The sequence below is a fragment of the Dama dama genome, unplaced genomic scaffold (genome assembly GCF_033118175.1).
Source record: "Dama dama isolate Ldn47 unplaced genomic scaffold, ASM3311817v1 ptg000109l, whole genome shotgun sequence".
In the NCBI taxonomy this organism is placed as follows: Eukaryota; Metazoa; Chordata; class Mammalia; order Artiodactyla; family Cervidae; genus Dama; species Dama dama.
Genome location: NW_026870920.1, coordinates 3,562,340 through 3,634,428, shown reverse-complemented (window position 1 = coordinate 3,634,428; position 72,089 = coordinate 3,562,340).

Sequence of the window (72,089 nt, the reverse complement as noted above, 5' to 3'; positions counted from 1 at the left end):
CCTATACGTGTCAAAAATATGAGGAGCATGAAACGGTCTGAAAAATAGGCACAGCATGAAATGCTGTTCAAAAACATGAAACCCTGATAAGGTGTGAAAAATATGAAGAGCTTCAAAAGCTGTCAAGAATATGAGGAGCATGAAATGGTATGAAAAATAGGAGGAGCATGAAATGGTGTTGAAAAAATTGAAGAGCATGAAAAGGTGTGAGAAATATGAAGAGCTTCAAAAGGTGTCAAAATGAGATGAGAATGAAACGGTCTGAAAAATAGGAGGAGCATGAAATGGTGTTGAAAAATATGAAGAGCATGAAAAGGTGTGAGAAATATGAAGAGCTACAAAATGTGTCAAAAATATGAGGAGCATGAAACGGTCTGCAAAAACGGAGGAGCATGAAGTGGTGTTGAAAAACATGAAGAACCTGAAAATGTGTGAAAAATGTGAAGAGCTTCAAAAGGTGTCAAAAATATGACGAGCATGAAACGGTCTGAAAAATAGGAGGAGCATGAAGCGGTGTTCAAAAACATGAAGAGCCTGAAAAGGTGTGAAAAATATGAAGAGCTTCAAAACGTGTCAAAAATATGAGGAACATGAAATGGTCTGAAAAATAAGAGGAGCATAAAACGGTCTGAATAATAGGAGGAGCGAGAAAAGGTGTGGAAAAACATGAAGAGCCTGAAAAGGTGTGAAAAATATGTAGAGCCTCAAAAGATGTGAAATACATGAGGAGCATGAAACTGTCTGATAAATAGGAGGAGCATGAAGCGGTGTTCAAAAAAATGAAGAGAAAGAAAAGGTGTGAAAAATATGAAGAGCTTCAAAAGGTGTCAAAAATATGAAGAGCATGAAACAGTCTGAAAATTAGGAGGAGCATGAAGCGGTTTTGAAAGACATGAAGAGCTTGAAAATGTGTTAAAAATATGAAGATCTTCAAAAGGTGTCAAAAATATGAGGAGCATGAAACAGTCTGAAAATTAGGAGGAGCATGAAATGGTGTTGAAAAACATGAAGAGCCTGAAAAGGTGGGAAAATGTGAATAGCTTCAAAAGGTGTCAAAAATATGAGGAGTTTGAAACGGTCTGAAAAATAGGAGGAGCATGAAGCGTTGTTCAAAACCAAGAAGAGCTTGAAAAGGTGTGAAAATTATGAAGAGCTTCAAAAGTTGTCAAAAATATGAGGAGCATGATACGGTCTGAAAAATAAGGGGGAGCAAGAAGTGGTGTTCAAAAACAGGAAGAGCCTGAAAAGGGGTGAAAAATATGAAGAGCTTCAAAATGTGTAAAAATTATAAGGAGCATGAAACGGTCTGAAAAATAGGAGAAGCATGAAGCGGTTTTGAAAAACATGAAAAGCCTGAAAATGTGTGAAAAATATGAAGAATTTCAAAAGGTGTGAAAAATATGAGGACCATGAAACGGTATGAAAAATAGGAGGAGCATCAAGTGGTGTTGAAAACCATAAAGAGCTTGAAAACGTGGGAAAATATGAAGAGCTTCAAAATGTCTCAAAAATATGAGGAATATGAAACGGTCTGAAAAATAGGAGGATCATAAAGCGGTGTTGAAAAACATGAAGAGCCTGAAAATGGTGTGAAAAATATGAAGAGCTTCAAAAGGTGTCAAAAATGAGATGTGCATGAAACGGTCTGAAAAATAGGAGCAGCATGAAGTGGTTGTGAAAAACATGAAAAGCCTGAAAATGTGTGCAAAATATGAAGAGCTTCAAAAGGTGTGAAATACATGAGGAGCATGAAATGGTCTGAGAAATAGGAGGAGCATGAAGCGGTGTTCAAAAACATGAAGAGCCTGAAAAGGTGTGAAATAAATGAAGAGCTTCAAAATGTGTGAAATACATGAGGAGCATGAAACTCTCTGAAAAATAGGAGGAGCATGAAATGGTGTTCAAAAACATGAAGAGCCTGAAAAGATGTGAAAAATATGAAGAGCTTCAAAATGGTGTCAAAAATATGAATAGCATGATACTGTCTGAAAAATAGGAGAAGCATGCAGTGGTGTTCAAAAACATGAAGAGCCTGAAAAGTTGTGAAAAATACGCATAGCTTCAAAAGGTGTCAAAAATTAGATGAGCATGAAACGGTCTGAAAAATTGGAGGAGCAAGAAGTAGTGTTGAAAAATATGAAGAGCCTGAAAAGGTGTGAAAAATATGAAGAGCTTCAAAAGGTGTGAAATACATGAGGAGCATGAAACTCTCTGAAAAATAGGAGGAGCATGAAGTGGTGTTGAAAAACATGAAGAGCCTGAAATGTTGTGAAATATATGAAGACCTTCATAACGTGTGAAAAATATGAGGAGCTTCAAAAAGTGTCAAAATTATGAGGACATGAAACGGTCTGAAAAATAGGAGGAGCATGAAAATGTCTGAAAAATAGGAGGAGCATGAAGTGGTGTTGAAAAACATGAAGAGCCTGAACAGTGTGAAAAATATGAAGAGCTTCATAAGGTGTCAAAAATATGAGGAGCATGAAACGGTCTGAAAAATAGGAGGAGCATGAAGCGGTGTTCAAAACATGAAGACCCTGAAAATGTGTGAAAAATATGAAGAGCTTCACAAGGTGTCAAAAATATGAGGAGCATGAAACGGTCTGAAAAATAGAAGGAGCATGAAATGCTGATCAAAAACATGAAGAGCCTGAAAAGGTGTGAAAAATATGAAGAGCTTCAAAAGGTGTGAAATAAATGAGGAGCATGAAACAGTCTGAAAAATAGGAGAAGCATGACGTGGTGTGGAAAAAGATGAAGAGCCTGAAAAAGTGTGAAAAATATCAAGAGCTTCAAAAGATGTGAAATACATGAGGAGCATGAAACGGTCTGAAAAATAGGAGGAGCATGAAGCGGTGTTCAAAAACATGAAGAGCCTGAAAAGTGTGAAAAATATGAAGAGCTTCAAAAGGTGTGAAAAATATGAAGAGCTTCAAAATGTGTCAAAAATCGATGAGCAGGAAATGGTCTGAAAAATAGGAGAGCATGAAGTGGTTTTAAAAACATGAAGAGCCTGAAAAGGTGTGAAATAAATGAAGAGCTTCAAAAGGAATCAAAAATATGAGGAGAATGAAACGGTCTGAAAAATGGGAGGGGCATGAAGCGATGTTGAAAAACATGAAGAGCCTGCAAATGTGTGAAAAAAATGAAGATCTTCTAAAGGTGTCAAATATATGAGGAAATGAAACGACGTGTAAAATTGGAAGAGCATGAAGTGGTGTTGAAAAACATTAAGAGCCTGAAAAGTGTGAAAAACATGAAGAGCTTCAAAAGGTGTGAAAACTATGAAGAGCTTCAAAATGTGTCAAAAATCGATGAGCAGGAAATGGTCTGAAAAATAGGAGAGCATGAAGTGGTTTTAAAAACATGAAGATCCTGAAATGGTGTGAAATATATGAAGAGCTTCAAAATGTGTGAAACATATGAGGAGCTTCAAAAAGTGTCAAAAATATGAGGAGCATGAAACGGTCTGAAAAATAGGAGGGGGATGAAGCGGTGTTCAGAAACATGAAGAGCCTGAAAAGGTGTGAAAAATATGAAGAGCTTCAAAATGTGTCAAAAATATGAGGAGCATGAAACGGTCTGAAAAATAGGAGAAGCATGAAGTGGTGTTGAAAAACATGAAGAGCCTGAAAAGTTTGAAAAATATGAAGAGCTTCTAAAGGTATCAAAAATATGAGGAGCATGAAAAGGTCTGAAAAATAGGAGGAGCATGAAGTGGTGTTGAAAAACATGAAGAGCCTGAAAAGTGTGAAAAATATGAAGAGCTTCAAAAGGTGTCAAAAATATGAGGAGCATGAAACGGTCTGAAAAATAGGAGAAGCATGAAGTGGTGTGGAAAAAGATGAAGAGCCTGAAAAAGTGTGAAAAATATGAAGAGCTTCAAAAGGTGTGAAATACATGAGGAGCATGAAACTCTCTGAAAAATAGGAGGAGCATGAAGTGGTGTTCAAAAACATGAAGAGCCTGATAATTTGTGAAAAATATGAAGAGATTCAAAAGGTGTGAAAAATATGAATAGCATGATACTGTCTGAAAAATAGGAGAAGCATGCAGTGGTGTTCAAAAACATGAAGAGCCTGAAAAGTTGTGAAAAATACGCATAGCTTCAAAAGGTGTCAAAAATTAGATGAGCATGAAACGGTCTGAAAAATTGGAGGAGCAAGAAGTAGTGTTGAAAAATATGAAGAGCCTGAAAAGGTGTGAAAAATATGAAGAGCTTCAAAAGGTGTGAAATACATGAGGAGCATGAAACTCTCTGAAAAATAGGAGGAGCATGAAGTGGTGTTGAAAAACATGAAGAGCCTGAAATGTTGTGAAATATATGAAGACCTTCATAACGTGTGAAAAATATGAGGAGCTTCAAAAAGTGTCAAAATTATGAGGACATGAAACGGTCTGAAAAATAGGAGGAGCATGAAAATGTCTGAAAAATAGGAGGAGCATGAAGTGGTGTTGAAAAACATGAAGAGCCTGAACAGTGTGAAAAATATGAAGAGCTTCATAAGGTGTCAAAAATATGAGGAGCATGAAACGGTCTGAAAAATAGGAGGAGCATGAAGCGGTGTTCAAAACATGAAGACCCTGAAAATGTGTGAAAAATATGAAGAGCTTCACAAGGTGTCAAAAATATGAGGAGCATGAAACGGTCTGAAAAATAGAAGGAGCATGAAATGCTGATCAAAAACATGAAGAGCCTGAAAAGGTGTGAAAAATATGAAGAGCTTCAAAAGGTGTGAAATACATGAGGAGCATGAAACAGTCTGAAAAATAGGAGAAGCATGACGTGGTGTGGAAAAAGATGAAGAGCCTGAAAAAGTGTGAAAAATATGAAGAGCTTCAAAAGATGTGAAATACATGAGGAGCATGAAACGGTCTGAAAAATAGGAGGAGCATGAAGCGGTGTTCAAAAACATGAAGAGCCTGAAAAGTGTGAAAAATATGAAGAGCTTCAAAAGGTGTGAAAAATATGAAGAGCTTCAAAATGTGTCAAAAATCGATGAGCAGGAAATGGTCTGAAAAATAGGAGAGCATGAAGTGGTTTTAAAAACATGAAGAGCCTGAAAAGGTGTGAAATAAATGAAGAGCTTCAAAAGGAATCAAAAATATGAGGAGAATGAAACGGTCTGAAAAATGGGAGGGGCATGAAGCGATGTTGAAAAACATGAAGAGCCTGCAAATGTGTGAAAAATATGAAGATCTTCTAAAGGTGTCAAATATATGAGGAAATGAAACGACGTGTAAAATTGGAAGAGCATGAAGTGGTGTTGAAAAACATTAAGAGCCTGAAAAGTGTGAAAAACATGAAGAGCTTCAAAAGGTGTGAAAACTATGAAGAGCTTCAAAATGTGTCAAAAATCGATGAGCAGGAAATGGTCTGAAAAATAGGAGCGCATGAAGTGGTTTTAAAAACATGAAGATCCTGAAATGGTGTGAAATATATGAAGAGCTTCAAAATGTGTGAAACATATGAGGAGCTTCAAAAAGTGTCAAAAATATGAGGAGCATGAAACGGTCTGAAAAATAGGAGGGGGATGAAGCGGTGTTCAGAAACATGAAGAGCCTGAAAAGGTGTGAAAAATATGAAGAGCTTCAAAATGTGTCAAAAATATGAGGAGCATGAAACGGTCTGAAAAATAGGAGAAGCATGAAGTGGTGTTGAAAAACATGAAGAGCCTGAAAAGTTTGAAAAATATGAAGAGCTTCTAAAGGTATCAAAAATATGAGGAGCATGAAAAGGTCTGAAAAATAGGAGGAGCATGAAGTGGTGTTGAAAAACATGAAGAGCCTGAAAAGTGTGAAAAATATGAAGAGCTTCAAAAGGTGTCAAAAATATGAGGAGCATGAAACGGTCTGAAAAATAGGAGAAGCATGAAGTGGTGTGGAAAAAGATGAAGAGCCTGAAAAAGTGTGAAAAATATGAAGAGCTTCAAAAGGTGTGAAATACATGAGGAGCATGAAACTCTCTGAAAAATAGGAGGAGCATGAAGTGGTGTTCAAAAACATGAAGAGCCTGATAATTTGTGAAAAATATGAAGAGATTCAAAAGGTGTGAGAAGTATGAGGAGCATGAAACGGTCTGAACAATAGGAGGAGTATGAAGCGGTGTTCAAAAACATGAAGAGCCTGAAAAGATGTCAAAAATATGACGAGCATGAAACGGTCTGAAAAATAGGAAGAACATGAAGCGGTGTTCAAAAACATGAAGAGCCTGAAAAGTGTGAAAAATATGAAGAGCTTCAGAAGGTGTCAAAAAAGAGATGAGCATGAAACGGATTGAAAAATAGGAGGAGCATGAAACGATCTGAAAAATAGGAGGAGCATGAAACGGTGTTGAAAACATAAAGAGCATGAAAAGGTGTGAAAAATACGAAGAGCTTCAAAAGGTGTCAAAAATATGAGGCGCATGAAACGGTCTGAAAAATAGGAGGAGCATGAAGCGGTGTTGAAAAACATGAAAGCCTTAAAAGGTGTGAAAAATATGAAGAGCTTCAAAAGGTGTCAAAAATATGAGGAGCATGAGACGGTCTGAAAAATAGGAGGAGCATGAAGCGGTGTTGAAAAACCTGAAGAGCCTGAAAATGTGTGAGAAATATGAAGAGCTTCAAAAGGTGTCAAAAATATGAAGAGCATCAAAAGGTGTCAAAAATGAGAGGAGCATGAAGCGGTCTGAAAAATAGGAGGAGCATGAAGTGGTGTTGAAAAACATGAAGAGCCTGAAAAGGTGTCAGAAATATGAAGAGTTTCAAAAGGTGTGAAAAATATGAAGAGCTTCAAAAGGTGTCAAAAAGTAGATGAGCATGAAACCGTCTGAAAAATAGGAGGAGCATGAAGTGGTTTTGAAAAACATGAAGAGCCTGAAAAGGTTTGAAAAATATGAAGAGCTTCAAAAGGTGTCAAAAATATGAGGAGCATGAAACGGTCTGAAATATAAAGGAGCATGAAACGCTGATCAAATGCATGAAGAGTCTGAAAAGGTGGGAAAAATATAAAGAGCTTCAAAAGCTCTCAAGTATATGAGTAGCATGAAACGGTCTGAAAAATAGGAGGAGCATGAAGCGGTGTTCAAAAACATGAAGAGCCTTAAAAGGTGTGAAAAATATGAATAATTTTAAAAGGTGTCAAAAATATGAGGAGCATGAAACGTTCTGAAAAAGAGGAGGATCATGAAACGGTGTTCAAAAACATGAAGAGCATGAGAAGTTGTGAAAAATATGAAGAGCTTCAAAAGGTGTCAAAAATATGAAGAGCTTCAAAAGGTGTCAAAAATGAGATGATCATGAAACGGTCTGAAAAATCGGAGGAGCATGAAGCGGTGTTGAAAATCATGAAGAGCCTGAAACGGTGTGAAAAATATGAAGAGCTTCAAAAGGTGTGAAAAATATGAAGAGCATCAAAAGGTGTCAAAAACATGAAGAGGCTGAAACGGTCTGAGAAATAGGAGGAGCAAGAAGCGGTGTTGAAAAACATGAAGAGACAGAAATGATGTGAAAAATATGAAGAGCTTCAAAAGGTGTCAAAAATATGGGGACCATGAAACGGTCTGAAAAATAGGAGGAGCAGGAAGTGGTGTTGAAAAACATGAAGAGCCTGAAAAGGTGTGAAATATATGAAGAGCTTCAAAAGGTGTCAAAAATATGAGGAGCATGAGACGGTCTGAAAAATAGGAGGAGCATGAAGCAGTGTTGCAATACAAGAAAAGCCTGAAAAGATGTGAAAAATATGAAGAGCTTCAAAAGGTGTCAAAAATATGAGGAGCATGAAGCCGTGTTCAAAAATATGAAGAGCCTGAAAAGAGGTAAAAATATGAAGAGCTTCCAAAGGTGTCAAATATATGAGGAGCATGAAACGGTCTGAAAAATATGAGGAGCATGAAGCCGTGTTCAAAAATATGAAGAGCCTGAAAAGAGGTAAAAATATGAAGAGCTTCCAAAGGTGTCAAATATATGAGGAGCATGAAACGGTCTGAAAAATAGGAGGAGCATGAAGCCGTGTTCAAAAATATGAAGAGCCTGAAAAGAGGTAAAAATATGAAGAGCTTCCAAAGGTGTCAAATATATGAGGAGCATGAAACGGTCTGAAAAATAGGAGGAGCATGAAGCCGTGTTCAAAAATATGAAGAGCCTGAAAAGAGGTAAAAATATGAAGAGCTTCCAAAGGTGTCAAATATATGAGGAGCATGAAACGGTCTGAAAAATAGGAGGAGCATGAAGCCGTGTTCAAAAATATGAAGAGCCTGAAAAGAGGTAAAAATATGAACAGCTTCCAAAGGTGTCAAATATATGAAAAGCATGAAACGGTCTGAAAAATAGGAGGAGCATGAAGCCGTGTTCAAAAATATGAAGAGCCTGAAAAGAGGTAAAAATATGAAGAGCTTCCAAAGGTGTCAAATATATGAGGAGCATGAAACGGTCTGAAAAATAGGAGGAGCATGAAGCCGTGTTCAAAAATATGAAGAGCCTGAAAAGAGGTAAAAATATGAAGAGCTTCCAAAGGTGTCAAATATATGAGGAGCATGAAACGGTCTGAAAAATAGGAGGAGCATGAAGCCGTGTTCAAAAATATGAAGAGCCTGAAAAGAGGTAAAAATATGAAGAGCTTCCAAAGGTGTCAAATATATGAGGAGCATGAAACGGTCTGAAAAATAGGAGGAGCATGAAGCCGTGTTCAAAAATATGAAGAGCCTGAAAAGAGGTAAAAATATGAAGAGCTTCCAAAGGTGTCAAATATATGAGGAGCATGAAACGGTCTGAAAAATAGGAGGAGCATGAAGCCGTGTTCAAAAATATGAAGAGCCTGAAAAGAGGTAAAAATATGAAGAGCTTCCAAAGGTGTCAAATATATGAGGAGCATGAAACGGTCTGAAAATATGAGGAGCATGAAGCGGTGCTCTAAAACATGAGGAGCCTGAAAAAATGTGAAATATATGAAGAGCTTCAAAATGTGTGGAGAATATGAGGAGAATTAAAAGGTCTGAAAAATAGGAGGAGCATGAAGAGGTGTTGAATAATATGAAGAGCATGAAAAGGTGTGAAAAATATGAAGAGTTTTAAAAGGTGTCAAAAATATGAGGAGCATGAAACGGTGTGAAAAATAGGAGGAGCATGAATCATTGTTGAAAAACATGAAATGCCTGAAAAGGTGTGAAAAACATGAAGAGACTGAAAAGGTGTGAAATATATGAAGAGTTTCAAAAAGTGTGAAAAATATGAGGAGCATGAAACGTTCGGAAAAATTGGAGGAGCATGAAGCGGTGTTGAAAAGCATGAAGAGACAGAAATGATGTGAAAAATATGAAGAGCTTCAAAAGGTGTCAAAAATATGGGGACCATGAAACGGTCTGAAAAATAGGAGGAGCATGAACTGGTGTTGAAAAACATGAAGAGCCTGAAAAAGTGTGAAATATATGAAGAGCTTCAAAAGGTGTCAAACAGATGAGGAGGATGAAAAGGTCTGAAAAATAGGAGGAGCATGAAGCGTTGTTGAAAAACATGAAGAACCTGAAAAGGTGTGAAAAATATGAAGAGCTTCAAAAGGTGTCAAAAATAAAAGGAGCATGAAATGGTCTGAAAAACAGGAGGAGCATGAAGAGGTGTTGAAAAACATAAAGAGCCTGAAAAGGTGTGAAAAATATAAAGAGCTTCAAAAGGTGTGAAATACATGAGGAGCATGAAACGGTCTGAAAAATAGGAGGAGCATGAAGCGGTGTTCAAAAACATGAAGAGCCTGAAAAGCTGTGAAAAATATGAAGAGCTTCAAAAGGTGTGAAAAATATGAAGAGCTTCAAAAGGTGTGAAAAATATGAAGAGCTTCAAAAGGTGTCAAAAATGAGATGAGCATCAAAAGGTCTGAAAAATAGGAGGAGCATGAAACAGTGTTCAAAAACATGAAGAGCCTGAAAAGCTGTGAAAAATATGAAGAGCTTCAAAAGGTGTGAAAAATATGAAGAGCTTCAAAAGGTGTGAAAAATATGAAGAGCTTCAAAAGTTGTCAAAAATATGAGGAGCAGGAAACGGTCTGAAAAATAGGAGGAGCATGAAACAGTGTTCAAAAACATGAAGAGCCTGAAAAGGTGTGAAAAATATGAAGAGCTTCAAAAGGTTTAAAAAATATGAAGAGCTTCAAAAGCTGTGAAATAGATGAGGAGCATGAAACGGTCTGAAAAATAGTAGGAGCATGAAGCGGTGTTCCAAAACATGAAGAGCCTGAAAAGGTGTGAAATATATGAAGAGATTCAAAAGTTGTCAAAAATATGAGGAGCATGAAACGCTCTGAAAAATAGGAGGATCATGAAGCGGTGTTGAAAAACATGAAAAGCCTGAAAAGGTGTGAAAAATATGAAGCGTTTCAAAAGGTGTCAAAAATATGAGGAGCATGAAACTCTCTGAAAAACAGGAAGAGCATGAAACCGTGTTCAAAATCATGAAGAGCTTGAAAAGGTGTGAAAAATATGAAGAGCTTCGAAAGGTGTGAAATACATGAGGAGCATGAAACGGTCTGAAAAATAGGAGGAGCATGAAGTGGTGTTGAAAAACATGAAGAGCCTGAAAAGGTGTGAAAAATATGAAGAGCTTCAAAACGTGTGAAAAATATGAGGAGCATGAAGCGGTCTGTACAATAGGAGGAGCAAGAAGCGGTGTTGAGAAACATGGAGAGCCTGAAAAGGTGTGAAAAATATGAAGAGCTTCAAAAGGTGTGAAATACATGAGGAGCGTGAAACGGTCTGAAAAATAGGAGGAGCATGAAGCCGTGTTCAAAAATATGAAGAGCCTGAAAAGAGGTAGAAATATGAAGAGCTTCCAAAGGTGTCAAATATATGAGGAGCATGAAACGGTCTGAAAATATGAGGAGCATGAAGCGGTGCTCTAAAACATGAGGAGCCTGAAAAAATGTGAAATATATGAAGAGCTTCAAAATGTGTGGAGAATATGAGGAGAATTAAAAGGTCTGAAAAATAGGAGGAGCATGAAGAGGTGTTGAATAATATGAAGAGCATGAAAAGGTGTGAAAAATATGAAGAGTTTTAAAAGGTGTCAAAAATATGAGGAGCATGAAACGGTGTGAAAAATAGGAGGAGCATGAATCATTGTTGAAAAACATGAAATGCCTGAAAAGGTGTGAAAAACATGAAGAGACTGAAAAGGTGTGAAATATATGAAGAGTTTCAAAAAGTGTGAAAAATATGAGGAGCATGAAACGTTCGGAAAAATTGGAGGAGCATGAAGCGGTGTTGAAAAGCATGAAGAGACAGAAATGATGTGAAAAATATGAAGAGCTTCAAAAGGTGTCAAAAATATGGGGACCATGAAACGGTCTGAAAAATAGGAGGAGCATGAACTGGTGTTGAAAAACATGAAGAGCCTGAAAAAGTGTGAAATATATGAAGAGCTTCAAAAGGTGTCAAACAGATGAGGAGGATGAAAAGGTCTGAAAAATAGGAGGAGCATGAAGCGTTGTTGAAAAACATGAAGAACCTGAAAAGGTGTGAAAAATATGAAGAGCTTCAAAAGGTGTCAAAAATAAAAGGAGCATGAAATGGTCTGAAAAACAGGAGGAGCATGAAGAGGTGTTGAAAAACATGAAGAGCCTGAAAAGGTGTGAAAAATATAAAGAGCTTCAAAAGGTGTGAAATACATGAGGAGCATGAAACGGTCTGAAAAATAGGAGGAGCATGAAGCGGTGTTCAAAAACATGAAGAGCTTGAAAAGCTGTGAAAAATATGAAGAGCTTCAAAAGGTGTGAAAAATATGAAGAGCTTCAAAAGGTGTGAAAAATATGAAGAGCTTCAAAAGGTGTCAAAAATGAGATGAGCATCAAAAGGTCTGAAAAATAGGAGGAGCATGAAACAGTGTTCAAAAACATGAAGAGCCTGAAAAGCTGTGAAAAATATGAAGAGCTTCAAAAGGTGTGAAAAATATGAAGAGCTTCAAAAGGTGTGAAAAATATGAAGAGCTTCAAAAGTTGTCAAAAATATGAGGAGCAGGAAACGGTCTGAAAAATAGGAGGAGCATGAAACAGTGTTCAAAAACATGAAGAGCCTGAAAAGGTGTGAAAAATATGAAGAGCTTCAAAAGGTTTAAAAAATATGAAGAGCTTCAAAAGCTGTGAAATAGATGAGGAGCATGAAACGGTCTGAAAAATAGTAGGAGCATGAAGCGGTGTTCCAAAACATGAAGAGCCTGAAAAGGTGTGAAATATATGAAGAGATTCAAAAGTTGTCAAAAATATGAGGAGCATGAAACGCTCTGAAAAATAGGAGGATCATGAAGCGGTGTTGAAAAACATGAAAAGCCTGAAAAGGTGTGAAAAATATGAAGCGTTTCAAAAGGTGTCAAAAATATGAGGAGCATGAAACTCTCTGAAAAACAGGAAGAGCATGAAACCGTGTTCAAAATCATGAAGAGCTTGAAAAGGTGTGAAAAATATGAAGAGCTTCAAAAGGTGTGAAATACATGAGGAGCATGAAACGGTCTGAAAAATAGGAGGAGCATGAAGTGGTGTTGAAAAACATGAAGAGCCTGAAAAGGTGTGAAAAATATGAAGAGCTTGAAAACGTGTGAAAAATATGAGGAGCATGAAGCGATCTGTACAATAGGAGGAGCAAGAAGCGGTGTTGAGAAACATGGAGAGCCTGAAAAGGTGTGAAAAATATGAAGAGCTTCAAAAGGTGTGAAATACATGAGGAGCGTGAAACGGTCTGAAAAATAGCAGGAGCATGAAGCAGTGTTGAGAAACATTGAGAGCCTGAAAAGGTGTGAAAAATATGAAGAGCTTCAAAAGGTGTGAAATACATGAGGAGCATGAAACGGTCTGAAAAATAGGAGGAGCATGAAACGGTGTTCAAAAACCTGAAGAGAATGAAAAGGTGTGAAAAATATGAAGAGCTTCAAAAGTTGTCAAAAAGATGAGGAGGATTAAACGGTCTGAAAAATAGGAGGAGCATGAAGCAGTGTTGAAAGACATGAAGAGCCTGAAAAGCTGTGAAGTACATGAAGAGCTTCAAAAGTTGTCAAAAATATGAGGAGCATAAAAATGTATGAAAAATAGGAGGAGCATGAAGCTTTTTTGAAAAATATGAAGAGCCTGAAAAGGTGTGAAAAATATGAAGAGCTTCAAAATGGTGTCAAAAATATGAGGAGCATGAACTGGACTGAAAAATAGGAGGAGCATGAAACGGTGTTCAAAAACATGAAGAGCCTGAAAAGGTGTGAAAAATATGAAGAGCTCAAAAGGTGTGAAATACATGAGGAGAATGAAACGGTCTGAAAAATAGGAGGAGCATGAAGCGGTGTTGAAAAACATGAACTGCCTGAAAAGCTGTGAAAAATATGAAGAGCTTCAAAAGGTGTGAAAAATATGAAGAGCTTCAACAGGTGTCAAAAATACGAGGAGCATGAAACGTTCTGAAAAAAAGGAGGAGCATGAAACAGTATTCAAAACATGAAGAGCTTGAAAAGGTGTGAAAAATATGAAAAGCTTCAAAACCTGTCAAAAGTATGAGGAGCATGAAATGGTCTGAAAAGTAGGAGGAGCATGAAGCAGTGTTGAAAAACATGAAGAGCCTGAAAAGTTGTGAAATATATGAAGAGCTTCAAAATGTGTCAAAAATATCAGATGAGAGAGACACGGTGTTCAAAAACGTGAAGAGCCTGAAAAGATGTGAAAAATACGAAGAGATTCAAAAGATGTCAAAAATAGGAGGAGCCTGAAACGGTGTTGAAAAATATGAAGAGAATGAAAAGGTGTGAAAAATATGAAGAGCTTCAAAAGGTGTCAAAAATATGAGGAGTATGAAAAGGTCTGAAAAATAGGAGGAGCATGAAGCGGTGTTGAAAAACATGAAGAGCCTGAAAAGGTGTGAATAATATGAAGTGCTTCAAATCGTGTCAAAAATATGAGGAGTATGAAAAGGTCAGAAAAATAGGAGGAGCATGAAGCGGTGTTGAAAAACATGAAAGCCTGAAAAGGTGTGAAAAATATAAAGAGCTTCAAAAGGTGTCCAAAATGAGATGACCATGAAACGGTCTGAAAAATAGGAGGAGCAGGAAGTGGTTTGAAAAACATGAAGAGCCTGAAAAGGTGTGAAATATATGAAGAGCTTCAAAAGGTGTCAAAAATATGAGGAGCATGAAACGGTCTGAAAAAGAGGAGGAGCATAAAGTGGTGTTGAAAAACATGAAGAGCCTGAAAAGCTGTGAAGAATATGAAGAGCTTCAAAAGGGGCCAAAAATATGAGGAGCATGAAACGGTCTGAAAAATAGGAGGAGCATGAAACGGTGTTGAACAACATGAAGAGCCTGAAAAGGTGTGAAAAATATGAAGAGCTTCAAAATGTGTCAAAAATATGAAGAGCATGAAACGGTCTGAAAAATAGGAGGAGCTTGAAGCGGTGTTCAAAAACCTGAAGAGCCTGAAAAGGTGACAAAAATATGACGAGCATGAAACGGTCTGAAAAATAGGAATAACATGAAGCGGTGTTCAAAAACATGAAGAGCCTGAAAAGGTGTGAAAAATATGAAGAGCTTCAAAAGGTGTGAAAAATATGAGGAGCATGAAACTGTCTGAAAAATACGAGGAGCATGAAACGGTGTTCAAATATGAAGGGCCTGAAAAGGTGTGAATTAGATGAAGAGCCTCAAAACGTGTCAAAAATATGAGGAGCATGAAACTGTCTGAAAAATAGGAGGAGCAAGAAGCGGTGTTGAAAAACATGAAGAGACTGAAAACGTGTGAATAATATGAAGAGCTTCAAAAGGTGTGAAAAATATGAAGAGCTTCAGAAGGTGTCAAAAATGAGATGAGCATGAAACGGTTTGAAAAATAGGAGGAGCATGAAACGATCTGAAAAATAGGAGGAGCATGAAACAATGTTGAAAACATAAAGAGCATGAAAAGGTGTGAAAAATACGAAGAGCTTCAAAAGGTGTCAAAAATATGAGGCGCATGAAACGGTCTGAAAAATAGGAGGAGCATGAAGCAGTGTTGAAAAACATGAAAGCCTTAAAAGGTGTGAAAAATATGAAGAGCTTCAAAAGGTGTCAAAAATATGAGGAGCATGAGACGGTCTGAAAAATAGGAGGAACATGACGGGGTTCAAAAATATGAAGAGCCTGAAAAGAGGTAAAAATATGAAGAGCTTCCAAAGGTGTCAAATATATGAGGAGCATGAAACGGTGTGAAAAATAGGAAGAGCAAGAAGCGGTGCTGAAAAACATGAAGAGCATGAAAAGGTGTGAAAAATATGAAGAGCTAGAAAGGTGTCAAATATATGAGGAGCATGAAACGGTCTGAAAATATGAGGAGCATGAAGCGGTGCTCTATAACATGAGGAGCCTGAAAAGATGTGAAATATATGAAGAGTTTCAAAATGTGTGGAGAATATGAGGAGAATTAAAAGGTCTGAAAAATAGGAGGAGCATGAAGAGGAGTAGAAAAACATGAAGTCCCTAAAAAGGTGTGAAAAATATGAAGACCTTCAAATCGTGTCAAAAATATGAGGAGCATGAAACGGTCTGAAAATTGGAGGAGCATGAAGCAGTTTTGAAAAACATGAAGACCCTGAAAAGGTGTGAAAAATATGAAGACCTTCAAAAGGTGTCAAAAATATGAGGAGCATGAAACGGTCTGAAAAATAGGAGGAGCATGAAACGGTGTTCAAAAACATGAAGAGCCTTAAAAGGTGTGAAAAATATGAAGAGCTTCAATAGGTGTGAAAAATATGAGGAGCATGAAGCCGTGTTCAAAAATATGAAGAGCCTGAAAAGAGGTAAAAATATGAAGAGCTTCCAAAGGTGTCAAATATATGAGGAGCATGAAACGGTGTGAAAAATAGGAAGGACAAGAAGCGGTGCTGAAAAACATGAAGAGCATGAAAAGGTGTGAAAAATATGAAGAGCTAGAAAGGTGTCAAATATATGAGGAGCATGAAACGGTCTGAAAATATGAGGAGCATGAAGCGGTGCTCTATAACATGAGGAGCCTGAAAAGATGTGAAATATATGAAGAGCTTCAAAATGTGTGGAGAATATGAGGAGAATTAAAAGGTCTGAAAAATAGGAGGAGCATGAAGAGGTGTAGAAAAACATGAAGTCCCTAAAAAGGTGTGAAAAATATGAAGAGCTTCAAAAGGTGTCAAATATATGAGGAGCATGAAACGGTCTTAAAAATAGGAGGAGGATGAAGTGGTGTTCAAAAACTTGAAGAGGATGAAAAGGTGTGAAAAATATGAAGAGCTTCAAAAGGTGTGAAAAATATGAGGAGCATGAAACGATCTGAAAAATAGGAGGAGCATGAAGCGGTGTTTAAAAACATGAAGAGCCTGAAAAGTAGTGAAAAATATGAAGAACTCAAAAGGTGTCAAAAATATGAGGAGTATGAAACGGTCTGAAAAATACGAGGAGCATGAAGCGGTGTTGAAAAACATGAAGAACCTGAAAAGGTGTGAAAAATATGAAGAGCTTCAAAAGGTGTGAAATACATGAGGAGCATGAAACGGTCTGAAAAATAGGAGGAGCATGAAGCGGTGTTGAAAAATATGAAGAGCCTGAAAAGGTGTGAAAATTATGAAGAGCTTCAAAAGGTGTCAAAAATATGAGGAGCATGAAACGGTCTTAAAAATAGAAGGAGGATGAAGCGGTGTTCAAAAACTTGAAGATGATGAAAAGGTGTGAAAAATATGAAGAGCTTCAAAAGGTGTCAAAAATATGAGGAGCATGAAACGGTCTTAAAAATAGGAGGAGGATGAAGCGGTGTTCAAAAACTTGAAGAGGATGAAAAGGTGTGAAAAATACGAAGAGCTTCAAAAGGTGTCCAAAATATGAGGAGCATGAAACGTTCTGAAAAATATGAAGAGCATGAAGCCGTGTTGAAAAACATGAAGAGCCTGAAAAAGTGTGAAAAATATGAAGAGCTTCAAAAGGTGTCAAATTTATGAGGAGCATGAAACGGTCTGAAAAATAGGAGGAGCATGAAGCGGTGTTGAAAAACATGAAGAGCCTGAAAACGTGTGAAAAATATGAAGTGCTTCAAAAGGTGTCAAAAATATGAGGAGCATGAAACGGTCTGAAAAATAGGAGGAGCATGAAACGGTGATTAAAACATGACGAGCCTGAAAAGGTGTGAAAAATATGAAGAACTTCAAAAGATGTGAAATACATGAGGAGCATGAAACGGTCTGAAAAATAGGAGGAGCATGAACCAGTGTTCAAAAACATGAAGAGCCTGAAAAGGTGTGAAAAATATGAAGAGCTTCAAAAGGTGTCCAAAATATGAGGAGCATGAAACGGTCTGAAAAATAGGAGGAGCATGAAGCGATGTTGAAAAACATGAAGAGCCTGAAAAGGTGTGAAAAATATGAAGAGCTTCAAAAGGTGTCCAAAATATGAGGAGCATGAAACAGTCTGAAAAACACGAGGAGCATGAAGTGGTGTTTAAAAACATGAAGAGCCTGAAAAGCTGTGAGAAATATGAAGAGCTTCAAAAGGTGTCAAAAATATGAGGAGCATGAAACGGTCTGAAAAATAGGAGGAGAATGAAGTGGTGTTGAAAATCATCAAGAGCCTGAAAAGGTGTGAGAAATATGAAGAGCTTCAAAAGGTGTCCAAAATATGAGGAGCATGAAACAATCTGAAAAATAGGAGGAGCATGATGCGGTGTTCAAAATATGAAGAGCTTGAAAAGGTGTGAAATACATGAAAGGCTTCAAAAGGTGTCAAAAATATGAGGAGCATGAAACGGTCTGAAAAAGAGGAGGAGAATGAAGCGGTGTTGAAAAACATCAAGAGCCTGAAAAGGTGTGAAAAATATGAAGAGCTTCAAAAGGTGTGAAATAGATGAGGAGCATTAAATGGTCTAAAAAATAGGAGGAGTATGAAGCGGTGTTCAAAAATATGAAGAGCCTGAAAAGGTGTGAAATATATGAAGAGCTTCAAAAGGTGTCAAAAATATGAGGAGCATGAAACTGTCTGAAAAATAGGAGGATCATGAAACGGTGATCAAAAACATGAAGAGCCTGAAAAGGTGTGAAAAACATGAAGAGATTCAAAAGCTGTGAAATACATGAGGAGCATGAAACGGGCTGAAAAATAGGAGAAGCATGAAGTGGTGTGGAAAAACATGAAGAGCCTAAAAAGTTGTGAAAAATATGAAGAGCTTCAAAAGGTGTGAAAAATATGAGGAGCAAGAAATGGTCTGAAAAATAGGAGGATTATGAAACGGTGTTCAAAAACAAGAAGAGCCTGAAAAGGTGTGAAAAATAGTAAAAGTCACAAAAAGTGTCAAAAATATGAGTAGCATGAAACGGTCTGAAAAATTGCAGGAGCATGAAGTGGTGTTGAAAAACATGAAGAGTCTGAAAACGTGTGAAAATAAGAAGAGCTTCAAAAATATGAGAAATATGAAGAGCTTCAAAAGGTATCAAAATGTGATGAGCATGAACCGGTCTGAAAAATAGGAGGAGCATGAAGTGGGGTTGAAAAAATGAAAAGACTGAAAAGGTGTGAAATATATGAAGTGCTTCAAAGGTGTCAAAAATATGAGGAGAATGAAACGGTCTGAAAAATAGGAGGAGCATGAAGTGGTGTTGAAAAACATGAAGAGCCTGAAAACGTGTGAAAAATATGAAGACCTTCAAAAAGTGTGAAAAATATGAAGAGTTTCAAAAGGTGTGAAAAAAGAGATGAGCATGAAAAGTTCTGAAAAATAGGAGGAGCATGAAGCGGTGTTGAAAATCATGAACAGCCTGAAAAGTTGTGAAAAATATGAAGAGCTTCAAAAGGTGTCAAAATGAGATGAGCATGAAACGGTCTGAAAAACAGGAGGACAATGAATCGGTGTTGAAAATCATCAAGAGCATGAAAAGGTGTAAAAATTTGAAGAGCTTCAAAAGGTGTCAAAAAGGGATGAGCATGAAAAGGTCTGAAAAATAGGAGGAGCAAGAAGTGGTGTTGAAAAAAATGAGAAGCCTGAAAAGGTGTGAAATATATGAAGAGCTTCAAAAGGTGTGAAATACATGAGGAGCATGAAACTCTCTGAAAAATAGAAGGAGCATGAAGTGTTGTTGTAAAACATGAAGAGCCTGAAAAGGTGTGAAAATATGAAGAGCTTCAAAAGGTGTCCAAAATATGAGGAGCATGAAACGGTCTGAAAAATAGGAGGAGCATGAAGCGGTGTTGAAAAACATGAAGAGCCTGAAAAGGTGTGAAAAATATGAAGAACTTCAAAAGGTGTCCAAAATATGAGGAGCATGAAACGGTCTGAAAAACAGGAGGAGCATGAAGCGGTGTTTAAAAACATGAAGAGCCTGAAAAGCTGTGAGAAATATGAAGAGCTTCAAAAGGTGTCAAAAATATGAGGAGCATGAAACGGTCTGAAAAATAGGAGGAGAATGAAGCGGTGTTGAAAATCATCAAGAGCCTGAAAAGGTGTGAAAAATATGAAGAGCTTCAAAATGTGTCTAAAATATGAGGAGCATGAAACAATCTGAAAAATAGGAGGAGCATGATGCAGTGTTCAAAAATATGAAGAGCTTGAAAAGGTGTGAAATATATGAAGAGCTTCAAAAGTTGTCAAAAATATGAGGAGCATGAAACGGTCTGAAAAAGAGGAGGAGAATGAAGCGGTGTTGAAAAACATCAAGAGCCTGAAAAGGTGTGAAAAATATGAAGAGCTTCAAAAGGTGTGAAATAGATGAGGAGCATTAAATGGTCTAAAAAATAGGAGGAGTATGAAGCGGTGTTCAAAAATATGAAGAGCCTGAAAAGGTGTGAAATATATGAAGAGCTTCAAAAGGTGTCAAAAATATGAGGAGCATGAAACGGTCTGAAAAATAGGAGGATCATGAAACGGTGATCAAAAACATGAAGAGCCTGAAAAGGTGTGAAAAACATGAAGAGATTCAAAAGCTGTGAAATACATGAGGAGCATGAAAAGGGCTGAAAAATAGGAGAAGCATGAAGTGGTGTGGAAAAACATGAAGAGCCTAAAAAGTTGTGAAAAATATGAAGAGCTTCAAAAGGTGTGAAAAATATGTGGAGCAAGAAATGGTCTGAAAAATAGGAGGATTATGAAACGGTGTTCAAAAACAAGAAGAGCCTGAAAAGGTGTGAAAAATAGTAAAAGTCTCAAAAAGTGTCAAAAATATGAGTAGCATGAAACGGTCTGAAAAATTGCAGGAGCATGAAGTGGTGTTGAAAAACATGAAGAGTCTGAAAACGTGTGAAAATAAGAAGAGCTTCAAAAATATGAGAAATATGAAGAGCTTCAAAAGGTATCAAAATGAGATGAGCATGAACCGGTCTGAAAAATAGGAGGAGCATGAAGTGGGGTTGAAAAAATGAAAAGCCTGAAAAGGTGTGAAATATATGAAGTGCTTCAAAGGTGTCAAAAATATGAGGAGAATGAAACGGTCTGAAAAATAGGAGGAGCATGAAGTGGTGTTGAAAAACATGAAGAGCCTGAAAACGTGTGAAAAATATGAAGACCTTCAAAAAGTGTGAAAAATATGAAGAGTTTCAAAAGGTGTGAAAAAAGAGATGAGCATGAAAAGTTCTGAAAAATAGGAGGAGCATGAAGCGGTGTTGAAAATCATGAACAGCCTGAAAAGGTGTGAAAAATATGAAGAGCTTCAAAAGGTGTCAAAATGAGATGAGCATGAAACGGTCTGAAAAACAGGAGGACAATGAATCGGTGTTGAAAATCATCAAGAGCATGAAAAGGTGTAAAAATATGAAGAGCTTCAAAAGGTGTCAAAAAGGGATGAGCATGAAAAGGTCTGAAAAATAGGAGGAGCAAGAAGTGGTGTTGAAAAAAATGAGAAACCTGAAAAGGTGTGAAATATATGAAGAGCTTCAAAAGGTGTGAAATACATGAGGAGCATGAAACTCTCTGAAAAATAGAAGGAGCATGAAGTGTTGTTGTAAAACATGAAGAGCCTGAAAAGGTGTGAAAATATGAAGAGCTTCAAAAGGTGTCCAAAATATGAGGAGCAGGAAACGGTCTGAAAAATAGGAGGAGCATGAAGCGGTGTTGAAAAACATGAAGAGCCTGAAAAGGTGTGAAAAATATGAAGAGCTTCAAAAGGTGTCCAAAATATGAGGAGCATGAAACGGTCTGAAAAACAGGAGGAGCATGAAGCGGTGTTTAAAAACATGAAGAGCCTGAAAAGCTGTGAGAAATATGAAGAGCTTCAAAAGGTGTCAAAAATATGAGGAGCATGAAACGGTCTGAAAAATAGGAGGAGAATTAAGCGGTGTTGAAAATCATCAAGAGCCTGAAAAGGTGTGAAAAATATGAAGAGCTTCAAAATGTGTCTAAAATATGAGGAGCATGAAACAATCTGAAAAATAGGAGGAGCATGATGCGGTGTTCAAAAATATGAAGAGCTTGAAAAGGTGTGAAATATATGAAGAGCTTCAAAAGGTGTCAAAAATATGAGGAGCATGAAACGGTCTGAAAAAGAGGAGGAGAATGAAGCGGTGTTGAAAAACATCAAGAGCCTGAAAAGGTGTGAAAAATATGAAGAGCTTCAAAAGGTGTGAAATAGATGAGGAGCATTAAATGGTCTAAAAAATAGGAGGAGTATGAAGCGGTGTTCAAAAATATGAAGAGCCTGAAAAGGTGTGAAATATATGAAGAGCTTCAAAAGGTGTCAAAAATATGAGGAGCATGAAACGGTCTGAAAAATAGGAGGATCATGAAACGGTGATCAAAAACATGAAGAGCCTGAAAAGGTGTGAAAAACATGAAGAGATTCAAAAGCTGTGAAATACATGAGGAGCATGAAAAGGGCTGAAAAATAGGAGAAGCATGAAGTGGTGTGGAAAAACATGAAGAGCCTAAAAAGTTGTGAAAAATATGAAGAGCTTCAAAAGGTGTGAAAAATATGAGGAGCAAGAAATGGTCTGAAAAATAGGAGGATTATGAAACGGTGTTCAAAAACAAGAAGAGCCTGAAAAGGTGTGAAAAATAGTAAAAGTCTCAAAAAGTGTCAAAAATATGAGTAGCATGAAACGGTCTGAAAAATTGCAGGAGCATGAAGTGGTGTTGAAAAACATGAAGAGTCTGAAAACGTGTGAAAATAAGAAGAGCTTCAAAAATATGAGAAATATGAAGAGCTTCAAAAGGTATCAAAATGAGATGAGCATGAACCGGTCTGAAAAATAGGAGGAGCATGAAGTGGGGTTGAAAAAATGAAAAGCCTGAAAAGGTGTGAAATATATGAAGTGCTTCAAAGGTGTCAAAAATATGAGGAGAATGAAACGGTCTGAAAAATAGGAGGAGCATGAAGTGGTGTTGAAAAACATGAAGAGCCTGAAAACGTGTGAAAAATATGAAGACCTTCAAAAAGTGTGAAAAATATGAAGAGTTTCAAAAGGTGTGAAAAAAGAGATGAGCATGAAAAGTTCTGAAAAATAGGAGGAGCATGAAGCGGTGTTGAAAATCATGAACAGCCTGAAAAGGTGTGAAAAATATGAAGAGCTTCAAAAGGTGTCAAAATGAGATGAGCATGAAACGGTCTGAAAAACAGGAGGACAATGAATCGGTGTTGAAAATCATCAAGAGCATGAAAAGGTGTAAAAATATGAAGAGCTTCAAAAGGTGTCAAAAAGGGATGAGCATGAAAAGGTCTGAAAAATAGGAGGAGCAAGAAGTGGTGTTGAAAAAAATGAGAAACCTGAAAAGGTGTGAAATATATGAAGAGCTTCAAAAGGTGGGAAATACATGAGGAGCATGAAACTCTCTGAAAAATAGAAGGAGCATGAAGTGTTGTTGTAAAACATGAAGAGCCTGAAAAGGTGTGAAAATATGAAGAGCTTCAAAAGGTGTCCAAAATATGAGGAGCAGGAAACGGTCTGAAAAATAGGAGGAGCATGAAGCGGTGTTGAAAAACATGAAGAGCCTGAAAAGGTGTGAAAAATATGAAGAGCTTCAAAAGGTGTCCAAAATATGAGGAGCATGAAACGGTCTGAAAAACAGGAGGAGCATGAAGCGGTGTTTAAAAACATGAAGAGCCTGAAAAGCTGTGAGAAATATGAAGAGCTTCAAAAGGTGTCAAAAATATGAGGAGCATGAAACGGTCTGAAAAATAGGAGGAGAATTAAGCGGTGTTGAAAATCATCAAGAGCCTGAAAAGGTGTGAAAAATATGAAGAGCTTCAAAATGTGTCTAAAATATGAGGAGCATGAAACAATCTGAAAAATAGGAGGAGCATGATGCGGTGTTCAAAAATATGAAGAGCTTGAAAAGGTGTGAAATATATGAAGAGCTTCAAAAGGTGTCAAAAATATGAGGAGCATGAAACGGTCTGAAAAAGAGGAGGAGAATGAAGCGGTGTTGAAAAACATCAAGAGCCTGAAAAGGTGTGAAAAATATGAAGAGCTTCAAAAGGTGTGAAATAGATGAGGAGCATTAAATGGTCTAAAAAATAGGAGGAGTATGAAGCGGTGTTCAAAAATATGAAGAGCCTGAAAAAGTGTGAAATATATGAAGAGCTTGAAAAGGTGTCAAAAATATGAGGAGCATGAAACGGTCTGAAAAATAGGAGGATCATGAAACGGTGATCAAAAACATGAAGAGCCTGAAAAGGTGTGAAAAACATGAAGAGATTCAAAAGCTGTGAAATACATGAGGAGCATGAAAAGGGCTGAAAAATAGGAGAAGCATGAAGTGGTGTGGAAAAACATGAAGAGCCTAAAAAGTTGTGAAAAATATGAAGAGCTTCAAAAGGTGTGAAAAATATGAGGAGCAAGAAATGGTCTGAAAAATAGGAGGATTATGAAACGGTGTTCAAAAACAAGAAGAGCCTGAAAAGGTGTGAAAAATAGTAAAAGCCTCAAAAAGTGTCAAAAATATGAGGAGCATGAAACGGTCTGAAAAATTGCAGGAGCATGAAGTGGTGTTGAAAAACATGAAGAGTCTGAAAACGTGTGAAAATAAGAAGAGCTTCAAAAATATGAGAAATATGAAGAGCTTCAAAAGGTATCAAAATGAGATGAGCATGAACCGGTCTGAAAAATAGGAGGAGCATGAAGTGGGGTTGAAAAAATGAAAAGCCTGAAAAGGTGTGAAATATATGAAGTGCTTCAAAGGTGTCAAAAATATGAGGAGAATGAAACGGTCTGAAAAATAGGAGGAGCATGAAGTGGTGTTGAAAAACATGAAGAGCCTGAAAACGTGTGAAAAATATGAAGACCTTCAAAAAGTGTGAAAAATATGAAGAGTTTCAAAAGGTGTGAAAAAAGAGATGAGCATGAAAAGTTCTGAAAAATAGGAGGAGCATGAAGCGGTGTTGAAAATCATGAACAGCCTGAAAAGGTGTGAAAAATATGAAGAGCTTCAAAAGGTGTCAAAATGAGATGAGCATGAAACGGTCTGAAAAACAGGAGGACAATGAATCGGTGTTGAAAATCATCAAGAGCATGAAAAGGTGTGAAAAATATGAAGAGCTTCAAAAAGTGTCAAAAAGGGATGAGCATGAAAAGGTCTGAAAAATAGGAGGAGCAAGAAGTGGTGTTGAAAAAAATGAGAAGCCTGAAAAGGTGTGAAATATATGAAGAGCTTCAAAAGGTGTGAAATACATGAGGAGCATGAAACTCTCTGAAAAATAGAAGGAGCATGAAGTGTTGCTGTAAAACATGAAGAGCCTGAAAAGGTGTGAAAAATATGAAGAGCTTCAAAAGGTGTCCAAAATATGAGGAGCAGGAAACGGTCTGAAAAATAGGAGGAGCATGAAGCGGTGTTGAAAAACATGAAGAGCCTGAAAAGGTGTGAAAAATACGAAGAGCTTCAAAAGGTGTCCAAAATATGAGGAGCATGAAACGGTCTGAAAAAGAGGAGGAGCATGAAGCTGTGTTTAAAAACATGAAGAGCCTGAAAAGCTGTGAGAAATATGAAGAGCTTCAAAAGGTGTCAAAAATATGAGGAACATGAAACGGTCTGAAAAATAGGAGCAGCATGAAACGGTGTTCAAAAACATGAAGACCCTGAAAAGGTGTGAAAAATATGAGGAACTTCAAACGGTGTGAAACACATGAGGAGCATTAAACGGTCTGAAAAATAGGAGGAGCATGAAGCGGTGTTGAAAAACATGAAGAGCCTGAAAACTTGTGAAAAATATGAAGAGCTTCAAAAGGTGTGAAAAATATGAAGAGCTTCAAAAGGTTTCAAAATGAGATGAGAATGAAACGGTCTGAAAAACAGGAGGAGCATGAAGTGGTGTTGAAAAAAATGAAGAGCCTGAAAAGGTGTGAGAAATATGAAGAGCTTCAAAAGGTGTGAAAAATATGAAGAGCTTCAAAAGGTGTCAAAAATATGAGGGAAATGAAACGGTCTGCAACATAGGAGGAGCATGAAATGGTGTTCAAAAACATGAAGAGCCTGAAAAGGTGTAAAAAATATGAAGTGATTCAAAAGGTGTGAAATACATGAGGAGGATTAAACGGTCTGAAACATAGGAGGAGCATGAAGCGGTTTTGAAAAACATGAAGAGCCTGAAAACGTGTGAAAAATATGAAGAGCTTCAAAATGTGTGAAAAATATGAAGAGCTTCAAAAAGTGTCAAAAATTAGATGAGCATGAAACGGTCTGAAAAATAGGAGTAGCATGAAGTGGTGTTGAAAAATATGAAGAGCCTGAAAACGTGTGAAAAATATGAAGAGCTTCAAAATGTGTGAAAAATATGAAGAGCTTCAAAGGTGTCAAAATGAGATGAGCATGAAACGGTCTGAAAAATAGGAGGAGCATGAAGCGGTGTTTAAAAACATGAAGAGCCTGAAAAGCTGTGAGAAATATGAAGAGCTTCAAAAGGTGTCAAATATATGAGGAGCATGAAACGGTATGAAAAATAGGAGGAGCATGAAGCGGTGTTCAAAAACATGAAGAGACTGAAAACGTGTGAAAAATATGAACAGCTTCAAAAGTTGTCAAAAATATGAGGAGCATGAAATGGTCTGAAAAATAGGAGGAGCATGAAGCGGTGTTCAAAAACATAAAGAGCCTGAAAAGGTGTGAAAAATGTGAAGAGCTTCAAAAGGTGTCAAAAATATGAGAAGCATGAAACGGTCTTAAAAACAGGAGGAGAATGAAGTGATGTTGAAAATCATCAAGAGCCTGAAAAGGTGTGAGAAATATGAAGAGCTTCAAAAGGTGTCTAAAATATGAAGAACATGAAACCGTCTGAAAAATAGGAGGAGCATGAGGTGGTGTTGAAAAACATGAAGAGCCTGAAAACGTGTGAAAAATATGAAGAGCTTTAAAAGGTGTGAAAAATATGAAGAGCTTCAAAAGTTTTGAAATATATGAAGAGCTTCAAAAGGTGTCAAAAATACGAGGAGCATGAAACGGTCTGAAAAATATGAGGAGCATGAAGCGGTGTTCAAAAACATGAAGAGCCTGAAAATGTGAGAAAAATATGAAGAACTTCAAAAGGTGTGAAATACATGAGGAGCATTAAACGCTCTGAAAAATAGGAGGAGCATGCAGCGGTGTTCAAAAACATGAAGAGCCTGAAAAGGTGTCAAATATATGAAGAGATTCAAAAGGTGTGAAAAATTTGAAGAGCTTCAAAATGTGTCAAAAATATGAGGAGCATGAAACGGTCTGCAAAAAAGGAGGAGCATGAAGTGGTGTTGAAAAACTTGAAGATCCTGACAAGGTGTGAAAAATATGAAAAGCTTCAAAAGTTGTCAAAAATATGAGGAGCATGAAAAGGTCTGAAAAATAGGAGGATCATGAAGCGGTGTTGAAAACATGAAGAGCCTGAAAAGGTGTGAAAAATATGAAAAGCTTCAAAAGGTGTCAAAAATATGAGGAGCATGAAACGGTCTGAAAAATAGGAGGAGCATGAAGCGGTGTTGAAAAACATGAAGTGCCTGAAAACTTGTGAAAAATATGAAGAGCTTCAATAGGTGTGAAATACATGAGGAGCATTAAATGGTCTGAAAAATAGGAGGAGCATGAAGTGGTGTTCAAAAACATGAAGAGCAAAAAAAAGGTGTGAAAAATATGAAGATTTCAAAAGGTTTCAAAAATGAAATGAACATGAAACGGTCTGAAAAATAGAAGGAGTATGATCTGGTGTTGAAAAAAAGGAAGAGACTGAAAAGGTGTGAAATATATGAAGAGCTTCAAAAAGTGTGAAATACATGAGGAGCATTAAACGGTCTGAAAAATAGGAGAAGCATGAAGCGGTGTTCAAAAACATGAAGAGCCTGAAAACGTGTGAAAAATATGAAGAGCTTCAAAAGGTGTGAAATACATGAGGAGCATTAAACGGTCTGAAAAATAGGAGAAGCATGAAGAGGGGTTCAAAAACAGGAAGAGCCTGAAAAGTTGTGAAAAATATGAAGAGCTTCAAAAGTTGTCAAAAATATGAGGAGCATGAAACGGTCTGAAAAATAGGAGGACCATGAAGAAGTGTTCAAAAACATGAAGAGCCTGAAAAGGTGTGAAAAATATTAAGAGCTTCAAAAGGTGTGAAATACATGAGGAGCATGAAACTCTCTGAAAAATAGAAGGAGCATGATGTGGTGTTCAAAAACATGAAGAGCCTGAAAACGTGTGAAAAATACGAAGAGCTTCAAAACGTGTCAAAAATATGAGGATCATGATACGGTTTGAAAAATAGGAGGAGCATGAAGCGGTGTTGAAAAACATGAAGAGTCTGAAAACGTGTGAAATTATGAAGAACTTCAAAAATATGAAAAATATGAAGAGCTTCAAAAGGTGTGAAAACTATGAAGAGCTTCAAAAGGTGTCAAAATGTGATGAACATGAAACGGTCTGACAAATAGGAGGAGCATGAAACGGTGTTGAAAATCATAAAGAGCCTGAAAATTTGTGAAAAATATTAAGAGCTTCAGAAGATGTGAAAAACATGAAGAGCTTCAAAAGGTGTCAAAATGAGATGAGCATGAAACGGTCTGAAAAATAAGAGGAGCATGAAGTGGTGTTGAAACTAATGAAAAGCCTGAAAAGTTGTGAAATATATGAACAGCTTCAAAAGGTGTCAAAAATATGAGGAGAATGAAATGGTCTGTAAAATAGGAGGAGCATGAAATGGTGTTCAAAAACATGAAGAGCCTGAAGAGGTGTGAAAAATATGAAGAGCTTCAAAAGGTGTCAAAAATATGAGGAGCATGAAAAGTTCTGAAAAATAGGAGGAGCATGAAGCGGTGTTCAAAAACAGGAAGACCCTGAAAAGTAGTGAAAAATATGAAGAGCTTCAAAAGGTGTCAAAAATATGAGGAGCATGAAACGGTCGGAAAAATAGGAGGAGCAAGAAAGGGTGTTGAACAACATGAAGAGCCTGAAAAGCTGTGAGAAATATGAAGAGCTTCAAAATGTGTCAAAAATATGAGGAGCATGAAACGGTCTTAAAAATAGGAGGAGCATGAAGCGGTGTTCAAAAATATGAAGAGCCTGAAAAGGTGTGAAAAATATGAAGAGCTTCAAAAGGTATGAAATACATGAGGAGTATGAAACTGTCTTGAAAATAGGGGGAGCATGAAGCGGTGTTAAAAAACATGAAGACGCTTAAAAGGTGTGAAAAATATGAAGAGCTTCAAAAGGTGTGAAAAATATGAGGAGCATGAAACGGTCTGAAAAATAGGAGGAGCATGAAGCCGTGTTGAAAAACATGAAGAGCCTGAAAAAGTGTGAAATACATGAAGAGCTTCAAAAGGTGTAAAAAATATGAGGAGGGGAGGAGCCAAGATGGCGGAGGAGTAGGACGGGGAGACCACTTTCTCTCCTACAAATTCATCAAAAGAATAACTGAACGCAGAGCAAACTTCGCAAAACAACTTCTGATCGCTAGCTGAGGTCATCAGGCGCCCAGAAAAGCAGCCCATTGTCTTCGAAAGGAGGGCTGCATAGTTGGAGAAGTCCTGAGACTACAGGAAGAATAAAACTGAAATCCAGAGGCAGGAGACTTAAGCCCAAAACCTGAGAACACCAGAAAACTCCTGACTACAAGGAACTTTAAGTAATAAGTGACTGTCCAAAAGCCTCCATACCTACACTGAAACCAACCACCACACAAGAGCCAATAAGTTTTAGAGCAAGACATACCACGCAAATTCTCCAGCAACGCAGGAACATAGCCCTGAACATCAACATACAGGCTGCCCAAGGTCACACCTAACACATAGACCCATCTCAAAACTCATTACTGGGCACTCCATTGCTCTCCAAAGAGTAGAAATCAAGTTCCACGCACCAGAACACTGACGCAAGCTTCCCTAACCAGGAAATCTCGACAAGCCAATCGTCTAACCCTACCCACTGGGTTAATCCTCCACAACAAAAAGGAACCACAGACCTCCAGAATACAGAAAGCCCACTCCAGATACAGCAATCTAAACAAGATGAAAAGGCAAAGAAATACCCAACACGTAAAGGAACATGAAAAATGCCCACCAAGTCAAACAAAAGAGGAGGAGATAGGGAATCTACCTGAAAAAGAATTTAGAATAATGATAATAAAAATGATCCAAAATCTTGAGAACAAAATGGAGTTACAGATAAATAGCCTGGAAACAAAGATTGAAAAGATTCAAGAACTGTTTAATAAAGACCTAGAAGAAATAAAAAAGAGTCAATTACAAATGAATAATGCAATGAATGAGATCAAAAACACTTTGGAGGGAACCAAGAGTAGAATAACGGAGGCAGAAGATAGGATAAGTGAGGTAGAAGATAAAATGGTGGAAATAAATGAAGCAGAGAGGAAAAAAGAAAAAAGGATCAAAAGAAATGAGGACAACCTCAGGGACCTCTGGGACACTGTGAAACGCCCCAACATTCGAATCATAGGAGTTCCAGAAGAAGAAGACAAAAAGAAAGGCCATGAGAAAATACTCGAGGAGATAATAGCTGAAAACTTCCCTAAAATGGGGAAGGAAATAGCCACCCAAGTGCAAGAAACCCAGAGAGTCCCAAACAGGATAAACCCAAGGCGAAACACCCCAAGACACATATTAATCAAATTAACAAAGATCAAACACAAAGAACAAATATTAAAAGCAGCAAGGGAAAAACAACAAATAACACACAAAGGGATTCCCATAAGGATAACAGCTGATCTATCAATAGAAACCCTCCAGGCCAGAAGGGAATGGCAGGACGTACTGAAAGTAATGAAAGAGAATAACCTACAACCTAGATTACTGTATCCAGCAAGGATCTCATTCAGATATGAAGGAGAATTTAAAAGCTTTACAGATAAGCAAAAGATGAGAGAATTCAGCACCACCAAACCAGCTCTTCAACAAATGCTAAAGGATCTTCTCTAGACAGGAAATGCAGAAAGGTTGTATAAACGTGAACCCAAAACAACAAAGTAAATGGCAACGGGACCACACCTATCAATAATTACCCTAAATGTAAATGGGTTGAATGCCCCAACCAAAAGACAAAGATTGGCTGAATGGATACAAAAACAAGACCCCTATATATGCTGTCTACAAGAGACCCACCTCAAAACAAGAGACACATACAGACTAAAAGTGAAGGGCTGGAAAAAAGTATTTCATGCAAACGGAGACCAAAAGAAAGCAGGAGTCGCAATACTCATATCAGATAAAATAGACTTTCAAATAAAGGAAGTGAAAAGAGACAAAGAAGGACACTACATAATGATCAAAGGATCAATCAAAAAAGAAGATATAACAATTATAAATATATATGCACCCAACATAGGAGCACCGCAATATGTACGGCAAACGCTAACAAGTATGAAAGAGGAAATTAATAGTAACACAATAATAGTGGGAGACTTTAATACCCCACTCACAACTATGGATAGATCAACTAAACAGAAAATTAACAAGGAAACACAAACCTTAAATGACACAATGGACCAGCTAGACCTAATTGATATCTATAGGACATTTCACCCCAAAACAATCAACTTCACCTTTTTCTCAAGTGCACACGGAACATTCTCCAGAATAGATCACATCCTGGGCCATAAATCTGGTCTTGGAAAATTCAAAAAAATTGAAATCATTCCAGTCATCTTTTCTGACCACAGTGCAGTAAGATTAGATCTCAATTACAGGGAAAAAATTGTTAAAACTTCAAACATATGGAGGCTAAATAACACGCTTCTGAATAACCAACAAATCATAGAAGAAATCAAAAAAGAAATCAAAATATGTATAGAAATGAATGAAAATGAAAACACAACAACCCAAAACCTATGGGACACTGTAAAAGCAGTGCTAAGGGGAAGGTTCATAGCATTACAGGCTTACATCAAGAAACAGGAAAAAAACCAATTAAATAACCTAACTCTACACCTAAAGCAATTAGAGAAGGAAGAAATGAAGAACTCCAGAGTTAGCAGAAGGAAAGAAATCTTAAAAATCAGGGCAGAAATAAATGCAAAAGAAACTAAAGAGACCATAGCAAAAATCAACAAAGCTAAAAGCTGGTTTTTTGAAAAAATAAACAAAATTGACAAACCATTAGCAAGACTCATTAAGAAACAAAGAGAGAAGAACCAAATTAACAAAATTAGAAATGAAAATGGAGAGATCACAACAGACAACACTGAAATACAAAGGATCATAAGAGACTACTACCAGCAGCTCTATGCCAATAAAATGGACAACTTGGATGAAATGGACAAATTCTTAGAAAAGTATAACTTTCCAAAACTGAACCAGGAAGAAATAGAAGATCTTAACAGACCCATCACAAGCAAGGAAATCGAAACTGTCATCAAAAATCTTCCAGCAAACAAAAGCCCAGGACCAGATGGCTTCACAGCTGAATTCTACCAAAAATTTAGAGAAGAGCTAACACCTATCTTACTCAAACTCTTCCAGAAAATTGCAGAAGAAGGTAAGCTTCCAAACTCATTCTATGAGGCCACCATCACCCTAATTCCAAAACCAGACAAAGATGCCACAAAAAAAGAAAACTACAGGCCAATATCACTGATGAACATAGATGCAAAAATCCTTAACAAAATTCTAGCAAACAGAATCCAACAACATATTAAAAACATCATACACCATGACCAAGTGGGCTTTATCCCAGGAATGCAAGGATTCTTTAATATCCGCAAATCAATCAATGTAATACACCACATTAACAAATTGAAAGATAAAAACCATATGATTATCTCAATAGATGCAGAGAAAGCCTTTGACAAAATTCAACACTCATTTATGATTAAAACTCTCCAAAAAGCAGGAATAGAAGGAACATACCTCAACATAATAAAAGCTATATATGACAAACCCACAGCAAGCATCACCCTCAATGGTGAAAAATTGAAGGCATTTCCCCTGAAATCAGGAACAAGACAAGGGTGCCCACTCTCACCACTACTATTCAACATAGTGTTGGAAGTGCTGGCCACAGCAATCAGAGCAGAAAAAGAAGTAAAAGGAATCCAGATAGGAAAAGAAGAAGTAAAACTCTCACTGTTTGCAGATGACATGATCCTCTACATAGAAAACCCTAAAGATTCTACCAGAAAATTACTAGAGCTAATCAATGAATATAGTAAAGTTGCAGGATATAAAATTAACACACAGAAATCCCTTGCATTCCTATATACTAACAATGAAAAAACTGACAGAGAAATTAAGGAAACAATACCATTCACCATTGCAACAAAAAGAATAAAATACTTCGGAGTATATCTACCTAAAGAAACAAAGGACCTATACATAGAAAACTATAAAACACTGATGAAAGAAATCAAAGAGGACACAAACAGATGGAGAAACATACCGTATTCATGGATTGGAAGAATTAATATTGTCAAAATGGCTATTCTACCCAAAGCAGTCTATAGATTCAATGCAATCCCTATCAAGCTACCAACGGTATTTTTCACAGAACTAGACCAAAGAATTTCACAATTTGTATGGAAATACAAAAAACCTCGAATAGCCAAAGTAATCTTGAGAAAGAAGAATGGAACTGGAGGAATCAACCTGCCTGACTTCAGACTCTACTACAAAGCCACAGTCATCAAGACAGTATGGTACTGGCACAAAGACAGAAATATAGATCAATGGAACAGAATAGAAAGCCCAGAGATAAATCCACGAACCTATGGACACCTTATTTTTGACAAAGGAGGCAAGGATATACAATGGAAAAAAGACAACCTCTTTAACAAGTGGTGCTGGGAAAACTGGTCAACCACTTGTAAAAGAATGAAACAAGAACACTTTCTAACACCATACACAAAAATAAACTCAAAATGGATTAAAGATCTAAATGTAAGACCAGAAACTATAAAACTCCTAGAGGAGAACATAGGCAAAACACTCTCCGACATAAATCAAAGCAAGATCCTCTATGACCCACCTCCCAGAATATTGGAAATAAAAGCAAAACTAAACAAATGGGACCTAATGAAACTTAAAAGCTTTTGCACTACAAAGGAAACTATAAGTAAGGTGAAAAGACAGCCCTCAGATTGGGAGAAAATAATAGCAAATGAAGAAACAGACAAAGGATTAATCTCAAAAATATACAAGCAACTCCTGCAGCTCAATTCCAGAAAAATAAATGACCCAATCAAAAAATGGGCCAAAGAACTAAACAGACATTTCTCCAAAGAAGACATACAGATGGCTAACAAACACATGAAAAGAGGCTCAACATCACTCATTATTAGAGAAATGCAAATCAAAACCACAATGAGGTACCATTACACGCCAGTCAGGATGGCTGCTATCCAAAAGTCTACAAGCAATAAATGCTGGAGAGGGTGTGGAGAAAAGGGAACCCTCTTACACTGTTGGTGGGAATGCAAACTAGTACAGCCGCTATGGAAAACAGTGTGGAGATTTCTTAAAAAACTGGAAATAGAACTGCCATATGACCCAGCAATCCCACTTCTGGGCATACACACTGAGGAAACCAGATCTGAAAGAGACACGTGCACCCCAATGTTCATCGCAGCACTGTTTATAATAGCCAGGACATGGAAGCAACCTAGATGCCCATCAGCAGATGAATGGATAAGGAAGCTGTGGTACATATACACCATGGAATATTACTCAGCCATTAAAAAGAATTCATTTGAACCAGTCCTAATGAGATGGATGAAGCTGGAGCCCATTATACAGAGTGAAGTAAGCCAGAAAGATAAAGAACATTACAGCATACTGACACATGAATATGGAATTTAGAAAGGTGATAACGATAACCCTAAATGCAGAACAGAAAAAGAGACACAGAAACACAGAACAGACTTTTGAACTTTGTGGGAGAATGTGAGGGTGGGATATTAGAAAACAACAGCATGTATACTATCTATGGTGAAACAGATCACCAGCCCAAGTGGGATGCACGAGACAAGTGCTCCGGCCTGGTGCACTGGGAAGACCCAGAGGAATCGGGTGGAGAGGGAGGTGGGAGGGGGGATCGGGATTGGGAATACATGTAAATCCATGGCTGATTCATATCAATGTATGACAAAACCCACTGGGAAAAAAAAATAATAATAATAAAAATTAAAAAAAAAATAAAAAAAAAAATATGAGGAGATTCAAAAGGTGTCAAAAATATGAGGAGCATGAAACGGTCTGAAAAAGAGGAGGAGCATGAATCGGTGTTGAAAATCATGAAGAGCCTGAAAACGTGTGAGAAATATGAAGAGCTTCAAAAGGTGTCAAAAATATGAAGATCTTCAAAAGGTGTCAAAAATGAGAGGAGTATTAAGCGGTCTGAAAAATAGGAGGAGCATGAAGCGGTGTTCAAAAACATGAAGAGCCTGAAAAGGTGTGAAAAATATGAAGAGCTTCAAAAGGTGTCAAAAATGAGATGAGCATGAAACGGTCTGAAAAATAAGAAGAGCATGAAGTGGTGTTGAAAAAAAAGAAGAGACGGAAAAGGTGTGAAATATATGAAGGGCTTCAAAAGGTGTCAAAAATATGAGGAGAATGACGCGGTCTGAAAAATAGGAGGAGCATGAAGCGGTGTTCAAAAACATGAAGAGCCTGAAAAGGTGTGAAAAATATGAGGAGCTTCAAAAGGTGTCAAAAATATGAGGAGCATGAAACGGTCTGAAAAATAGGAGGAGCATGAAGCGGTGTTCAAAAACATGAAGAGCCTGAAAACGTGTGAAAAATATGAGGAGCTTCAAAAGGTGTGAAATACATGAGGTGCATTAAACGGTTTGAAAAATAGGAGGAGCATGAAGCGGTGTTCAAAAACAGGAAAAGCCTGAAAAGTTGTGAAAAATATGAAGAGCTTCAAAAGTTGTCAAAAATATGAGGAGCATGAAAAGGTCAGAAAAATAGGAGGATCATGAAGCGGTGTTCAAAAACATGAAGAGCCTGAAAAGGTGTGAAAAATATGAAGAGCTTCAAAAGGTGTCAAAAATATGAGGAGCATGAAACGGTCTGCAAAAAAGGAGGAGCATGAAGTGGTTTTGAAAAACTTGAAGAGCCTGACAATGTGTGAAAAATATGAAAAGCTTCAAAAGTTGTCAAAAATATGAGGAGCATGAAACGGTCTGAAAAATAGGAGGAGCATGAAGCGGTGTTCAAAAACATGAAGAGCCTGAAAAGGTGTGAAAAATATGAAGAGCTTCAAAAGGTGTAAAAAATATGAGGAGCATGAAACGGTCTGAAAAATAGGAGGATCATGAAGCGGTGTTGAAAAACATGAGGAGCCTGAAAAGGTGTGAAAAATATGAAGAGCTTCAAAAGGTGTCAAAAATATGAGGAGCATGAAACGGTCTGAAAAATAGGAGGAGCATGAAGCGGTGATCAAAAACATGAAGAGCCTGAAAACGTGTGAAAAATAAGAAGAGCTTCAATAGGTGTGAAATACATGAGGAGCATTAAATGGTCTGAAAAATAGGAGGAGCATGAAGTGGTGTTCAAAAACATGAAGAGCCTAAAAAAGGTGTGAAAAATATGAAGATTTCAAAAGGTTTCAAAAATGAAATGAGCATGAAACGGTCTGAAAAATAGAAGGAGTATGATGTGGTGTTGAAAACAAAGAAGAGACTGAAAAGGTGTGAAATATATGAAGAGCTTCAAAAAGTGTGAAATACATGAGGAGCATTAAACGGTCTGAAAAATAGGAGAAGCATGAAGCGGTGTTCAAAAACATGAAGAGCCTGAAAACGTGTGAAAAATATGAAGAGCTTCAAAAGGTGTGAAATACGTGAGGAACATTAAACGGTCTGAAAAATAGGAGAAGCATGAAGAGGGGTTCAAAAACAGGAAGAGCTTGAAAAGTTGTGAAAAATATGAAGAACTACAAAAGGTGTGAAAAATATGAAGAGCTTCAAAAGGTGTCAAAAATGAGATGAGCATGAAAAGGTCTGAAAAATAGTAGGAGCATGAAGTGGTGTTCAAAGAAATGAAGAGCCTGAAAAGGTGTGAAATATATGAAGAGTTTCAAAAGGTGTCAAAAATATGAGGAGCATGAAACGGTCTGAAAAATAGGAAGAGCATGAAACGGTGTTCAAAAATATGAAGAGCCTGAAAAGGAGTGAAAAATATGAAGAGACTAAAAACGTGTCAAAAATATGAGGAGAATGAAATGGTCTGAAAAATAGGAGGAGTATGAAGTTGTGTTGAAAAACATGAACAGCCTGAAAAGGTGTGAAAAATATGAAGAGCCTCAAAAGGTGTCAAAAACATGAGGAGCTGAAACCGAATGAAAAACAGGAGGAGCAAGAAGCGGTGTTGAAAAACATGAAGAGTTTGAAAACGTGTGAAAAATATGAAGAGCTTCAATGGTGTGAAAAATATAAAGAGCTTCAAAAGGTGTGAAAAATAGGAGGAGCATGAAATGGTCTGAAAAATAGGAGGAGCATGAAGCGGTGTTCAAAAACATGAAGATCCTGAAAAGTTGTGAATAATGTGAAGAGCTTCAAAAGGTGTGAAAAATATGAGGAGCATGAAACGGTCTGAAAAATAGGAGGAGCATGAAGCGGTGTTCAAAAACATGAAGAGCCTGAAAAGTTGTGATAAATATGAAGAGCTTCAAAAGGTGTGAAATACAAGAGGAGCATGAAACGGTCTGAAAAATAGGAGGAGCATGAAGCTGTGTTCAAAACATGAAGAGCCTGAAAATGTGTGAAATATATAAAGAGCTTCAAAAAGTGTCAAAAATATGAGGAGCATGAAACGGTCTGAATAATAGGAGGAGAATGTAACGGTGATCAAAAACATGAAGAGCCTGAAAAGGTGTGAAATATATAAAGAGCTTCAAAAAGTGTCAAAAATATGAGGAGCATGAAACGGTCTGAATAATAGGAGGAGAATGTAACGGTGATCAAAAACATGAAGAGCCTGAAAAGGTGTGAAAAATATGAAGAGCTTCAAAAGGTGTAAAAATTATGAGGAGTATGAAACGGTCTGAAAAATAGGAGGAGCATGAAACGGTGTTGAAACCCTGAAGCAAATGAAAAGGTGTGAAAAATATGAAGAGTTTCAAAACATGTCAAAAATATGAGGAGCATGAAACGGTGTTCAAAAACATGAAGAGCCTGAAAAGGTGTGAAAAATATAAAGAGCTTCAAAAGGTGTCAAAAATATGAGGAGCATGAAACGGTCTGAAAAATAGGAGAAGCATGAATTGGCGTTGAAATACATGAGGAGCCTCAAAAGGTGTGAAATATATGAAGAGCATCAAAAGGTGTCAAAAATATGAGGAGCATGAAACGGTCTGAAAAATAGGAGAAGCATGAAGCGGTGTTGAAAAATATGAAGATCCTGAAAAGGTGTGAAATATATGAAGAGCTTCAAAAGTTTTTAAAAGTATGAGGAGCATGATACGGTCTGAAAAATAGGAGGAGCATGAAGCGGTGTTGAAAAATGAACAGCCTGAAAAGGTGTGAAAAACAGGAAGAGCTTCAAAAGCTGTCAAAAATATGAGGTGCAAGAATCGGTCTCAAAAATAGGAGTGGCAAGAAGCAGTGTTGAAAAACATGAAGAGCCTGAAAAGTTGTGAAATATATGAAGAGCTTCAAAATGTGTAAAATATATGAGGAGCATGAAACAGTCTGAAAAATAGGAGCAGAATGAAGCGGTGTTGAAAAACATAAACAGCCTGAAAAGGTGTGAAATATATGAAGACTGCAAAAGGTGTCAAAAATATGAGGAGCATGAAACGTTCTGAAAATAAGAGGAGCATGAAACGGTGTTCAAAAATATTAAGAGCCTGAAAAGGTGAGAAAAATATGAAGAGCTTCAGAAGCTGTGAAAAATATGAGGAGCATGAAGCGGTGTTCAAAAACTTGAATACTGAAAAGGTGTGAAAAATATGAAGACCTTCAAAAGGTGTTAAAAGATGAGGAGCATGAAACGATCTGAAAATCAGGAGGAGCATGAAGCGGTGTTGAAAAACATGAAGAGGCTGAAAAGATGTTAAAAATATGAAGAGCTTCAAAAGGTGTGAAAAATATGAGGAGCATGATACGATCTCAAAAATAAGAGGAGCATGAAGTGGTGTTCAAAACATGAAGAGCTTGAAAACTTGTGAAAAATACGAAGAGCTTCAAAAGGTGTCAAAAATATGAGGAGCATGAAACGGTCTGAAAAATAGGAGGAGCAAGAAGCGGTGTTCAAAAACATGAAGAACCTGAAAAGATGCCAAAAATATGAAGAGGTTCAAATGGTATCAAAAATATGAGGGGCATGAAACGGTCTGAAAAATAGGAGGAGCATGAAGAAGTGTTCAAAAACATGAAGAGCCTGAAAAGGTGTGAAAAATATGAAGAGCTTCAAAAGGTGTGAAATACATGAGGAGCATGAAACTCTCTGAAAAATAGAAGGAGCATGATGTGGTGTTGAAAACAAAGAAGAGACTGAAAAGGTGTGAAATATATGAAGAGCTTCAAAAAGTGTGAAATACATGAGGAGCATTAAACGGTCTGAAAAATAGGAGAAGCATGAAGCGGTGTTCAAAAACATGAAGAGCCTGAAAACGTGTGAAAAATATGAAGAGCTTCAAAAGGTGTGAAATACATGAGGAACATTAAACAGTCTGAAAAAGAGGAGAAGCATGAAGAGGGGTTCAAAAACAGGAAGAGCTTGAAAAGTTGTGAAAAATATGAAGAGCTTCAAAAGTTGTCAAAAATATGAGGAGCATGAAACGGTCTGAAAAATAGGAGGAGCATGAAGAAGTGTTCAAAAACATGAAGAGCCTGAAAAGGTGTGAAAAATATGAAGAGCTTCAAAAGGTGTGAAAAATATGAGGAGCATGATACGATCTCAAAAATAAGAGGAGCATGAAGTGGTGTTCAAAACATGAAGAGCTTGAAAACTTGTGAAAAATACGAAGAGCTTCAAAAGGTGTCAAAAATATGAGGAGCATGAAACGGTCTGAAAAATAGGAGGAGCAAGAAGCGGTGTTCAAAAACATGAAGAACCTGAAAAGATGTCAAAAATATGAAGAGGTTCAAATGGTATCAAAAATATGAGGGGCATGAAACGGTCTGAAAAATAGGAGGAGCATGAAGCGCTGTTGAAAACATAATGAGCGTGAAAAGGTGTCAAAAATATGAAGAGCTTCAAAATGTGTCAAAAATATGAGGAGCATGAAACGGTCTGAAAATTACGAGGAGCATGAGGCACTGTTGAAAAACATGAAGAGCCTGAAAAGGTGTGAAAAATATAAAGAGTTTCAAAACGAGTCAAAAATATGAGGAGCATGAAACGGTCTGAAAAATAGGAGGAGCATGAAACCATGTTCAAAAACATGAAGAGCCTGAAAATGTGTGAAAAATATGAAGAGCTTCAAAAGGTGTCAAAAATATGAGAAGCTTGAAACGGTTTGAAAAATAGGAGGAGCATGAAACTGTGTTGAAAAACATTAAGAGCCTGAAAAGGTGTGAAAAATATGAAGAGCTTCAAAAGGTGTGAAAAATATGAGGAGCATGAAACAGTCTGAAAAATAGGAGGAGCATGAAACGGTGTTCAAAAACATGAAGAGCCTGAAAAGGTGTGAAAAATATGAAGAGCTTCAAAAGGTGTCAAAAATATGAGGAGCAGGAAACGTTCTGAAAAATTGGAGGAGCATGAAACGGTGTTGAAAAACATGAAGAGGCTGAAAAGGTGTGAAAAATATGAAGAGTTTCAAAAGGTGTGAAAAATATGAAGAGCTTCAAAAGGTGTCAAAAATATGAGGAGCATGAAACAGTCTGAAACATAGGAGAAGCATGAAACCGTGTTCAACAACATGAAGAGCCTGAAAAGGTGTGAAAAATATGAAGAGCTTCAAAAGGTGTCAAAAATATGAGAAGCTTGAAACAGTTTGAAAAATAGGAGGAGCATGAAACTTTGTTCATAAACATGAAGAGCCTGAAAAGGTGTGAAAAATACGAAGAGCTTCAAAAGTGGTGAAAAATACGAGGAGCATGAAAAGTGCTGAAAAATAGGCGGAGCATGAAACTGTGTTGAAAACATGAAAGGTCTGAAAAGTTGTGAAAAATATGAAGAGCTTCAAAAGGTATCAAAAAAATGAGGAGCATGAAACGGTCTGAAAAATAGGAGGAGCATGAAACGGTGTTGAACACCTGAAGTGCCTGAAAAGGTGTGAAAAATATGAAGAGGTTCAAAACATGTCAAAAATATGAGGAGGATGAAACGGTGTTCAGAAACATGAATAGCCTGAAAAGATGTGAAAAATATGAAGAGTTTCAAAAGGTGTCAAAAATATGCGGAGCATGAAACGGTCTGAAAAATAGGAGCAGTATGAAGCGGTGTTGAAAATCATGAAGATTTTAAATGGTGTGTAAAACATGAAGAGCTTCAAAAGGTGTGAAATACATGAGGAGCAAGAAACGGTCTGAAAAATAGGAGGATCAAGAAGCGGTGTTCAAAAACATGAAGAGCCTGAAAAGGTGTGAAAAATATGAAGAGCTTAAAAAGGTGTGAAAAATAGGAGGAGCATGAAGCGGTGTTGAAAAACATAAAGAGCATGAAAACTTGTGACAATTATGAAGAGCTTCAAAAGGTGTGAAAAATATGAACAGCTTCAAAAAGTGTCAAAAATGAGATCAGGATGAAGCGGTCTGAAATATAAGAGGAACATAAAGTGTTGTTGAATAACATGAAGAGCCTGAAAAGGTGTGAAAATATGAAGAGCTTCAAAAGGTGAGAAATACATGAGGAGCATGAAACGGTCTGAAAAATAGGAGGAGCATGAAGCGGTGTTCAAAAACATGAAGAGCCTGAAAAGGTGTGAAAAATATGAAGAGCTTCAAAAGGTATGAAATACAGGAGGAGCATTAAACGGTCTGAAAAATAGGAGGAGCATGAAGCGGTGTTCAAAAACATGAAGAGCCTGAAAAGGTTTGAAAAATATGAAGAGCTTCAAAAGGTGTGAAATATAGGAGGAGCATGTAGAGGTGTTCAAAAACATGAACAGCCTGAAAACGTGTGAAAAATATAAAGAGCTTCAAAAGGTGTCAAAAATATGCGGAGCATGAAACGGTCTGAAAAATAGGAGGCACATGAAGCGGTCTTCAAAACATGAAGAGCCTGAAAAGGTGTGAAAAATATGAAGAACTTCAAAAGGTGTCAAAAATATGAGGAGCATGAAATGGTTTGAAAAATAGGAGAAACATGAAGCGAAGTTGATAAACATGAAGAGCCTGAAATCATGTGAAAAATATGAAGAGCTTCAAAAGGTGTGAAATACATGAGGAGCATGAAACGGTCAGAAAAATAGGAGGATCATGAAGAGTTGTTAAAAAACATGCACAGCCAGAAAAGGTGTGAAAAATATGAAAACCTTCAAAAGATGTCAAAAATATGAGGAGCATGAAACGATCAGAAAATTAGAAGGAGCATGAAACCTTGTTCAAAAACATGAAGAGCCTGAAAAGGTGTGAAAAATATGAAGAGCCTCAAAATGTCAAAAATATGAGGAGTATGAAACGGTCTGAAAAATAGCAGGAGCATGAAGCGGTGTTGAAAAACATGAAGAGCCTGAAAACGTGAGAAAAATATGAAGAGCTTCAAAAATGTGAAAAATACGAAGAACTTCAAAAGGTGTGAAAAATATGAGGAGCATGAAACGGTCTGAAAGATAGGTGGAGCATGAAGTCGTGTTGAAAAACATGAAGAGCCTGAAAAGGTGTGTAAATATGAAGAGCTTCAAAAGGTGTGAAAAATATGTAGAGCTTGTAAAGGTGTTAAAAATGAGATTAGCATGAAACGGTCTGAAAAATAGGAGGAGCATGAAGTGGTATTGAAAAACTTGAAGAGTCTGAAAAGGTGTGAAATATATGAAGAGCTTCAAAAAGTGTGAAAAATATGAGGAGCTTCAAAAATTGTTAAAAATATGAGGAGCATGAAACGGTCTGAAAAATACGAGGAGCATTAAACAGTGTTGAAAAATATGGAGAGCCTGAAAAGGTGTGAAAAATATGAAGAGCTTCAAAAGGTGTCAAAAATATGAGGAGCATGAAACGGTCTGAAAAACAGGAGGAGCATGAATTGGTGTTCAAAAACATGAAGCCGGAAATGGTGTGAAAAATATGAAGAGCTTCAAAACGCGTGAAAAATATGAAGAGCTTCAAAAGGTGTGAAAAATATGAGGAGCATGAAACGGTCTGAAAAATACGAGGAGCATTAAACAGTGTTGAAAAATATGGAGAGCCTGAAAAGGTGTGAAAAATATGAAGAGCTTCAAAAGGTGTGACCATATGAAGAACTTCAAAAGGTGTGAAAATATTAGCAGGATGAAACAGTCTGAAATACAGGAGGAGCATGAAGCGGTGTTCAAAAACATGAGGAGCCTGAAAAGGTGTGAAAAACATGAAGAGCTTCAAAAGGTGTCAAAAATATGAGGAGCATGAAACGGTCTGAAAAATAGGAGGAGCATGAAGCGGTGTTGAAAAAAATGAAGATCCTGAAAAGGTGTGAAAAATATGAGGAGCTTCAAAAGGTGTCAAAAATATGAAGAACATGAAACGGTCTGAAAAATAGGAGGAGCTTGAAGTGGTGTTGAAAAGCATGAAGAGCCTGAAAATGTGTGAAAAATATGAAGAGCTTCAAAAAGTGTGAAAAATATGAGGAGCATGAAACGGTCTGAAAAATAGGAGGAGCAGGAAGCGGTGTTGAAAAACCTGAAGAGCCTGAAAAGGTGTGAAAAATATGAAGAGCTTCAGAAGGTGTCAAAATATGAGGAGCATGAAACAGTCTGAAAAATAGGAGGAGCAGGAAGCGGTGTTCAAAACCATGAAGAGCCTGAAAAGGTGTGAAAAATATGAAGAGCTTCAAAAGGTGTGAAAAATATGAGGAGCATGAAAAGGTCTGAAAAAAAAAGAGGAGCATGAAGTGATATTGAAAAACATGAAGAGCCTGAAAATGTGTGAAATAAATGAAGAGCTTAAAAAGGTGTCAAAAATATGACGGGCATGAAACGGTCTAAAAAAAAAAAAAGGAGCATAAGGTTGTGTTGAAAAACATGAAGAGCCTGAATGTGTAAAGTATATGAAGAGCTTCAAAAGGTGTCAAAAATATGAGGAGCATGAAACGGTCTGAAAAATAGGAGGAGCATGAAACGGTGTTGAAAAACATGAAGAGCGTGAAAAGTTTTGAAAAATATAAAGAGCTTCAAAAGCTGTCCAAAACATGAGGAGCATGAAACGGTCTGAAAAATAGGAGGAGCATGAGTGGTGTTGAAATACATGAAGAGCCTGAAAAGGTGTGAAATATATGAAGAGCTTCCAAAGGTGTGAAAAATTTGAGGAGCATGAAAAGGTCTGAAAAAAAAAGACGAGCATGAAGTGGTATTGAAAAACATGAAGAGCCTGAAAATGTGTGAAATATATGAAGAGTTTCAAAAGTTGTCAAATATATGAGGACCTAAAAATGGTCTGAAAAAAAGGAGGAGCATGAACTGGTGTTAAAAAAAAATGAAGAGCCTGAAAAGCTGTGAGAAATATGAAGAGCTGCAAAAGGTGTGAAAAATATGAAGAGCTTCAAAAGGTGTCAAAAATATGAGGAGAAAGAAACGGTCTGAAAAATAGGAGGAGCAAGAAGTGGTGTTGAAAACATGAAGAGCCTGAAAAGGTGTAAAAAATATGAAGAGCTTCAAAAGGTGTCAAAAATATGAGGACATGAAACGTTTGAAAAATAGAAGGAGCACGAAACCGTGTTCAAAACCATGAAGAGCCTGAAAAGGTGTGAAAAATATGAAGGGCTTCAAAACGTGTCAAAAATATGAGGTGCATGAAACAATCTGAAAAATAGGAAAAGCATGACGCGTTGTTCAAAAACATGAAGAGCCTGAAAAGGTGTGAAATATATGAAGAGCTACAAAATGTGTCAAAAATATGAGGAGCATGAAGCGGTCTGAAAATTAGGAGGAGCATGAAACGGTGTTCAAAAACATGATGAGCATGAAAACTTGTGAAAAATAGGAACAGCTTCAAAAGGTGTCAAAAAAATGAGGAGCATGAAAGAATTTGAAAAATATGAGGAACATGAAGCTGCGTTCAAAAACAAGAAGAGCCTGAAAAGGTTTGAAATATATGAAGAGCTTCAAAAGGTGTCAAAAATATGAGGAGCAGGAAACGGTCTGAAAAATAGGAGCAGCATGAAGTGGTGTTGAAAAACATGAAGAGCCTGAAAAGGTGTGAAAAATATGAAGGACTTCAAAAGGTTTCAATAATATGAGGAGCATGAAACTTTCTGAAAAATATGCGGAACACGAAACTGTCTGAAAAATAGGAGGAGCATGAAACGGTGTTGAAAAACATGAAAAGCAGGAATAAGGGTGAAATATATGAAGAGCGTCAAAAGGTGTTAAAAATATGAGGAGCATGAAACGGTCTGAAAACTAGGAGGAGCAAGAAACGGTGTTGAAAAACATGAAGAGCCTGAAAAGGTGTGAAAAATATTAAGAGCTTCAAAATGTGTCAAAAATACGAGGAGCATCAAGCGGTCTGAAAATTAGGAGGAGCATGAAACGGTGTTGAAAAACCTGAAGTGCCTTAAAAGGTGTGAAGAATATGAAGAAAGTCAAAAGGTGTTAAAAATATGAGAAGAGTGAAATGGACTGAAAAATATGGGGTGCATGAAACGGTCTGAACAATCAGAGAAGCATGAAACGGAGTTGAAAAACATGAAGAGCTGTGAAAGTTTTGAAAAATATGAAGAGCTTCAAAAGGTGTCAAAAATATGAGGAGCATGAAACGGTCTCAAAAGTAGGAGGAGCAGAAACGGTCTGAAAAATAGATAGAACATGAAACGGTGTTTAAAATCATGAAGAGCTTCAAAAGGTGACAAAAATATGAGGAGCATGAAACGGTCTGAAAACAATGAGGAGCATGAAACGGTCTGCAAAATAGGAGAAGCATGAAACGGTGTTGAAAAACAAGAAGAGCTTCAAAAGGTGTCAAAAATATGAGGATCATGAAATGATCTGAAAAATAGGAGGAGCATGAAACAGTGTTGAAACACATGGAGAGCCTGAAAACGTGTGAAAAATATGAACAGCTTCAAAAGGTGTCAAAAATATGAGGAGCATGAAATGAACTGAAAGATAGGAGGAGCATGAAGTGGTGTTGAAAACAATGAAGAGCCTGAAAAGGTATGAAAAATATGAAGAGCTTCAAAAGTTTTGAAAAATATGAAGATCTTCAAAAGGTGTCAAAAATATGAGGAACATGAAACGGTCTGAAAAATAGGAGTAGCATGAAACGGTGTTGAAAGATGTGAAGAGCCTGAAAAGGTGTGAAAAATAGCAAGAGCTTAAAAGGTGTAAAAAATATGAGGAGCATGCAACAGTCTGAAAAATAGGAGGAGCATGAAACGGTGTTGAAAAACATGAAGAGTCTGAAAAGGAGTGAAAAATATGAAGAGCTTCAAAAGGTGTCAAAAATAGGTGTAGCATGAAGCGGTGTTCCAAAACTTGAAGAGCCTGAAAATGTGTTAAAAATATGAAGAGCTTAAAAGGTGTCAAAAATATGAAGAGCAAGAAATGGTGTGAAAAATAGGAGGAGCATGAAACGCTGTTCAAAAACATGAAGAGTCTGAAAGGTGTGAAAAATATGAAGGGCTTCAAAACGTATTAAAAATATGATGAGTATGAAACGGTCTGAAAAATAGAAGGAGCATGAAGCGGTGTTCAAAAACCTGAAGAGCCTGAAAAGGTGTGAAAAATATGAAGAGCTTAAAAGGTGTCAAAAATATGAGGAGCATGAAATGGTCTGAAAAATAGGAGGAGCATGAAGCGGTGTTGAAAAACATGAAGAGCCTGAAAACGTGTGAAAACATGAAGAGCTTCAAAAGGTGTGAAAAATATGAAGAGTTTCAATAGGTGTAAAAAATGTGAGGAGAATGAAACGGTCTGAAAAATAGGAGGAGTATGAAAGGTGTTGAAAAACATGAAGAGCCTGAAAAGGTGTGAAAAACATGAAGAGCCTGAAAATGTGTGAAATATATGAAGAGCTTCAAATGGTGTCAAAAATATGAGGAGCATGAAAAGGTCTGAAGAATAGGAGGAGTAAGAAGCGGTGTTGAAAAACATGAAGAGCCTGAAAAGGTGTGAAATATATGAAGAGCTTCAAAATTGTCAAAAATATGAGGAGCATGAAAAGGTCTGAAAAATAGGAGGAGCATGAAGCGGTGTTGCAAAACATGAAGAGCCTGAAAAGGTGTGAAAAACATGAAGAGCCTGAAAATGTGTGAAATATATGAAGAGCTTCAAATGGTGTCAAAAATATGAGGATCATGAAACAGTCTGAAAAATATGAGGAGCATGAAACGGCGTTCAAAAACATGAAGAACCTGAAATGGTGTGAAAAATATGAAGAACTTAAAAACGTGTCAAAAATAGGAGGAGTTTCAAACGGTCCGAAAAATAGGAAGAGCATGAAGGGGTGTTGCAAAACATGAAGAGCCTGAAAAGGTGTGAAAAACATGAAGAGCCTGAAGAGGAGTGAAATACATGAAGAGCTTCAAAAGGTGTGATAAATATGAGAAGCATCAAATGGTGTTCAAAAACATGAAGAGCCTGAAAATGTGTGAAAAATATGAGGAGCATGAAACGGTCTTAAAAATATGTGGAGCATGAAGCGGTGTTCAAAAACATGAAGAGCCTGACAAGGTGTGAAAAATATTAAGAGGTTCAAAAAGTGTCAAAAATATGAGGAGCATGAAACTGTTCTGAAAAATAGGTGCAGCATAAAGCGGTGTTGAAAAACATGAAGGGTCTGAAAATGTGTGAAACATATGAAGAGCTTCAAAAGGTGAAAAAATATGAGGAGCATGAAACGGTCTGAAACATAGGAGGAGCATGAAGGAGTGTTCAAAACATGCAGAGCCTGAAAAGGTGTGAAAAATATGAAGAGCTCCAAAAGTTGTCAAAAATATGAAGAGCAGGAAACGGTCTGAAAAATAGGAGGAGAATGAAACGGTGTTCAAAAACTTGAAGATACTGAAAAGATGTGAAAAATATGAAGAGCTTCAAAAGGTGTCAAAATATGAGGAGCACGAAACGGTCTGAAAAATAGGAGGAGCATGAAGCGGTGTTGAAAAACATGAAGATACTGAAAAGATGTGAAAAATATGAAGAGCTCCAAAAGGTGTGAAATATATGAGGAGCATGAAACGGTGTGAAAAATAGGAGGAGCATGAAATGGTGTTCAGAAACATGAAGAGCCTGAAAAGGTGTGAAATATATGAAGAGCTTCAAAAGGTGTGAAATATATGAGGAGCATGAAACGGTGTGAAAAATAGGAGGAGCATGAAACGGTGTTCAGAAACATGAAGAGCCTGAAAAGGTGTGAAAAATATGAAGAGCTTCACAAGGTGTGAAAAATATGAGGAGCATGAAACGGTCTGAAAAATAGGAGGAGCATGAAACGGTGTTGAAAACATGAAGAGCATGAAAAGGTGTGAAAAATATGAAGAGCTTCAAAAGGTGTCAAAAAAATGAGGAGCATGAAACGATCTGAAATATAGGAGTAGCATGAAGTGGTGTTGAAAACCATGAAGAGACTGAAAAGGTTTGAAAAATATGAAGAGCTTCAAAAGGTGTGAAAAATATGAAGAGCTTCAAAAGGTGTGAAAATTATGAGGAGCATGAAACGGTCTGAAAATAGGAGGAGCATGAAACGGTGTTGAAAAACATGAAGAGCCTGAAAACGTGTGAAAAATATCAAGAGCTTCAAAAATGTGTCAAAAATAGGAGGAGCATGAAACAGTCTGAAAAATAGGAGGAGCATGAAACCGTGTTGAAAAACATGAAGAGCCTGAAAATGTGTGAAAAATATCAAGAGCTTCAAAAGGTGTCAAAAATATGAGGAGCATGAACCGGGCTGAAAAATAGGAGGAGCATGAAACGGTGTAGAAAAACATGAAGAGCATGAAAAGGATTGAAAAATATGAAGAGCTTCAAAAGGTGTGAAAAATAGGAGTAGCATGAAGCGGTGTTCAAAAACTTGAAGAGCCTGAAAATGTGTGAAAAATATGAAGAGCTTAAAAGGTTTCAAAAATATGAGGAACATGAAATGGTCTGAAAAATAGGTTGAGCATGGAAGGGTGTTCAAAAACATGAAGAGCCTGAAAGGTGTGAATAATATGAAGCCTTCAAAACGTAGCAAAAATATGAGGAGCATGAAACGGTCTGAAAAATAGGAGGAGCACGAAGCGCTGTTCAAAATCATGAAGAGCCTGAAAAGGGGTGAAATATATGAAGAGCTTCAAAAGGTGTCAAAAATATGAGGAGCATGAAGCGGTCTGAAAAATAGGAGGAGCATGAAGTGGTGGTCAAAACATGAAGAGCCTGCAAAGGTGTGAAAAACATGAAGAGCTTCAAAAGGTTTTAAAAATATGAGGAGCATGAAACGGTCTGAAAAATAGGACGAGCATGAATCGATGTTGAAAAACATGAAGAACCTGAAAAGGTATGAAAAATATGAACAGCTTCAAATGGTGTCTAAAATAGGAGTAGCATGAAACGGTGTTCCAAATCTTGAAGAGCCTGAAAATGTGTTAAAAATAGGAAGAGCTTAAAAGGTGTCAAAATTATGAGGAGCATGAAATGGTCTGAAAAATAGGAGGAGCATGAAACGGTGTTCAAAAACATGAAGAGTCTGAATGGTGTGAAAAATATGAAGGGCTTCAAAACGTGTCAAAATTATGACGAGCATGAAATGGTCTGAAAAATACGAGTAGCATGAAGCAGTGTTGAAAAACATGAAGAGCCTGAAAATGTGTTAAAAATATGAAGAGCTTAAAAGGTGTCAAAAATATGAGGAACATGAAATGGTCTGAAAATTAGGAGGAGCATGAAGCGGTGTTCAAAAACATGAAGACCCTGAAAAGGTGTGAAAAATATGAAGAGCTTCAAATGGTGTCAAAAATATGAGGAGGCTATAACGGTCTGAAAAATAGGAGTAGCATGAAGCGGTGTTCAAAAACTTGAAGAGCCTGAAAATGTGTTAAAAATATGAAAGCTTAAAAGGTTTCAAAAATATGAGGAGCATGAAATGGTGTGAAAAATAGGAGGAGCATGAAGCGGTGTTGAAAAACATGAAGAGCCTGAAAACGTGTGAAAACATGAAGAGCTTCAAAAGGTGTGAAAAATATGAAGAGTTTCAATATGTGTAAAAAATGTGAGGAGAATGAAACGGTCTGAAAAATAGGAGGAGTATGAAAGGTGTTGAAAAACATGAAGAGCCTGAAAAGGTGTGAAAAACATGAAGAGCCTGAAAATGTGTGAAATATATGAAGAGCTTCAAATGGTGTCAAAAATATGAGGAGCATGAAAAGGTCTGAAGAATAGGAGGAGTAAGAAGCGGTGTTGAAAAACATGAAGAGCCTGAAAAGGTGTGAAATATATGAAGAGCTTCAAAATTGTCAAAAATATGAGGAGCATGAAAAGGTCTGAAAAATAGGAGGAGCATGAAGCGGTGTTGCAAAACATGAAGAGCCTGAAAAGGTGTGAAAAACATGAAGAGCCTGAAAATGTGTGAAATATATGAAGAGCTTCAAATGGTGTCAAAAATATGAGGATCATGAAACAGTCTGAAAAATATGAGGAGCATGAAACGGCGTTCAAAAACATGAAGAACCTGAAATGGTGTGAAAAATATGAAGAACTTAAAAACGTGTCAAAAATAGGAGGAGTTTCAAACGGTCCGAAAAATAGGAAGAGCATGAAGGGGTGTTGCAAAACATGAAGAGCCTGAAAAGGTGTGAAAAACATGAAGAGCCTGAAAAGGTGTGAAATATATGAAAAGCTTCAAAAGGTGTCAAAAATATAAGAAGCATGAAACGGTCTTAAAAATAGGAGGAGCATGAAACGGTGTTGAAAACCATGAAGAGCCTGAAAATGTGTGAAAAATATGAAGAGCTTCAAAAGGTGTCAAAAATAGAAGGAGCATGAAGCGGAGTTGAAAAACATGAAGAGCTTCAAAATGTGTCAAAAATATGAGGAGCATGATACGGTCTCAAAAATAGGAGGAGCATGAAGCGGTGTTGAAAAACATGAAGAGCCTGGAAAGGTGTGAAATATATGAAGAGATTCAAAAGTGTCAAAAATATGAGGAGCATGATACGGTCTGAAAAATAGGAGGAGCATGTAATGGTGTTGAAAAACACGAAGAGCCTGAAGAGGAGTGAAATACATGAAGAGCTTCAAAAGGTGTGATAAATATGAGAAGCATGAAATGGTGTTCAAAAACATGAAGAGCCTGAAAATGTGTGAAAAATATGAGGAGCATGAAACGGTCTTAAAAATATGTGGAGCATGAAGCGGTGTTCAAAAACATGAAGAGCCTGACAAGGTGTGAAAAATATTAAGAGGTTCAAAAAGTGTCAAAAATATGAGGAGCATGAAACTGTTCTGAAAAATAGGTGCAGCATAAAGCGGTGTTGAAAAACATGAAGGGTCTGAAAATGTGTGAAACATATGAAGAGCTTCAAAAGGTGAAAAAATATGAGGAGCATGAAACGGTCTGAAACATAGGAGGAGCATGAAGGAGTGTTCAAAACATGCAGAGCCTGAAAAGGTGTGAAAAATATGAAGAGCTCCAAAAGTTGTCAAAAATATGAAGAGCAGGAAACGGTCTGAAAAATAGGAGGAGAATGAAACGGTGTTCAAAAACTTGAAGATACTGAAAAGATGTGAAAAATATGAAGAGCTTCAAAAGGTGTCAAAATATGAGGAGCACGAAACGGTCTGAAAAATAGGAGGAGCATGAAGCGGTGTTGAAAAACATGAAGATACTGAAAAGATGTGAAAAATATGAAGAGCTCCAAAAGGTGTGAAATATATGAGGAGCATGAAACGGTGTGAAAAATAGGAGGAGCATGAAATGGTGTTCAGAAACATGAAGAGCCTGAAAAGGTGTGAAATATATGAAGAGCTTCAAAAGGTGTGAAATATATGAGGAGCATGAAACGGTGTGAAAAATAGGAGGAGCATGAAACGGTGTTCAGAAACATGAAGAGCCTGAAAAGGTGTGAAAAATATGAAGAGCTTCACAAGGTGTGAAAAATATGAGGAGCATGAAACGGTCTGAAAAATAGGAGGAGCATGAAACGGTGTTGAAAACATGAAGAGCATGAAAAGGTGTGAAAAATATGAAGAGCTTCAAAAGGTGTCAAAAAATGAGGAGCATGAAACGATCTGAAATATAGGAGTAGCATGAAGTGGTGTTGAAAACCATGAAGAGACTGAAAAGGTTTGAAAAATATGAAGAGCTTCAAAAGGTGTGAAAAATATGAAGAGCTTCAAAAGGTGTGAAAATTATGAGGAGCATGAAACGGTCTGAAAATAGGAGGAGCATGAAACGGTGTTGAAAAACATGAAGAGCCTGAAAACGTGTGAAAAATATCAAGAGCTTCAAAAATGTGTCAAAAATAGGAGGAGCATGAAACAGTCTGAAAAATAGGAGGAGCATGAAACCGTGTTGAAAAACATGAAGAGCCTGAAAATGTGTGAAAAATATCAAGAGCTTCAAAAGGTGTCAAAAATATGAGGAGCATGAACCGGGCTGAAAAATAGGAGGAGCATGAAACGGTGTAGAAAAACATGAAGAGCATGAAAAGGATTGAAAAATATGAAGAGCTTCAAAAGGTGTGAAAAATAGGAGTAGCATGAAGCAGTGTTCAAAAACTTGAAGAGCCTGAAAATGTGTGAAAAATATGAAGAGCTTAAAAGGTTTCAAAAATATGAGGAACATGAAATGGTCTGAAAAATAGGTTGAGCATGGAAGGGTGTTCAAAAACATGAAGAGCCTGAAAGGTGTGAATAATATGAAGCCTTCAAAACGTAGCAAAAATATGAGGAGCATGAAACGGTCTGAAAAATAGGAGGAGCACGAAGCGCTGTTCAAAATCATGAAGAGCCTGAAAAGGGGTGAAATATATGAAGAGCTTCAAAAGGTGTCAAAAATATGAGGAGCATGAAGCGGTCTGAAAAATAGGAGGAGCATGAAGTGGTGGTCAAAACATGAAGAGCCTGCAAAGGTGTGAAAAACATGAAGAGCTTTAAAAGGTTTTAAAAATATGAGGAGCATGAAACGGTCTGAAAAATAGGACGAGCATGAATCGATGTTGAAAAACATGAAGAACCTGAAAAGGTGTGAAAAATATGAACAGCTTCAAATGGTGTCTAAAATAGGAGTAGCATGAAGCGGTGTTCCAAATCTTGAAGAGCCTGAAAATGTGTTAAAAATAGGAAGAGCTTAAAAGTTGTCAAAATTATGAGGAGCATGAAATGGTCTGAAAAATAGGAGGAGCATGAAGCGGTGTTGAAAAACATGAAGATACTGAAAAGATGTGAAAAATATGAAGAGCTCCAAAAGGTGTGAAATATATGAGGAGCATGAAACGGTGTGAAAAATAGGAGGAGCATGAAATGGTGTTCAGGAACATGAAGAGCCTGAAAAGGTGTGAAATATATGAAGAGCTTCAAAAGGTGTGAAATATATGAGGAGCATGAAGCGGTCTGAAAAATAGGTTGAGCATGGAAGGGTGTTCAAAAACATGAAGAGCCTGAAAGGTGTGAATAATATGAAGCCTTCAAAACGTAGCAAAAATATGAGGAGCATGAAACGGTCTGAAAAATAGGAGGAGCACGAAGCGCTGTTCAAAATCATGAAGAGCCTGAAAAGGGGTGAAATATATGAAGAGCTTCAAAAGGTGTCAAAAATATGAGGAGCATGAAGCGGTCTGAAAAATAGGAGGAGCATGAAGTGGTGGTCAAAACATGAAGAGCCTGCAAAGGTGTGAAAAACATGAAGAGCTTTAAAAGGTTTTAAAAATATGAGGAGCATGAAACGGTCTGAAAAATAGGACGAGCATGAATCGATGTTGAAAAACATGAAGAACCTGAAAAGGTGTGAAAAATATGAACAGCTTCAAATGGTGTCTAAAATAGGAGTAGCATGAAGCGGTGTTCCAAATCTTGAAGAGCCTGAAAATGTGTTAAAAATAGGAAGAGCTTAAAAGTTGTCAAAATTATGAGGAGCATGAAATGGTCTGAAAAATAGCAGGAGCATGAAACGGTGTTCAAAAACATGAAGTGTCTGAAAGGTGTGAAAAATATGAAGGGCTTCAAAACGTGTCAAAATTATGACGAGCATGAACCGGTCTGAAAAATACGAGGAGCATGAAACTGTGTTGAAAAACATGAAGAGCCTGAAAATGTGTGAAAACATGAAGAGCTTCAAAAGTTTTCATAAATAGGAGTAGCATGAAGCGGTGTTCAAAAACATGAAGAGCCTGAAAATGTGTTAAAAATATGAAAGCTTAAAAGGTTTCAAAAATATGAGGAGCATGAAATGGTGTGAAAAATAGGAGGAGCATGAAGCGGTGTTGAACAACATGAAGAGCCTGAAAAAGTGTGAAAACATGAAGAGCTTCAAAAGGTGTGAAAAATATGAAGAGTTTCAATAGGTGTAAAAAATATGAGGAGAATGAAACGGTCTGAAAAATAGGAGGAGCATGAAAGGTGTTGAAAAACATGAAGAGCCTGAAAAGGTTTGAAATATATGAAGAGCTTCAAAAGGTTTCAAAAATATGAAGAGCATGAAAAGGTCTGAAGAATAGGACGAGTAAGAAGCGGTGTTGAAAAACATGAAGAGCCTGAAAAGGTGTGAAATATATGAAGAGCTTCAAAATTGTCAAAAATATGAGGAGCATGAAACGGTCTGAAAAATAGGAGGAGCATGAAGCGGTGTTGCAAAACATGAAGAGCCTGAAAAGGTGTGAAAAACATGAAGAGCCTGAAAATGTGTGAAATATATGAAGAGCTTCAAATGGTGTCAAAAATATGAGGATCATGAAACAGTCTGAAAAATATGAGGAGCATGAAACGGCGTTCAAAAACATGAAGAACCTGAAATGGTGTGAAAAATATGAAGAACTTAAAAACGTGTCAAAAATAGGAGGAGTTTCAAACGGTCCGAAAAATAGGAAGAGCATGAAGGGGTGTTGCAAAACATGAAGAGCCTGAAAAGGTGTGAAAAACATGAAGAGCCTGAAGAGGAGTGAAATACATGAAGAGCTTCAAAAGGTGTGATAAATATGAGAAGCATCAAATGGTGTTCAAAAACATGAAGAGCCTGAAAATGTGTGAAAAATATGAGGAGCATGAAACGGTCTTAAAAATATGTAGAGCATGAAGCGGTGTTCAAAAACATGAAGAGCCTGACAAGGTGTGAAAAATATTAAGAGGTTCAAAAAGTGTCAAAAATATGAGGAGCATGAAACTGTTCTGAAAAATAGGTGCAGCATAAAGCGGTGTTGAAAAACATGAAGGGTCTGAAAATGTGTGAAACATATGAAGAGCTTCAAAAGGTGAAAAAATATGAGGAGCATGAAACGGTCTGAAACATAGGAGGAGCATGAAGGAGTGTTCAAAACATGCAGAGCCTGAAAAGGTGTGAAAAATATGAAGAGCTCCAAAAGTTGTCAAAAATATGAAGAGCAGGAAACGGTCTGAAAAATAGGAGGAGAATGAAACGGTGTTCAAAAACTTGAAGATACTGAAAAGATGTGAAAAATATGAAGAGCTTCAAAAGGTGTCAAAATATGAGGAGCACGAAACGGTCTGAAAAATAGGAGGAGCATGAAGCGGTGTTGAAAAACATGAAGATACTGAAAAGATGTGAAAAATATGAAGAGCTCCAAAAGGTGTGAAATATATGAGGAGCATGAAACGGTGTGAAAAATAGGAGGAGCATGAAATGGTGTTCAGAAACATGAAGAGCCTGAAAAGGTGTGAAATATATGAAGAGCTTCAAAAGGTGTGAAATATATGAGGAGCATGAAACGGTGTGAAAAATAGGAGGAGCATGAAACGGTGTTCAGAAACATGAAGAGCCTGAAAAGGTGTGAAAAATATGAAGAGCTTCACAAGGTGTGAAAAATATGAGGAGCATGAAACGGTCTGAAAAATAGGAGGAGCATGAAACGGTGTTGAAAACATGAAGAGCATGAAAAGGTGTGAAAAATATGAAGAGCTTCAAAAGGTGTCAAAAAAATGAGGAGCATGAAACGATCTGAAATATAGGAGTAGCATGAAGTGGTGTTGAAAACCATGAAGAGACTGAAAAGGTTTGAAAAATATGAAGAGCTTCAAAAGGTGTGAAAAATATGAAGAGCTTCAAAAGGTGTGAAAATTATGAGGAGCATGAAACGGTCTGAAAATAGGAGGAGCATGAAACGGTGTTGAAAAACATGAAGAGCCTGAAAACGTGTGAAAAATATCAAGAGCTTCAAAAATGTGTCAAAAATAGGAGGAGCATGAAACAGTCTGAAAAATAGGAGGAGCATGAAACCGTGTTGAAAAACATGAAGAGCCTGAAAATGTGTGAAAAATATCAAGAGCTTCAAAAGGTGTCAAAAATATGAGGAGCATGAACCGGGCTGAAAAATAGGAGGAGCATGAAACGGTGTAGAAAAACATGAAGAGCATGAAAAGGATTGAAAAATATGAAGAGCTTCAAAAGGTGTGAAAAATAGGAGTAGCATGAAGCGGTGTTCAAAAACTTGAAGAGCCTGAAAATGTGTGAAAAATATGAAGAGCTTAAAAGGTTTCAAAAATATGAGGAACATGAAATGGTCTGAAAAATAGGTTGAGCATGGAAGGGTGTTCAAAAACATGAAGAGCCTGAAAGGTGTGAATAATATGAAGCCTTCAAAACGTAGCAAAAATATGAGGAGCATGAAACGGTCTGAAAAATAGGAGGAGCACGAAGCGCTGTTCAAAATCATGAAGAGCCTGAAAAGGGGTGAAATATATGAAGAGCTTCAAAAGGTGTCAAAAATATGAGGAGCATGAAGCGGTCTGAAAAATAGGAGGAGCATGAAGTGGTGGTCAAAACATGAAGAGCCTGCAAAGGTGTGAAAAACATGAAGAGCTTCAAAAGGTTTTAAAAATATGAGGAGCATGAAACGGTCTGAAAAATAGGACGAGCATGAATCGATGTTGAAAAACATGAAGAACCTGAAAAGGTATGAAAAATATGAACAGCTTCAAATGGTGTCTAAAATAGGAGTAGCATGAAACGGTGTTCCAAATCTTGAAGAGCCTGAAAATGTGTTAAAAATAGGAAGAGCTTAAAAGGTGTCAAAATTATGAGGAGCATGAAATGGTCTGAAAAATAGGAGGAGCATGAAACGGTGTTCAAAAACATGAAGAGTCTGAATGGTGTGAAAAATATGAAGGGCTTCAAAACGTGTCAAAATTATGACGAGCATGAAATGGTCTGAAAAATACGAGTAGCATGAAGCAGTGTTGAAAAACATGAAGAGCCTGAAAATGTGTTAAAAATATGAAGAGCTTAAAAGGTGTCAAAAATATGAGGAACATGAAATGGTCTGAAAATTAGGAGGAGCATGAAGCGGTGTTCAAAAACATGAAGACCCTGAAAAGGTGTGAAAAATATGAAGAGCTTCAAATGGTGTCAAAAATATGAGGAGGCTATAACGGTCTGAAAAATAGGAGTAGCATGAAGCGGTGTTCAAAAACTTGAAGAGCCTGAAAATGTGTTAAAAATATGAAAGCTTAAAAGGTTTCAAAAATATGAGGAGCATGAAATGGTGTGAAAAATAGGAGGAGCATGAAGCGGTGTTGAAAAACATGAAGAGCCTGAAAACGTGTGAAAACATGAAGAGCTTCAAAAGGTGTGAAAAATATGAAGAGTTTCAATATGTGTAAAAAATGTGAGGAGAATGAAACGGTCTGAAAAATAGGAGGAGTATGAAAGGTGTTGAAAAACATGAAGAGCCTGAAAAGGTGTGAAAAACATGAAGAGCCTGAAAATGTGTGAAATATATGAAGAGCTTCAAATGGTGTCAAAAATATGAGGAGCATGAAAAGGTCTGAAGAATAGGAGGAGTAAGAAGCGGTGTTGAAAAACATGAAGAGCCTGAAAAGGTGTGAAATATATGAAGAGCTTCAAAATTGTCAAAAATATGAGGAGCATGAAAAGGTCTGAAAAATAGGAGGAGCATGAAGCGGTGTTGCAAAACATGAAGAGCCTGAAAAGGTGTGAAAAACATGAAGAGCCTGAAAATGTGTGAAATATATGAAGAGCTTCAAATGGTGTCAAAAATATGAGGATCATGAAACAGTCTGAAAAATATGAGGAGCATGAAACGGCGTTCAAAAACATGAAGAACCTGAAATGGTGTGAAAAATATGAAGAACTTAAAAACGTGTCAAAAATAGGAGGAGTTTCAAACGGTCCGAAAAATAGGAAGAGCATGAAGGGGTGTTGCAAAACATGAAGAGCCTGAAAAGGTGTGAAAAACATGAAGAGCCTGAAAAGGTGTGAAATATATGAAAAGCTTCAAAAGGTGTCAAAAATATAAGAAGCATGAAACGGTCTTAAAAATAGGAGGAGCATGAAACGGTGTTGAAAACCATGAAGAGCCTGAAAATGTGTGAAAAATATGAAGAGCTTCAAAAGGTGTCAAAAATAGAAGGAGCATGAAGCGGAGTTGAAAAACATGAAGAGCTTCAAAATGTGTCAAAAATATGAGGAGCATGATACGGTCTCAAAAATAGGAGGAGCATGAAGCGGTGTTGAAAAACATGAAGAGCCTGGAAAGGTGTGAAATATATGAAGAGATTCAAAAGTGTCAAAAATATGAGGAGCATGATACGGTCTGAAAAATAGGAGGAGCATGTAATGGTGTTGAAAAACACGAAGAGCCTGAAGAGGAGTGAAATACATGAAGAGCTTCAAAAGGTGTGATAAATATGAGAAGCATGAAATGGTGTTCAAAAACATGAAGAGCCTGAAAATGTGTGAAAAATATGAGGAGCATGAAACGGTCTTAAAAATATGTGGAGCATGAAGCGGTGTTCAAAAACATGAAGAGCCTGACAAGGTGTGAAAAATATTAAGAGGTTCAAAAAGTGTCAAAAATATGAGGAGCATGAAACTGTTCTGAAAAATAGGTGCAGCATAAAGCGGTGTTGAAAAACATGAAGGGTCTGAAAATGTGTGAAACATATGAAGAGCTTCAAAAGGTGAAAAAATATGAGGAGCATGAAACGGTCTGAAACATAGGAGGAGCATGAAGGAGTGTTCAAAACATGCAGAGCCTGAAAAGGTGTGAAAAATATGAAGAGCTCCAAAAGTTGTCAAAAATATGAAGAGCAGGAAACGGTCTGAAAAATAGGAGGAGAATGAAACGGTGTTCAAAAACTTGAAGATACTGAAAAGATGTGAAAAATATGAAGAGCTTCAAAAGGTGTCAAAATATGAGGAGCACGAAACGGTCTGAAAAATAGGAGGAGCATGAAGCGGTGTTGAAAAACATGAAGATACTGAAAAGATGTGAAAAATATGAAGAGCTCCAAAAGGTGTGAAATATATGAGGAGCATGAAACGGTGTGAAAAATAGGAGGAGCATGAAATGGTGTTCAGAAACATGAAGAGCCTGAAAAGGTGTGAAATATATGAAGAGCTTCAAAAGGTGTGAAATATATGAGGAGCATGAAACGGTGTGAAAAATAGGAGGAGCATGAAACGGTGTTCAGAAACATGAAGAGCCTGAAAAGGTGTGAAAAATATGAAGAGCTTCACAAGGTGTGAAAAATATGAGGAGCATGAAACGGTCTGAAAAATAGGAGGAGCATGAAACGGTGTTGAAAACATGAAGAGCATGAAAAGGTGTGAAAAATATGAAGAGCTTCAAAAGGTGTCAAAAAATGAGGAGCATGAAACGATCTGAAATATAGGAGTAGCATGAAGTGGTGTTGAAAACCATGAAGAGACTGAAAAGGTTTGAAAAATATGAAGAGCTTCAAAAGGTGTGAAAAATATGAAGAGCTTCAAAAGGTGTGAAAATTATGAGGAGCATGAAACGGTCTGAAAATAGGAGGAGCATGAAACGGTGTTGAAAAACATGAAGAGCCTGAAAACGTGTGAAAAATATCAAGAGCTTCAAAAATGTGTCAAAAATAGGAGGAGCATGAAACAGTCTGAAAAATAGGAGGAGCATGAAACCGTGTTGAAAAACATGAAGAGCCTGAAAATGTGTGAAAAATATCAAGAGCTTCAAAAGGTGTCAAAAATATGAGGAGCATGAACCGGGCTGAAAAATAGGAGGAGCATGAAACGGTGTAGAAAAACATGAAGAGCATGAAAAGGATTGAAAAATATGAAGAGCTTCAAAAGGTGTGAAAAATAGGAGTAGCATGAAGCAGTGTTCAAAAACTTGAAGAGCCTGAAAATGTGTGAAAAATATGAAGAGCTTAAAAGGTTTCAAAAATATGAGGAACATGAAATGGTCTGAAAAATAGGTTGAGCATGGAAGGGTGTTCAAAAACATGAAGAGCCTGAAAGGTGTGAATAATATGAAGCCTTCAAAACGTAGCAAAAATATGAGGAGCATGAAACGGTCTGAAAAATAGGAGGAGCACGAAGCGCTGTTCAAAATCATGAAGAGCCTGAAAAGGGGTGAAATATATGAAGAGCTTCAAAAGGTGTCAAAAATATGAGGAGCATGAAGCGGTCTGAAAAATAGGAGGAGCATGAAGTGGTGGTCAAAACATGAAGAGCCTGCAAAGGTGTGAAAAACATGAAGAGCTTTAAAAGGTTTTAAAAATATGAGGAGCATGAAACGGTCTGAAAAATAGGACGAGCATGAATCGATGTTGAAAAACATGAAGAACCTGAAAAGGTGTGAAAAATATGAACAGCTTCAAATGGTGTCTAAAATAGGAGTAGCATGAAGCGGTGTTCCAAATCTTGAAGAGCCTGAAAATGTGTTAAAAATAGGAAGAGCTTAAAAGGTGTCAAAATTATGAGGAGCATGAAATGGTCTGAAAAATAGGAGGAGCATGAAGCGGTGTTGAAAAACATGAAGATACTGAAAAGATGTGAAAAATATGAAGAGCTCCAAAAGGTGTGAAATATATGAGGAGCATGAAACGGTGTGAAAAATAGGAGGAGCATGAAATGGTGTTCAGGAACATGAAGAGCCTGAAAAGGTGTGAAATATATGAAGAGCTTCAAAAGGTGTGAAATATATGAGGAGCATGAAGCGGTCTGAAAAATAGGTTGAGCATGGAAGGGTGTTCAAAAACATGAAGAGCCTGAAAGGTGTGAATAATATGAAGCCTTCAAAACGTAGCAAAAATATGAGGAGCATGAAACGGTCTGAAAAATAGGAGGAGCACGAAGCGCTGTTCAAAATCATGAAGAGCCTGAAAAGGGGTGAAATATATGAAGAGCTTCAAAAGGTGTCAAAAATATGAGGAGCATGAAGCGGTCTGAAAAATAGGAGGAGCATGAAGTGGTGGTCAAAACATGAAGAGCCTGCAAAGGTGTGAAAAACATGAAGAGCTTTAAAAGGTTTTAAAAATATGAGGAGCATGAAACGGTCTGAAAAATAGGACGAGCATGAATCGATGTTGAAAAACATGAAGAACCTGAAAAGGTGTGAAAAATATGAACAGCTTCAAATGGTGTCTAAAATAGGAGTAGCATGAAGCGGTGTTCCAAATCTTGAAGAGCCTGAAAATGTGTTAAAAATAGGAAGAGCTTAAAAGTTGTCAAAATTATGAGGAGCATGAAATGGTCTGAAAAATAGCAGGAGCATGAAACGGTGTTCAAAAACATGAAGTGTCTGAAAGGTGTGAAAAATATGAAGGGCTTCAAAACGTGTCAAAATTATGACGAGCATGAACCGGTCTGAAAAATACGAGGAGCATGAAACTGTGTTGAAAAACATGAAGAGCCTGAAAATGTGTGAAAACATGAAGAGCTTCAAAAGTTTTCATAAATAGGAGTAGCATGAAGCGGTGTTCAAAAACATGAAGAGCCTGAAAATGTGTTAAAAATATGAAAGCTTAAAAGGTTTCAAAAATATGAGGAGCATGAAATGGTGTGAAAAATAGGAGGAGCATGAAGCGGTGTTGAACAACATGAAGAGCCTGAAAAAGTGTGAAAACATGAAGAGCTTCAAAAGGTGTGAAAAATATGAAGAGTTTCAATAGGTGTAAAAAATATGAGGAGAATGAAACGGTCTGAAAAATAGGAGGAGCATGAAAGGTGTTGAAAAACATGAAGAGCCTGAAAAGGTTTGAAATGTATGAAGAGCTTCAAAAGGTGTCAAAAATATGAAGAGCATGAAAAGGTCTGAAGAATAGGACGAGTAAGAAGCGGTGTTGAAAAACATGAAGAGCCTGAAAAGGTGTGAAATATATGAAGAGCTTCAAAATTGTCAAAAATATGAGGAGCATGAAACGGTCTGAAAAATAGGAGGAGCATGAAGCGGTGTTGCAAAACATGAAGAGCCTGAAAAGGTGTGAAAAACATGAAGAGCCTGAAAATGTGTGAAATATATGAAGAGCTTCAAATGGTGTCAAATACATGAGGATCATGAAACAGTCTGAAAAATAGGAAGAGCATGAAGGGGTGTTGCAAAACATGAAGAGCCTGAAAAGGTGTGAAAAACATGAAGAGCCTGAAAAGGTGTAAAAAATATGAAGAGCTTCAAAAAGTGTCAAAAATATGAGGAGCATGAAACGATCTGAAACGTAGTAGGAGCATGAAGTGTTGTTCAAAAACATGAAGAGCCTGAAAAGGTGTGAAATATATGAAGAGCTTCAAAAGGTGTCAAAAATATGAGGAGCATGACATGGTCTGAAAAAGAGGAGGAGCATGAAGCGCTGTTGAAAAACATGAAGAGCCTGAAAAGGTGTGAAATATATGAAGAGCTTCAAAAGGTGTCAAAAATATAAGAAGCATGAAACGGTCTTAAAAATAGGAGGAGCAAAAACGGTGTTCAAAAACATGAAGAGCCTGAAAAGGTGTGCAAAATTTGAAGAGATTCAACACGTGTGAAAATATGAGGTGCATGAAACGGTCTGAAAAATAGGAGGAGCATGAAATGGTGTTCAAAAACATGAAGATCCTGAAAACATGTGAAAAATATGAAGAGCTTCAAAAGGTGTCAAAAATATGAGGAGCATGAAACGGTCTGAAAATTAGGAGGAAAATGAAACGGTGTTCAAAATCATTAAGAGCCTGAAAAGGTGTGAAAAATATGAGGAGCATGAAACGGTCTGAAAAAAAGGCGAGAATGAAGTCGTGTGCAAAGACATGAAGAGCCCGAAAAGGTGTGTAAAATATGAAGAGCTTCAAAAGGTGTCAAAAATATGAGGAGCATGAAACGGTCTGAAAAATAGGAGGAGCATGAAGTGGTGTTGAAAATCATGAAGAGCCTGAAAATGTGTGAATAATATGAAGAGCTTCAGAAGGTGTGAATAATATGAGGAGCATGAAGCGGCGTTCAAAAACTTGAAGATACTGAAAAGGTGTGAAAAATATGAAGAGCTTCAAAAGGTGTCAAAAATATGAGGAGCATGAAACGGTCTGAAAAATATTAGGAGCATGAAACGGTGTTGAAAACCTGAAGCGCCTGAAAAGGTGTGAAAAATATGAGGAGTTTCAAAATATGTAAAAATATGAGTAGCATGAAACGGTGTTCAGAAACATGAAGAGCCTGAAATGGTGTGAAAAATATGAAGAGCTTCAAATGGTGTCTAAAATAGGAGTAGCATGAAGAGGTGTTCCAAATCTTGAAGAGCCTGAAAATGTGTTAAAAATATGAAGAGCTTAAAAGGTGTCAAAATTATGAGGAGCATGAAATGGTCTGAAAAATAGGAGGAGCATGAAACGGTGTTCAAAAACATGAAGAGTCTAAAAGGTGTGAAAAATATGAAGGGCTTCAAAACGTGTCAAAATTATGACGAGCATGAAACGGTCTGAAAAATACGAGTAGCATGAAGCGGTGTTGAAAAACATGAAGAGCCTGAAAATGTGTTAAAAATATGAAGAGCTTAAAAGGTGTCAAAAATATGAGGAACATGAAATGGTCTGAAAATTAGGAGGAGCATGAAGCGGTGTTGAAAAACATGAAGACCCTGAAAAGGTGTGAAAAATATGAAGGCTTCAAATGGTGTCAAAAATATGAGGAGGCTATAACGGTCTGAAAAATAGGAGTAGCATGAAGCGGTGTTCAAAAACTTGAAGAGCCTGAAAATCTGTGAAAAATATGAAGAGTTTAAAAAGTGTCAAAAATATGAGGAGCATGAAATGGTCTGAAAAATAGGAGGAGCATGAAACGGTGTTCTAAAACATGAAGAGCCTTAAAGGTGTGAAAAATATGAAGAGCTTCAAAAGGTGTCAAAAATATGAAGAGCATGAAACGGGCTGAAAAATAGGAGGAGCATGAAGCGGTGTTGAAAAACATGAAGAGCCTGAAAAGGTGTGAAAAAATATGAAGACCTTCAAAAGGTGTCAAAATATGAGGATCATGAAACGATCTTAAAAATAGGAGGAGCATGAAGCGGTGTTCAAAAACATGAAGAGCCTGAAAAGGTGTGAAAAATATGAAGAGCTTCACAAGGTGTGAAAAATATGAGGAGCATGAAACGGTCTGAAAAATAGGAGGAGCATGAAACGGTGTTGAAAACATGAAGAGCATGAAAAGGTGTGAAAAATATGAAGAGCTTCAAAATGTGTCAAAAATATGAGGAGCATGAAACGATCTGAAATATATGAGTAGCATGAAGTGGTGTTGAAAACCATGAAGAGACTGAAAAGGTTTGAAAAATATGAAGAGCTTCAAAAGGTGTGAAAAATATATAGAGCTTCACAAGGTGTGAAAAATATGAGGAGCATGAAACGGTCTGAAAAATAGGAGGAGCATGAAACGGTTTTGAAAACATGAAGAGCATGAAAAGGTGTGAAAAATATGAAGAGCTTCACAAGGTGTGAAAAATATGAGGAGCATGAAACGGTCTGAAAAATAGGAGGAGCATGAAACGGTGTTGAAAACATGAAGAGCATGAAAAGGTGTGAAAAATATGAAGAGCTTCAAAAGGTGTCAAAAAAATGAGGAGCATGAAACGATCTGAAATATAGGAGTAGCATGAAGTGGTGTTGAAAACCATGAAGAGACTGAAAAGGTTTGAAAAATATGAAGAGCTTCAAAAGGTGTGAAAAATATGAAGAGCTTCAAAAGGTGTGAAAATTATGACGAGCATGAAACGGTCTGAAAATAGGAGGAGCATGAAACGGTGTTGAAAAACATGAAGAGCCTGAAAACGTGTGAAAAATATCAAGAGCTTCAAAAATGTGTCAAAAATAGGAGGAGCATGAAACAGTCTGAAAAATAGGAGGAGCATGAAACCGTGTTGAAAAACATGAAGAGCCTGAAAATGTGTGAAAAATATCAAGAGCTTCAAAAGGTGTCAAAAATATGAGGAGCATGAACCGGGCTGAAAAATAGGAGGAGCATGAAACGGTGTAGAAAAACATGAAGAGTATGAAAAGGATTGAAAAATATGAAGAGCTTCAAAAGGTGTGAAAAATAGGAGTAGCATGAAGCGGTGTTCAAAAACTTGAAGAGCCTGAAAATGTGTTAAAAATATGAAGAGCTTAAAAGGTTTCAAAAATATGAGGAACATGAAATGGTCTGAAAAATAGGTTGAGCATGGAAGGGTGTTCAAAAACATGAAGAGCCTGAAAGGTGTGAATAATATGAAGCCTTCAAAAAGTAGCAAAAATATGAGGAGCATGAAACGGTCTGAAAAATAGGAGGAGCACGAAGCGCTGTTCAAAATCATGAAGAGCCTGAAAAGGGGTGAAATATATGAAGAGCTTCAAAAGGTGTCAAAAATATGAGGAGCATGAAGCGGTCTGAAAAATAGGAGGAGCATGAAGTGGTGGTCAAAACATGAAGAGCCTGCAAAGGTGTGAAAAACATGAAGAGCTTCAAAAGGTTTTAAAAATATGAGGAGCATGAAACGGTCTGAAAAATAGGACGAGCATGAATCGATGTTGAAAAACATGAAGAACCTGAAAAGGTGTGAAAAATATGAACAGCTTCAAATGGTGTCTAAAATAGGAGTAGCATGAAACGGTGTTCCAAATCTTGAAGAGCCTGAAAATGTGTTAAAAATAGGAAGAGCTTAAAAGGTGTCAAAATTATGAGGAGCATGAAATGGTCTGAAAAATAGGAGGAGCATGAAACGGTGTTCAAAAACATGAAGAGTCTGAATGGTGTGAAAAATATGAAGGGCTTCAAAACGTGTCAAAATTATGACGAGCATGAAATGGTCTGAAAAATACGAGTAGCATGAAGCAGTGTTGAAAAACATGAAGAGCCTGAAAATGTGTTAAAAATATGAAGAGCTTAAAAGGTGTCAAAAATATGAGGAACATGAAATGGTCTGAAAATTAGGAGGAGCATGAAGCGGTGTTCAAAAACATGAAGACCCTGAAAAGGTGTGAAAAATATGAAGAGCTTCAAATGGTGTCAAAAATATGAGGAGGCTATAACGGTCTGAAAAATAGGAGTAGCATGAAGCGGTGTTCAAAAACTTGAAGAGCCTGAAAATGTGTTAAAAATATGAAAGCTTAAAAGGTTTCAAAAATATGAGGAGCATGAAATGGTGTGAAAAATAGGAGGAGCATGAAGCGGTGTTGAAAAACATGAAGAGCCTGAAAAAGTGTGAAAACATGAAGAGCTTCAAAAGGTGTGAAAAATATGAAGAGTTTCAATAGGTGTAAAAAATGTGAGGAAAATGAAACGGTCTGAAAAATAGGAGGAGTATGAAAGGTGTTGAAAAACATGAAGAGCCTGAAAAGGTGTGAAAAACATGAAGAGCCTGAAAATGTGTGAAATATATGAAGAGCTTCAAATGGTGTCAAAAATATGAGGAGCATGAAAAGGTCTGAAGAATAGGAGGAGTAAGAAGCGGTGTTGAAAAACATGAAGAGCCTGAAAAGGTGTGAAATATATGAAGAGCTTCAAAATTGTCAAAAATATGAGGAGCATGAAAAGGTCTGAAAAATAGGAGGAGCATGAAGCGGTGTTGCAAAACATGAAGAGCCTGAAAAGGTGTGAAAAACATGAAGAGCCTGAAAATGTGTGAAATATATGAAGAGCTTCAAATGGTGTCAAAAATATGAGGATCATGAAACAGTCTGAAAAATATGAGGAGCATGAAACGGCGTTCAAAAACATGAAGAACCTGAAATGGTGTGAAAAATATGAAGAACTTAAAAACGTGTCAAAAATAGGAGGAGTTTCAAACGGTCCGAAAAATAGGAAGAGCATGAAGGGGTGTTGCAAAACATGAAGAGCCTGAAAAGGTGTGAAAAACATGAAGAGCCTGAAAAGGTGTAAAAAATATGAAGAGCTTCAAAAAGTGTCAAAAATATGAGGAGCATGAACCGATCTGAAACGTAGTAGGAGCATGAAGCGTTGTTCAAAAACATGAAGAGCCTGAAAAGGTGTGAAATATATGAAGAGCTTCAAAAGGTGTGAAAAATATGAGGAGCATGACATGGTCTGAAAACTAGGAGGAGCATGAAGCGGTGTTGAAAAACATGAAGAGCCTGAAAAGGTGTGAAATATATGAAGAGCTTCAAAAGGTGTCAAAAATATAAGAAGCATGAAACGGTCTTAAAAATAGGAGGAGCATGAAACGGTGTTGAAAAACATGAAGAGCCTGAAAATGTGTGAAAAATATGAAGAGCTTCAAAAGGTGTCAAAAATAGAAGGAGCATGAAGCGGAGTTGAAAAACATGAAGAGCTTCAAAATGTGTCAAAAATATGAGGAGCATGATACGGTCTCAAAAATAGGAGGAGCATGAAGCGGTGTTGAAAAACATGAAGAGCCTGGAAATGTGTGAAATATATGAAGAGATTCAAAAGTGTCAAAAATATGAGGAGCATGATACGGTCTGAAAAATAGGAGGAGCATGTAATGGTGTTGAAAAACACGAAGAGCCTGAAGAGGAGTGAAATACATGAAGAGCTTCAAAAGGTGTGATAAATATGAGAAGCATGAAATGGTGTTCAAAAACATGAAGAGCCTGAAAATGTGTGAAAAATATGAGGAGCATGAAACGGTCTTAAAAATATGTGGAGCATGAAGCGGTGTTCAAAAACATGAAGAGCCTGACAAGGTGTGAAAAATATTAAGAGGTTCAAAAAGTGTCAAAAATATGAGGAGCATGAAACTGTTCTGAAAAATAGGTGCAGCATAAAGCGGTGTTGAAATACATGAAGGGTCTGAAAATGTGTGAAACATATGAAGAGCTTCAAAAGGTGAAAAAATATGAGGAGCATGAAACGGTCTGAAACATAGGAGGAGCATGAAGGAGTGTTCAAAACATGCAGAGCCTGAAAAGGTGTGAAAAATATGAAGAGCTCCAAAAGTTGTCAAAAATATGAAGAGCAGGAAACGGTCTGAAAAATAGGAGGAGAATGAAACGGTGTTCAAAAACTTGAAGATACTGAAAAGATGTGAAAAATATGAAGAGCTTCAAAAGGTGTCAAAATATGAGGAGCACGAAACGGTCTGAAAAATAGGAGGAGCATGAAGCGGTGTTGAAAAACATGAAGATACTGAAAAGATGTGAAAAATATGAAGAGCTCCAAAAGGTGTGAAATATATGAGGAGCATGAAACGGTGTGAAAAATAGGAGGAGCATGAAATGGTGTTCAGAAACATGAAGAGCCTGAAAAGGTGTGAAATATATGAAGAGCTTCAAAAGGTGTGAAATATATGAGGAGCATGAAGCGGTCTGAAAAATAGGTTGAGCATGGAAGGGTGTTCAAAAACATGAAGAGCCTGAAAGGTGTGAATAATATGAAGCCTTCAAAACGTAGCAAAAATATGAGGAGCATGAAACGGTCTGAAAAATAGGAGGAGCACGAAGCGCTGTTCAAAATCATGAAGAGCCTGAAAAGGGGTGAAATATATGAAGAGCTTCAAAAGGTGTCAAAAATATGAGGAGCATGAAGCGGTCTGAAAAATAGGAGGAGCATGAAGTGGTGGTCAAAACATGAAGAGCCTGCAAAGGTGTGAAAAACATGAAGAGCTTTAAAAGGTTTTAAAAATATGAGGAGCATGAAACGGTCTGAAAAATAGGACGAGCATGAATCGATGTTGAAAAACATGAAGAACCTGAAAAGGTGTGAAAAATATGAACAGCTTCAAATGGTGTCTAAAATAGGAGTAGCATGAAGCGGTGTTCCAAATCTTGAAGAGCCTGAAAATGTGTTAAAAATAGGAAGAGCTTAAAAGTTGTCAAAATTATGAGGAGCATGAAATGGTCTGAAAAATAGCAGGAGCATGAAACGGTGTTCAAAAACATGAAGTGTCTGAAAGGTGTGAAAAATATGAAGGGCTTCAAAACGTGTCAAAATTATGACGAGCATGAACCGGTCTGAAAAATACGAGGAGCATGAAACTGTGTTGAAAAACATGAAGAGCCTGAAAATGTGTGAAAACATGAAGAGCTTCAAAAGTTTTCATAAATAGGAGTAGCATGAAGCGGTGTTCAAAAACATGAAGAGCCTGAAAATGTGTTAAAAATATGAAAGCTTAAAAGGTTTCAAAAATATGAGGAGCATGAAATGGTGTGAAAAATAGGAGGAGCATGAAGCGGTGTTGAACAACATGAAGAGCCTGAAAAAGTGTGAAAACATGAAGAGCTTCAAAAGGTGTGAAAAATATGAAGAGTTTCAATAGGTGTAAAAAATATGAGGAGAATGAAACGGTCTGAAAAATAGGAGGAGCATGAAAGGTGTTGAAAAACATGAAGAGCCTGAAAAGGTTTGAAATGTATGAAGAGCTTCAAAAGGTGTCAAAAATATGAAGAGCATGAAAAGGTCTGAAGAATAGGACGAGTAAGAAGCGGTGTTGAAAAACATGAAGAGCCTGAAAAGGTGTGAAATATATGAAGAGCTTCAAAATTGTCAAAAATATGAGGAGCATGAAACGGTCTGAAAAATAGGAGGAGCATGAAGCGGTGTTGCAAAACATGAAGAGCCTGAAAAGGTGTGAAAAACATGAAGAGCCTGAAAATGTGTGAAATATATGAAGAGCTTCAAATGGTGTCAAATACATGAGGATCATGAAACAGTCTGAAAAATATGAGGAGCATGAAACGGCGTTCAAAAACATGAAGAACCTGAAATGGTGTGAAAAATATGAAGAACTTAAAAACGTGTCAAAAATAGGAGGAGTTTCAAACGGTCCGAAAAATAGGAAGAGCATGAAGCGATGTTGCAAAACATGAAGCGCCTGAAAAGGTGTGAAAAACATGAAGAGACTGAAAAGGTGTAAAAAATATGAAGAGCTTCAAAAAGTGTCAAAAATATGAGGAGCATGAAACGATCTGAAACATAGTAGGAGCATGAAGTGTTGTTCAAAAACATGAAGAGCCTGAAAAGGTGTGAAATATATGAAGAGCTTCAAAAGGTGTCAAAAATATGAGGAGCATGACATGGTCTGAAAAAGAGGAGGAGCATGAAGCGGTGTTGAAAAACATGAAGAGCCTGAAAAGGTGTGAAATATATGAAGAGCTTCAAAAGGTGTCAAAAATATAAGAAGCATGAAACGGTCTTAAAAATAGGAGGAGCAAAAACGGTGTTCAAAAACATGAAGAGCCTGAAAAGGTGTGCAAAATTTGAAGAGATTCAACACGTGTGAAAATATGAGGTGCATGAAACGGTCTGAAAAATAGGAGGAGCATGAAATGGTGTTCAAAAACATGAAGATCCTGAAAACATGTGAAAAATATGAAGAGCTTCAAAAGGTGTCAAAAATATGAGGAGCATGAAACGGTCTGAAAAATAGGAGGAAAATGAAACGGTGTTCAAAATCATTAAGAGCCTGAAAAGGTGTGAAAAATATGAGGAGCATGAAACGGTCTGAAAAAAAGGCGAGAATGAAGTCGTGTTCAAAGACATGAAGAGCCCGAAAAGGTGTGTAAAATATGAAGAGCTTCAAAAGGTGTCAAAAATATGAGGAGCATGAAACGGTCTGAAAAATAGGAGGAGCATGAAGTGGTGTTGAAAATCATGAAGAGCCTGAAAATGTGTGAATAATATGAAGAGCTTCAGAAGGTGTGAATAATATGAGGAGCATGAAGCGGCGTTCAAAAACTTGAAGATACTGAAAAGGTGTGAAAAATATGAAGAGCTTCAAAAGGTGTCAAAAATATGAGGAGCATGAAACGGTCTGAAAAATATTAGGAGCATGAAACGGTGTTGAAAACCTGAAGCGCCTGAAAAGCTGTGAAAAATATGAGGAGTTTCAAAATATGTAAAAATATGAGTAGCATGAAACGGTGTTCAGAAACATGAAGAGCCTGAAATGGTGTGAAAAATATGAAGAGCTTCAAATGGTGTCTAAAATAGGAGTAGCATGAAGAGGTGTTCCAAATCTTGAAGAGCCTGAAAATGTGTTAAAAATATGAAGAGCTTAAAAGGTGTCAAAATTATGAGGAGCATGAAATGGTCTGAAAAATAGGAGGAGCATGAAACGGTGTTCAAAAACATGAAGAGTCTGAAAGGTGTGAAAAATATGAAGGGCTTCAAAACGTGTCAAAATTATGACGAGCATGAAACGGTCTGAAAAATACGAGTAGCATGAAGCGGTGTTGAAAAACATGAAGAGCCTGAAAATGTGTTAAAAATATGAAGAGCTTAAAAGGTGTCAAAAATATGAGGAACATGAAATGGTCTGAAAATTAGGAGGAGCATGAAGCGGTGTTGAAAAACATGAAGACCCTGGAAAGGTGTGAAAAATATGAAGGCTTCAAATGGTGTCAAAAATATGAGGAGGCTATAACGGTCTGAAAAATAGGAGTAGCATGAAGCGGTGTTCAAAAACTTGAAGAGCCTGAAAATCTGTGAAAAATATGAAGAGCTTAAAAAGTGTCAAAAATATGAGGAGCATGAAATGGTCTGAAAAATAGGAGGAGCATGAAACGGTGTTCTAAAACATGAAGAGCCTTAAAGGTGTGAAAAATATGAAGAGCTTCAAAAGGTGTCAAAAATATGAAGAGCATGAAACGGGCTGAAAAATAGGAGGAGCATGAAGCGGTGTTGAAAAACATGAAGAGCCTGAAAAGGTGTGAAAAAATATGAAGACCTTCAAAAGGTGTCAAAATATGAGGATCAGGAAACGATCTTAAAAATAGGAGGAGCATGAAGCGGTGTTCAAAAACATGAAGAGCCTGAAAAGGTGTGAAAAATATGAAGAGCTTCACAAGGTGTGAAAAATATGAGGAGCATGAAACGGTCTGAAAAATAGGAGGAGCATGAAACGGTGTTGAAAACATGAAGAGCATGAAAAGGTGTGAAAAATATGAAGAGCTTCAAAAGGTGTCAAAAATATGAGGAGCATGAAACGATCTGAAATATATGAGTAGCATGAAGTGGTGTTGAAAACCATGAAGAGACTGAAAAGGTTTGAAAAATATGAAGAGCTTCAAAAGGTGTGAAAAATATGAAGAGCTTCAAAAGGTGTCAAAAATATGAGGAGCATGAAACGATCTGAAATATAGGAGTAGCATGAAGTGGTGTTGAAAACCATGAAGAGACTGAAAAGGTTTGAAAAATATGAAGAGCTTTAAAAGGTGTGAAAAATATGAAGAGCTTCAAAAGGTGTGAAAAATATGAGGAGCATGAAACGATCTGAAAATAGGAGGAGCATGAAACGGTGTTGAAAAACATGAAGAGCCTGAAAACGTGTGAAAAATATCAAGAGCTTCAAAAATGTGTCAAATATAGGAGGAGCATGAAACAGTCTGAAAAATAGGAGGAGCATGAAACGGTGTTGAAAAA